General features: G+C 41.4%; 1 long non-coding RNA gene across 1 annotated transcript; it reads right to left on the reverse strand.

Moving 5' to 3' along the window:
- Positions 1–17,077: 17,077 nt before the first annotated feature.
- LOC311528688 lies at positions 17,078–37,643 on the reverse strand. Its single transcript, XR_014713667.1, has 3 exons — positions 37,396–37,643; positions 18,415–18,491; positions 17,078–17,794 (listed from the first exon to the last, which is right to left on the reverse strand). It is a non-coding gene; the product is annotated as an uncharacterized lncRNA (long non-coding RNA).
- Positions 37,644–72,089: the final 34,446 nt, after the last annotated feature.

Consider the following 72,089-nt stretch of genomic DNA (forward strand, 5'->3'; position numbering starts at 1 on the left):
ATTTAAATAGCTGAAACTGTTTAGTTTATCCAAAAAAATTGAGGGGTTCCTGGATTACAGGGTATATATACCTTCATAGGGAGAAAATACATGCCTCTAAAGGGTTCTTTTATCTAGCAACAAAAGGCATAACAAGAACTAACGGCTACAAGCTGAAACTAGAGATATTCACATTAGAAATAAGGCACAACTTTTTAACACCGATGGTGTTCAGCAATGAGGACAAACTACTAATGAGTAAAATGGATTCTCCATCATTTGATGTCTTCAAATCAAGACTGGATGCCTTTCAGGAAGTTACGCTTTGATCAAATACAAGTTATTGAGCTCAACAGAGGTTGACTGGGTAAAATTCTGCAGCCTGTGTTATACAGGAGGCAGGCTAGATGAGCTAATGGTCCCTTCTGGACTTAAATTCTATACTCCTGTGTGCTTACGTTCTCCTGGATCAGGGCCTAAAAACGTGAAATAATTTTGTATATGACGTTATATATTTTTATTAAAAATCTTATGAGACAGAAAGTAACACTACTCAAAACTTTGAGTACTAGATACATTGGGACTCTGCTAAATTTTCTGATGCAGTAAGTGGGCTCAACTCTCCATTTGCACTAGCTGAGAATTTGGCCCAAGGTTTCTATATAGTCAGATCCCTCTGGTCTGAGCTGATCATAATGTATGTGATGCTGCTGCCTGCTGACAACACCAGTCCATTGCATGCTGTGTGGTCTCAGCATGAATAGGAAAAACGTGTGACCATGATTAACAACTTTGGGAAATTTCGAATGAAGAAAGAAAGGGAAAATAAATGTTCATCTTTGCTGAAATGCCAGCTAATCATATTTGTGCATTTATCTGGGCAGGGTGCTCTTTTTTCATTTTCATATTATTTCTGTTTTCTAAAGGACCATTGTAAAAAAAAAAATTGTTTCTTGTAGTAGATAAAAAGTTATTGGTTAAATGGTTAACAGACAAAGCCAACTATTGTTTCTAATACCATTTCTACAACTATCACAGATAAATGAATAATTCTCATTTACTATAGAAGTTTAATAACACTAGCGTGCCTGAATGTCATTCTGCTAACTTTGTATGGGGTCTAATTCTACAAAAATGAATACATGAGAAATTTTAATCCAAATGGGATTACCCACAGGAGTAAAGACATGCATAAGTGTTTGCAGGAGTGAACCCACAGTGACTAAACTACTGGTATTTCCATTTTTTCTTGTGGAGGGTGGTTTGTAATTATAAAAATTACAAAAGAATTTTTAAACAAAGGTAGGTGTAAGCAGAAAGTATATAAAATATAGCATTAATCTATTTTTTCCTGGACAAATATAGAAAAACTATCTTTCAGAATAATGTAACGTGAAGTAATGACCATGAATTACCATTTAATGTATCCGCAAAAAGAAAAGGAGTACATGTGGCACCTTAGAGACTAACTAATTTATTTGAACATAAGCTTTCGTGAGCTACAGCTCACTTGTAGCTCACGAAAGCTTATGCTCAAATAAATTGGTTAGTCTCTAAGGTGCCACAAGTACTCCTTTTCTTTTTGCGATTACAGACTAACACAGCTGTTACTCTGAAACCTGTTATTTAATGTATCTATGACATAACTAACTTAAAGAAATCTATTGCAGAAACCATGTTCAGTCTTTAAAGTACAGCATTCAAAAACCAAGGAATGCTAAAGCCAGTGGTGAGCTGAAAGGAAAAAGAAGTGCATCTGTGCTTTTTTTTTTTTTTTTTTCTTCCATGGGAACTGTGGGGCTGCTTATGATAATGAAGGCCTCATAGGTTTTTTATTCTTCAAAAACACGGTGGGTTTTTTCTGTTTTTTTTTTTTTTTTTTAAACTTAGTAGTTTTAGGAATGTCGAGTCTTGTAGTTACTTGGTTTGACAGGGAACTTGTACTAGTCTCAGAGATGTGTAGTGTTAGGGGGCTTATTCCTTCACCCACTTACTTCCCTGGTCCTTCTTGCATGAACAGAGAGCAACAATACCTGAAGTCCAAAGGTGCAAACAATTTGATGTTTATTGGGGTGAACTTCCAGCAAGCATGATTCCAGTTTCCTTCCTTAGTGTCCCCCTTCCCAGCTCTGACACCACAGAGCCTTACACCTGTGTCCCTGTTCCCATTCCTGCCCTTAGCCAAACATGATTCCAATTTCCTTACCCCCATTCCCTGTTCCCATTTCCCCCACCCACACACCCACCCCCTCACTTCCTGATTGACAGCAGACTATATAGTAGAACTTGAGTTCTGCTTAGCTATACCTTAACCAATCATTTTCCTGAAATTTAACTAACGAATCCTAACATATTGTAACATGATTATGTAACCAATTATATCCCACCACCTTAATTAGTTTACACCCAGCAAAATTAATGATACAACAGACAGGAACAATCACAGAACCAGACAGAGATTATACAGACAAACAATAGCAAAGTGGGAACTATAATGACAAAATAATACAGAAGTGAGGATTTCACATCCCAGCTATTGATAAGTGAGCTCCTGCCAGGCAGGATGCTATCAAACTAAGTTTCCTTTTACATTTTACAGGCACTTCCCTTTCTCTGGAGGTGATAGGCACTATCAGGACAGGAGTGTATTCCTAACAGCCCAATAGCACCTTATTTCAATGTGACTAGGTTGGAATGTGAGGATGTGACCGGTCACTTCCTAGCTTATGGCTGCCTCTGCTGCTCAGCCAAAGGCCTGAGCCTAAGAACAGGGCCTCGGACTGTGACAGTAAGAGAAGGCCCTTACACCGGCAGACAGTGATTTTGATTCTTTCTTTTATACCTCTATAACTAGCCAAGTGATAAGAATACACCTAAATTCTTCGAGTACAGGTCTTTACTGACAGGCCTGAATATCTATATACTAACATGTAGCATAAACTGTTCTGCACCTTAACTGAAGACATCCTTTCTCCTCATTGTTTTAGGTGCTGGAATCAAACAGGTATTAATAAAAAACAGAGTTTTAAACATCCTGATGACATTTTTAGCCCTGTGGTCAGGGCTTTTAGGAACTACCTCAATACAAATAATTAATAAATAATAATAATTTGTAACAGAGGGCAAGTGAACACAGCGTTGTGAACACTAGTTGGGAAAAAATGTGACCTTAAAGAAAAAAAAGCAGACAAGAAATAAGACAAATAACTAGGATCATTAACTAGTGTCTTTGCCATCCGAATTGGAGAAACACAGAGAAAATTCTGGGATACCCTTGCAAAGAGTGCAGCATCCTTCACTAGCTGGCACAGCTTCACCTACTCCCTGCCTGTCTCCACTCACTTCAAATTCAGTTGCTTATGAAGAAAATACAGGGGGTTCCTTTTCTGGGCAGCCTTGATGTTCCGAAGGGACATGTCTGGGAAGCCTCCATACGCCTTCCTCCTCCCTGCTCTATGGCCTCATTAGATGAGGCACCAATGTACCACTAAAGTGTAGTATTATTTTTTGTTGAAATTGCCATATTTTGTCAACCTTGTAGACTAGTTTTTGCACCCTATGCATTTTTCTAGAGATCTCTTGATTCTTTATTGCATTTTGAGTTTTCAGCTACATTAGTCAAAGTCACATGGTGTTTTGTTTTGCTTCCAGAATGACTGGTCTAAAGTAAACAGCAGGAATAGAAAAGTTTCAGAGAAGGAAACAGATGTGGTTAGAGATCTGGAAATACTTCCGTATGTGAAGACAGAGATTGAAAAAAGCAAGGACTAGAGAAGATGACTCAAGGTACATTATGTATGACAGAGGCATTCAAAATAATACATATAAAATAATAAATGGCATAGACAAAATCAGCTGCGGGCTCCAGAATGCCAGGAGAAGGTGTTGGCCAATAAAATTAAAAAGCAATCAGTTTAATAGAGATGAACAGAAAGGTGTTTTAAACAGACTGGCACAAGAGAGTCATGAGGCAAATAGCTTCGTAGGATTAAAAACACATTAGTCTTTAGTGTGAATATTAAGAATAGGAAGCAGCTGATATTTTTCAAATTCTGAAATTTTGTCAATTTTTTTTAAAGGGGACACATTGAAAAAAGGTATGATTTTCCCTCTTTTTTAACATCTATATTAACAGTGTAATTCCAAATTACACTAGATTGTTAGCTCCTCCAAACTGATTATTTCTCTCTCTCTCTCTCTCTCTTTTGCACGGCAGAGTGCCAAATAAGTCCTGTAGGTTCTAAGGTAACAGAGATATTTAAATAAATTAATACATAATCAACAAAATAGGATGTAACTTTAGAAGTGATATTAGCCCTCAGTCAATCACTCACTGTCTGCAGTAGGCCTATTACTGGATAACTGTGACAGAGTACTTGACTAGAGAGAATATTCCCAAGTATGGTGATTTTTGTGTTCTTGCCATGGTCTCCTCCTATTTAAAAATACTACTGTGCAGGCACCTCCCCTCACCACCGCCTCTTCCCAGTGTATTATTGTTCCTCTGATGACCGACCAGAAAATGGGTTGCTCCTGTGAAAGGGCAGGAAATAGGGAGTAGGACAAAGGAGATCACTGATGGAGATTACTGTTGGGGGAGGAATAGCTCAGTGGTTTCAGCACTGGCCGGCTAAACCCAGGGTTGCGAGTTCAATGCTTGAAGGGGCCATTTAGGGATCTGGGGCAAAAATTGGGGATTGGTCGGGTTGAACTAAATGACCTCCTGAGGTCCCTTCCAACCCTGATAGTCTATGATTCTATCATCTATAGAATAAGTCATTAAGTATCATTGGACCCAACTCTGGCTTAATGCTAAGTTAAAATTCCAGTACTTGACTTAGTGCCCTGTCTGGGAGCTGATGATGATTGTAGTGGCAGGTGCTAAATCACCTGTTTATTTTCCACCAAGACTGTCCAGAAGTCTTTCAGAGCAATGTAGGTTTCAGAGCATCATAACTTAGCTAGCTGTGATGGTTCACCACTAATCAGCACAGCATCTCCTCCTGGAGCCATAGTAATGGAGTGTTCTTCCTTGCCATTACCTAAAGCAGGACAGGCCCAAACAATGGAATTCCATTTTGCACATGTCAGAATGGCTGTATGAACAGTGAATAGCACTCCTAAATCTTCATATCTGAATATGGTCCTAGGGCTTCACATTGAAAAGCGGCCATGACTGAAGAGTCTGTGAACGATTTTATGGACAATTGGCATTGCAGCCAAAGTAGTCAGCCATGACAAAGCTGGCAATAGATAAGTCAGACTGTGCATCTCCCTGCTTGGGCAAAAAACAAACTTTTTTCCCATTATGTATTAGTGAGTTGGGAGATGACAATGTGGCATTTAAACAGGTTAAAAATAAAGTATATTTCACACAAACATCAAAACAAATGAAATTGTTTTGTTAAAAAAATTCCTCCTTTTTTCTATTAAAATTTTCTGTTTTTAAAAAAAAAAAAAACTTTTTTTTTTGCATTGGAAAAATGAAATCTTTCAACCCATTTTGGAGGAAAAGGCATTTACCATTAAAAAGAGAAAATTGGACAGACCTCTCTGAACAAACTCCAGGAGACACTAGCCACAGTATAATAAGGGCACTCAAAAGTTACCAGTAAATCACAAAAAGAAAAGGAGTACTTGTGGCACCTTTGAGACTAACCAATTTATTTGAGCATAAGCTTTCGTGAGCTACAGCTCACTTCATCGGATGCATAATTACTGACATTCTTGTCTGTGCTCTCACAAGAAGTCTGTGGTTGATGCAGGAACTGAGCAGAGGCCTCCTGATTCCTAGTCCAGTACCTAAGCCACCTGGCCAGTAACTCAGGCCTGGTCTACACTATGAGTTTGTTGGATTTAGCAGCGTTAAATCCTAATTAACCCTGCACCCGTCCACACAACAAAGTCATTTTTTCGACATAAAGGACTCTTAAAACCAATTTCTGTACTCCTCCCCAACGAGGTGATTTGTGCTGAAATCGACATCGCGGTTTTGAATTAGGGTTAGTGTGGACGCAATTCGAAGGTATTGGCCTCCGGGAGCTATCGCACAGTGCACCATTGTGACTGCTCTGGACAGCACTGTGAACTCGGATGTACTGGCCACGTGTACAGGAAAAGCCCTGGGAACTTTTGAATCTCATTTCCTATTTGGCCAGGCGAGCTCATCAGCACAGGTGACCATCCAGTCCCAGAATCGAAAAAGAGCCCCAACATGGACCGAATGGGAGGTACTGGATCTGATTGCTGTATGGGGAGAGGAATCCGTGCTATCAGAACTACATTCCAAAAGACAAAATGCCAAAACATTTCAAAAAATCTCAGAGGCCATGAGGGACAGAGGCTACATCAGGGACGCAACACAGTGCTTCATGAAACTTAAGGAGCTCAGACAAGCGTACCAGAAAACCAAAGAATCAAACGGACGCTCCGGAACAGAGCACCAGACATGCTGCTTCTACGCTGAGCTGCATGCAATTCTAGGGGGGGCCGCCACCACCACCCCACCCCTGTCCGTGGACTCCGAAGATGGGGTACTCTCCACCATGGCTGAGGATTTTGCAGATCGGGAAGAATAAGAGGAGGAGGACAAGCTTGCGGAGAGCACACAGCACACCATTCTCCCCAACAGCCAGGATCTTTTTATCACCCTGACTGAAATACTCTCCCAACCCAACGAAGCCAGAGAAGGGACCTCTGGTGAGTGTACCTTTTTAAATATAATACATGTTATAAAAGCAAGCGTTTTTTAATGATTAAGTAGCCCTGAGGACTCGGGTTGCATTCATGGCCAGTACTGCTACTGGAAAAGTCTGTTAACGTGTCTGGGGATGGAGCGGAAATCCTCCAGGCACATCTCCATGAAGATCTCCTGGAGGTACTCTAAAAGCCTTTGCAGAAGGTTTCTGGGGAGAGCAGCCTTATTCTATCCTCCATGGTAAGACACCTTACCACGCCATGCTAGTAGCAAGTAATCTGGTATCATTGCATGACAAAGCCTGGCAGCATATGGTCCTGGTGTTTGCTGGCATTCAAGCAACATCCATTCTTTATCTCTCTGTGTTATCCTCAGGAGAGTGATATCGTTCATGGTAACCTGGTTGAAATAGGGGAATTTGATTAAGGGGACATTCAGAGGTGACCGTTCCTACTGGGCTGTTTGCCTGTGGCTGAAAAGAAATCCTTCCCGCAGTTAGCCACGTGGTGGGAGGGGGGGCCATTGGCGCTGAGCTGTTTGCATTTGCCTAGCAGGGATCTTCCCTGATACCAGCCAGGCAGTGCGGGAGGGGAAAAGCGATCATCCCAGAGAACTGGATGTGGGGAGGGGGTTAGCTTGGTTTCTGCTGCTGCACGTTAACAGGAAAACTGCAGCAGTAAATGGCCAACTCAATGGGCTTTGCTTGGTGTGGGAAAGAAGGGGGCTGCTGTTATGAAGGTTGCAGAAACCGAAAGACTATGGCTTACCATGGGCGCCTGCAAGCCAAATTCTGTTGCCTGTCCCTGCGTGTGTGATCTCTAACACCAAAGCTGCAGGCACTCAATATAAGATGCAAAATGCGACCTTGTACCAAAATCACATGTTCTATGTAATGTGAATAGTGTTGTTCACCATGAAAGAGTATAGCCATTGTTCTGAAAAATGTATCTTTTTAAATACTTCACTCCCTTTTTTCCCCTCCAGCAGCTGCAAATGTTTAAGCCTCCCTCCTCCATCCCAGAGGCTATCTCAGATAAGACGGCGAAAAAAACGCATGTGTGATGAAATGTTCTCTGAGCTCATGCAGTCGTCTGGAACTGACAGAGCTGTGTGGAGGGACACAATAGCAGAGTACAGGATGGTGGCCGATGAATGTGAGGAGAGGTGGTGGCAGGAAGATCAGAGGAGGCATGAGGAAACGCTGGGGATACTGCAGGATCAAACGGACATGCTCCGGCGTCTGGTGGAGGTTCATGAACAGCAGCAGGATCACAGACTGCTGCTTCAGCCCCTGCTTAACTGCCCTCCCTCCTCCCCAAGTTCCATAGCCTCCTCACCCAGACACCCAAGAATGCCCGGGCACCCAATCACTCCACCCCAGTGGACAGCCCGAGCAACAGAAGGCTGGCATTCAACAAGTTTTAAAGTGGTCTTTTTCTTTCCCTCCTCCCCTCCTCCCACACCCCACCCAGGCTACCTGTAGCTCACGAAAGCTCATGCTCAAATAAATTGGTTAGTCTCTAAGGTGCCACAAGTACTCCTTTTCTTTTTGCGAATACAGACTAACACGGCTGTTACTCTGAAACCAGGCTACCTTGTGAGTTAACTCCCTATTTTTATAATCAATTAATGTTTTTTAAATGATAGTGACTTTATTTCCTTTGCAAGCATTTCAACATCCCCAACAGTTACTTTCTGGTCTGGGAAGTAAATCCCTTCCTTCAGCCATTTAAACAGACCAGAGTTCCTGAAGACACGAGCGTCATGAACCTTTCCCGCAGTTCAACCGCTAGCCATCATCATCTCCTGGCTGCTTGGCAGAAGATGGTGCAGTATGACTGCTGGCCATCGCCATCTGCTGGCTGCAGATTAAAAGACAGTGCACTGCCAGTGGGACTGAATCACCATGAGACGAAACTTAAAAGGGAAATGACCTGGCTGAGTCACTCCCATGTTTGCCCAAGCGCCCCTGACCTCATCAAGGTCAGTTAAAAGGGCACCCTAAACTACCTCAATGATGGCTACCAGTCATACTGCACTTTCTGCTGCCAAAAGGCAATAAACTGCTGCTGTGTAGCAATGAAGTACCGCGTCTGCCAGCACCCAGGAGACATACGGTGACGGTTAGCTGAGCGGGCTCCATGCTTGCCGTGGTATGGCATCTGCACAGGTAACTCAAGAAAAAAGGCGCAAAATGATTGTCTGCCCTTGCTTTCACGGAGTGGGGGGGGTAGGGGGCTGACGATATGTACCCAGAACCACCCACGACAATGTTTTAGCCCCATCAGGCACTGGGATTTCTACCGAGATTCAAATGGGCGGCGGAGACTGCGGGAACTGTGGGATAGCCACCCACAGTGCAACGTCATGGAAGTCAACGGTTGCCTCGGTACTGTGGACACACTCCGCCAACTACATGCACTTAGAGCATTTGTGTGGGGGGACACACAATCGACTGTATAAAAACGCTTTCTACAAAACTGACTTCTATAAATTCTACCTAATTTTGTAGTGTAGACAAGGCCTAAGAGCATCTGACTATCATATTAACCCACTGGTAACACACTTAGAAGCTCATTTCTACGGCGATGTTTGTTCTTTTCAATGCCCTGTGCTGCAAGGTGCTGAACAGTTCCTGAGTGGTTCTAAGCACATTCTACTCCCCTTGGCTTTACTTGGATCTCTTAGTTACCACTTCAGCACTAGGCAGTACCAGCTTTATAATGAATATATAATAATTAATAATGACGGTTGGGACTTTTATAGTATTTTTCAACTTTAATACCTCAAATCATTTTACAAACTGTAATTGAATAACTCTCCAGTACACATTCAAGGCAGTACTATATTCCCCATTTTAATTAAATGAATTGAAGGAGCGGTGGCTGAGTTTTCATTGGCATTGCAACCGCACACCCAGAACAATGCTCTGGCCCACTCTGGCAGTGGCAGTACTGATTTCGTACATGACCATTGCTTAAAAGTTGTCAGGCCATGCCTCCCCCGACCCTTTCACAGTGCCATGACCTATGGACCTATGAGCGAGCACAAAAAATTGGGGAAGAAAGCATTGCTCCCATCAGCCCCATCCGCAACTGGTGCCACTGAACTGAGGTACAGACATGGCTGATGCGTGAACCACGGCCTGGGGGAGGCTAATCCCTAGCTCTGCCCCCTTTTGCTCGAGGACGCACCCCTTCCGCACCCCCATGCCCAAATCCAGAGCCCCCCACCATGGCCTCCAGCCCCTGCCCCAGGCTAGTGCCCCAAGCTCCATAGTGCTGGGAAGGCAAGCAGCCACAGCCTCCCCAGCCCTGGAGCACCAGGTGGGCAGGTGACCCAACCTCAGTCTCCCCAGCACCAGAGGGCTGGGAGGGTGGGCGATGCGGCCCCAGAGCCCCCCAACCCCGGAGTGTCGGGCAGGTAGTATGGCCTCAGCACTGGCCCCAGCCCAAGCCCTAGCTGGGGTCACGGTGATGGCACAGGGAAAGACAAACTGGCAGGAGGCAGCCCGGGGGTGAGCAGGGTCAGACCTGGCTGTTTGGGGAGGCACAGACTCCCCCAGACTATGATACCAGCCGCCCATGGGTACAGAGAAGCTACAAGAGCTACTCGAGGTCACATAGCAATGGTGTGGCAGAGTTAGAAACAAAACCCAAGAGTTGCTGGTTCCCATTCCTGTGCTGAATTTATAGAGATTTGAATGCACTAAACAACGTGATGGATTGGTGCCTTATACTTAATCAAACATGTTTTTAAAATAAGCAAAATATATTAAACTTTTAGACACAAAGCCTAAAAGTTCAGTGAGTTTGTTTAGGGTTGGGTGGGTTTGGGGTTTCGGAGGGTTTGCTAACATTTTAAGGATAGTTGCCTAAAAGAGAAGCTTGATTAAGAAAATATAACTTAGTTTTCCACCAAGAACTATTTAATTGCCTTAGGGAATTATCCCAATTTATAGACCTAAATAGCTTTTCCGGATTTCATCCTTTATCTGCTGTATGTTAACAGCTCTGCTTGCCTGTCAGAAATAAAAACAACCATTTATATTAGCTCTTTCCATTAAAGTCTCTCAGAGCACCATTTATGCATCCATATTCCAGTGATGCAAGATAATGTTACACGTTTTCCTTTCTAGTCTCCTTGGTTTGTAAAATAAGCTCTGAAGTATAAAATATTTTTGCATATGTTCTTTCTCCCATGACTCATTCAAGAAGAGAGTTGGTAATAAGTAAAGGCTCAGTCCTACAACAGCATTTGGACAGATGCAGAGGTCTGCCTGAATGGATGTATTTGCCGGACTGAGGACTCAGAAGAAACAACATACTGAATTTTCACCATATTTTGAATTCCTTCATTGAAGTCACTGGTAATAAATGTTTGAAGGACTGGATCCTAGGATCCTGGATTGGGGTCCATTGGTACCCCTGCATCCTTCTCACTGAGTGAAGTTAATGGGACTCCATTGTGGCTTGCGGTTAAAGCTAAGATTTTGTCATGGTTATTTTTAGTAAAAGTCACGGACAGTTCATGGGCAATAAACAAACATTCACAGAATCCTGTGACCTGTCAATGACTTTTACTATAAATAACTGTGACAAAATCAGGAGTGGGGGTCCAGCACCCACCATTGCTGCTGCTCGTGGTGTCTGGGAGCTTCAGGAGCCCCTACCGCGGCTCGGAGCTCTGGGACTGGCAGCTGGGAGCTACAGAGGGCCCCTACTGGCAGACAGCTCCAGCCCTGTGGCCCAGGGGCTGAAGCAGAAAATGTCAGAGATCTCTGGAAGTCGTGGAATCCGTGACTTCCGTGATGTAATCATATCCTTACTCATAGTAAGTACTAATGAATCTCTATGCAAAATTGGGCCTTTGGACTGTAAACTGTGTAGATAAAGGACTATCCTTATTTTTGTTTATTATACACTGCCAAATGCAACTTCACCAGTAAACAAATTATACTTTGTCCTGTTTTATTTTCCAAAGTATTATTCTTGTCCTGTATGTTGACAGGTAATGGAGTTCATGCCTATTTTGTTTAATAACTTCAATAGATGTATTACAGGATTATACAAAAACATATTTTCTTATGTCCCAGTGGTGAAATTCAACCCCAAGGAGAAGGCTAGCCTAAGGCCTATACATCATTTATATCTCACTTAAAACCCTCAAAAAGTGGGACTGCAGTGGAGCATAGGGATTGTGCTGGTTGCTTTTGCATGGATTAATTTCATCCCAATAACATTAATTTTATCAAATTGCAATGCCTAAACAGTAGAATGAGGCCTACATTGGGATCACAAACAATTATTTTTGTGAGGTCAGAATTATTAAGCCCCATTCCTAAAAACACTATGCAATACACATGCTTTAATTTATGCTTGTCTTGTCCTATTGAACTCTATGGGGGTATTACTGTTTAACATTAAGCACATGCCTAAGAAATAAATAGAAGACAACCATTGTAAGTCTATTAAATGATTTATCTAGATCACTGATCCTTCCAACACTTATTTATCTGTGTAACTTCACTCATATGAATTGTGTAACTGGGTTAAAGACTGTGCTACATTGGGAATATAGGTGTTATATTTACAACAAACTTCTTCCCAGTTGTTATCAAGGTTCTACGGTCTGCTGCATATGGTGCAGGTCCCAGAACTTACATGAATATCAATGGATGTTCCACATACACAAGTGTAGAATATGTAATATAGATGTTCAGTGTCCATAAGAGAAGAGAAAAGGAGTACTTGTGGCCCTTAGAGACTAACCAATTAGAATATTTTGCCCTTAATGCATTTTCTGAGATGAACTTAAGAAGTCAGTGGTCTCTATCTTTTGTTTAATGAGATGGGTTGTATGTGTTTGGGGACTGAGACTGTAATCCTTCCATTTAATTTATCCACCTACCTCTACATTTTGGCTTGTCTTTCTGTTATTTCAAGATTTTTGTCTGGGCAAGGACAGAAGGATCAGGCTGCTTCTTAGGGCCTGATTCTGAATCCCATCACAGGTAATTGTAAAAGTTCAATTCATTTCTGTGGGAGCAGATTCCTGCCCATTGTTAAATCACTCATCCAGTCTGCATATATTGTGCCAGTAGCACGTCACCATTTTCATGGAATGGTGCTTTTGGCTGCATTTAATTGTGATGAAGTGAAAAATCTAAATCCAGAAGATCAGAAAATAAATGTAATATTCCAGTGTCATGGACAGGATTCGGCATACAATATGTCAAGCCAAAAATAATTTTCTGTATGTTTTTTGTTTGGTTGGTTGTTCTTTGTTCAGTTGTTGTTGTTGTGGGGTTTTTTTGGGGGGGGGGTATTTGTTTTTTGGTGAGGTATTTGTTATTATTTCAGTTTTTAATTTTAGGCACAATACATTTGATAAGTTGGAAAGTTCTTGCCAATCCTCATGCCAGCATCACTTTTTTCCCTCTCTTCTGTGAGTCATGCTTACTGTTGGTATTCTGGAGTATAAACATATATTTTTAGAATTTTATTTTTGAAAAAAAATCACAGTAATCAACTTTTCCACATCTCAGACATTTGATCACACTGTTACCATTTCACAATAGTTATTTTTCCCATTTAATTTTTATATCAATAGTGAAATGAAGATAAAACAATGAATTCAGCCACCTGAATGCAATCCCTACCAAATGTTTGGGGATCAATTTTGGGAGGAATAGTCAAGCAATGAGAGACATTAGCTTTTAATTTTGACCCAAACATTTTGTTAAGATGTACAGAACCTGTTTGTACAAAGAGAAGTAAAATGGAATAGATTATTTTATACATACTGGGGAATATCAGATAGGAATACACTGGTTATTTTACTGTGTCCAGTTCTGATGTTCACAATTCAAGAAGGAGGTTAATAAATCAGAGAGGGTTCAGAGAAGAGCCACTAGAATTATTAATGGATTAGTAAATTCTGGCCTGCTTTAGTTAAACATAAACAGAAGGAGTTAATAAGGGATTTGTATATGCTTGTGTATGAGGCAAGAAATGGAAACTGGAAGTAAAGTGAAAGACTAAGCTCATGTACCCAGTTTCTGGGCTGTTCAGTGAAGCTGGTTCATAATTAATTCGTGAGCACTCAATTTTATTCATAGTATTAGATTTTATTGCAGTGGTTGCAGACATTTGCTCACACTGTTACCATTTCACAATAGTTAATAATGGACTCTTCAATTTAGCAGAGAAAGGTATAACATGATCCAGTGGCTGGAAGTTGAAGCTGCACAAATTCCCACACTTTACTCATCCCAGCAGTTGCAGCAGAACAGCTTACATTCATGTATTCTGTTCATTTCAATCACATAGTTCCATTTCAAAAGCCTTGGTTTCCATTCTGTGATTGTAAAACTTATGCATGAAACAAACCTTGAATGCACTGCATGTCTGATTTCAGCAAGCAGGTTCAGTGGACAATATAAATTATTTCAAATGTATAGCATATATTTGAAGAAATATGAATATAAAGTGTCCAAGAAGTGATGATTAAACAGAGAACTTACTAGAATGACAGAAGCTAAAAATAGGAAGTTATAGCAAGTGGTTAAGTCAGGATTCCTGGGATCTAGTCTCAGTTCCGCTGCTTACCCACACGATGCTATTTGGCAAGTTCTTTAAGATAGATTTTTCAAACACAGGTATCTAAATACAGACTTTTAAATCCATAAAAAAGTGGCCTGATTTTCATCTGTGCTTCACACTCACAGCTCTGTTTACAATCATTGACATTAACAATTTTATGATATGGTTTATCCATCTGTAACATGGGTTAACTTCCCTACTTCACACGGATGTGATGTGACTTAGTTAATTAATGCTCGTGAAGCACACTGAGATCAAATAATATGTACTACATATGTAGAAAATATGATGAGGACAATAATATTAAGAGCTTTGACCTTAACCAGCTCTCATTTTATTTTCTGCAACCACTGCAATAAAATCTAATACTATGAATAAAATTGAGTGCTCACGAATTAATTATGAACCAGCTTCACTGAACAGCCCAGAAACTGGGTACATGAGCTTAGTCTTTCACTTTACTTCCAGTTTCCATTTCTTGCCTCATACACAAGCATATAAAAATCCCTTATTAACTCCTTCTGTTTATGTTTAACTAAAGCAGGCCAGAATTTACTATGATGCTATTCTCAGTAAATATCAGGCTATCAGTGAGTATTCTCCCGAGTGCCCTAAGCACTTGGAATATAACAGTTACTGCCTTGTGAACGTGAAGAAAGTGAACAACTGAACAACTGGCTCTCAGTGAAATGAAAAGCCTATGAGATTCCACATTGTAATGTCACATTGCTCTGCACTTCCATTATGAAGTTACATAGCACTGCTAGTTTTCCTCTAACTTTATAAGAACAAAATAAGTGATGGCTTTTAAAAGAAAATTACTCTTTTGTATGCCAGTGGTGCGTTTTGAACCCTAACATTATTCTGAGACTTGTTACATTTCAATATTAAGATTGGAATAAAGATTTAACAATGAATTCATGAAGGGTAAGATTTTCAAATGTGCAGTGTTGCCCTGATCCCATTGCAGTGAATGGTAAAACTTCCACTGACTTAAATGGGAGCAGAGATAGGCCAATGGTGAGGATATGTGTACACTGCAGGAACCACAGCACCCCAGTGCAGAGGCTTCCTACATTGATGAAAGGGTTTTCCTGTCTGTACAGGTAATCCACTTTCCTGAGAGGCAGTAGCTAGGTCGATGAAAGAATTCTTCCATCCACCTAGCCACATCTACACTGGGGGTTAGTGTGGCTTAACTGGCACTCGGGATTGTGAATGTACATCCCTGAGTGTGACTTAGCTAGATCAATCTACATTTTAACTGTAGACCAGGGCTGAGTGTTTTGGAAAATCTGCCAGATAAATGTATTGATGAATAAATGTGAATATAGTAAAGGTAGTTTAAAGGTGATTTAGTGTACTTCCAAGATGCAAGACACTCACTATCCTTTTTCTGGTTCAATCTGGGTGATTACAAGTAGCAGCTGGATATGGGTTGAGGATAAAATCTGGAAAAATATCTCAGGGGCAGATCTGCAAAAGGACTTGTGCACCTGGACCCCAGATTTAGGTGCTTAAATTTCAGTTTTTGCCACCTCTGTGATCCACAAAACCTCTGCTTGGCTGCCTCCTAACCCTACAGGTGCATTAACTCACTCAGTGCCTACAATTTTCACTGTAAAAGTTCCAGGGGCACCTAAGTTTCTGCCTCTGACCATGCACACTGTAGCCTCAGACAGGTGTCTGGATGCATATCTCATGCCTAAGACCCAGCTCAAAATTAGAGGAAAACAGACATTCCCCTGCCTGTCTTCTCCACTGGGCCCAATTTGGTACATGCACAATGGCTGGAGCTGGGGAGGAAGGTGCAGGAAGAAGTCTTCCTTATGACCTTTAGCCCAGTCATTATCCAGGCACTCACCCAGTATTAGGAGAAAGGATTTGAACAGAGTTTCCCCACCTTTCAGTCAAGTGTCTTAATGACTGGACTATGGGGTATTCTGATGTAGGTCTTTCTCAATCTCTCTTGTTGAAGCGTTTCCAATTTAATTAAATCTATGCAATATGTTATAAGACACTGGGATATATGATCCTGTGTTTGATAATGGAACTAATCAAGGTTGCACTGTATATTACTTAGTCTAAAGATCATGTAACTCCTTTGCTGGATTGTCTGTCAAGTTGTCTTTCCTGTCAAAAAGTCATTAAATTCCAGAAGAAACCCATAGGGACTTCAAAGAAGTGAATGGTTTGTCTTAAAATTACACACACACACACACTAGTTACAATTTTGGAGTGTTTGGATTGTGTCCACACAGTAGCTTTTCAGGCACCATATTAGTGATTTTGCATTCACACCTAGCACTCTGCCTGTGATTTTATGACTGCATTGAATTATTCTGAGCGCATTCCACAGTTTCTCAGCAGCACCTGCCTGCATCAACCACTATGGGTATTTTCTCAGAAACCACCTATCACTTTCGGCCAGTATTATGAGACTTTTACACACAACCCATGAGACAACCAAAGTGTTCATTTAGAGAGCACAAACTAGACTTTTAGGTGGATCAGCTTATACCCAGCAGAAATCCTCAATGGTTCTGTCCCACGTTATTGAAAGAAATATGATTCATTACGCCTTTTATATATGGTAGTAAAGCTAATAAATAAAAATAAAATCAAGAAAACATATCACTAAGACTAAACTACTGTAAATCCTATTAAACCAACTAAGGATTACACAAGACTATTACCAAACTGGTCAAAATCAGATCAAATAGACAAGTTAGCAACAATATTGAAATTAAATATTCAATTTAGTCAATTCATCAAATGACTAGAGCAGATCCTTATAAATCCTAAACCAGGAAATTAATGCAGGTAGGTGTCCATTTCATTATAACCCCAATTAAGGAATTAACACACAGCATTGATATCAACACTTAGCCAGGTGAATATTTTAGTACAGAAATCAAATGATAGTTTCCATCATAGCCTAGAAAGCCATTTGAAATTTTCTCCTTAAATGTCAGTGTTATGTGGTGGTTAGTCAATTTCCTTCCCCTCCCTCTAACACAGATTACAAACTCAACAAGACACTCTGATACCAGGAAGTTTAGCAGCTTTCTCACTGAACAATACATATAGCTGACAGCTCAGGGTTTTTTTTGGACACTTGCCCAGGATAACCATTTGAAGACAGAGTTTAGGGCTGTTTACTTGGGGATTATTCTTTGGTGTCTCCCAGTGTGGTCTTTACTGGTGCTCATACACACATATTCACACCCTAAAATAATAAAAAATCTAGGATGCCTCTCAGTTAATAAACACAGAAAAAGGAAAAAAAAATAAGGTACTTAAGATAAAAAGGGGTCAAACTCTTCAGGCTCTTATGTAATGGAAGCAGGAGCTGAAATTAAGGACCAGCACAGAAGTTCATGCCAGTGGGGTGTTCTTGGGTACAAGGAGATTAGTCTAGGCTGGTGTAGCCAGTAGCTGATGTTGTGACTTCCTTCCCCAGTCGTGATCAATCATGGTTTCCGGAACAGTCTTACTGAGATGACTTGCTGACCTGAAAGGCAAAGCCATTACTTTCATCTTTATGGCTGATGATTCTGAATAACTCTATCTTGCAGCACCTCCTATGGGAAAAATAGGGATGCAGTACACCCTGGTACAGACAATGTGGTTTAACCAGGTTGAGCTAGGAAAGCATTGTCCTAAACATCATTTTGAAAATGCCACTTAAGCCAGAAGTTTCTTTAAAATATGCACTGTTGCAACAAACCCTAAAAATATCAAGAATAGAAAAACAAGAGGCCAATTTGAGGTAGGTACCGACTGCCTTCCTCTCTGGGGTAAATAGATATGGGGTAACATATGGCCTCAATATAAGGAAAAAGGCTTCAGGAGGTCTATAAAAATAATTAATGGCCAAACAGAAACAACCACTCACCCACATATCCTTTCAGTATTGCTTCAAAGATAAGAATTAGGAAACTAACCATTGCATCTTAACTGGGTAAAAGGTCACTGTTTAGTGACTTTCCGAAGAAAAATAGAGAGTTGCTTTGAAACTTAATATGTATTTTCCTTTGAAATACAAATAATTAAAGTTCACACCATGTCTGTGTTCTCCCATACGTTATTTCTCTCTCACCCACAATGTTTCAACTCAAGAATCAAACCCACCTTTTTGTATTTTGTGAACCTCCCTATCACTGCAGGTTGCTGCTTCTTTCCAATGATAGATTTTGATGCTTGGCAACCTGGAAGCAGAAGAAAGCAAAATGGTAACAGAACAAGTGCGTTCTGAGATGGTGTCTGAAAAGGAATCAGAAACATATGCACAGGTTTGTGTCCATCTACATTGCAAATTAAACCAAGAAGAAAGCAAAATCAAGGCCAAGGCAAGCTCTTCCCACTGGTGGGACAATATTGAAGCTCCCTGGATCAAGAGAACCTAACCAAGGCACCTGCAGTTGACTGAGGCCACTTTGACTTTCTATGTGTAGCGATGGAACATGCCTTGTGGAGAAAAATACATATATTTGAGAACTGTATCCCTATGGACAAATGAGTTGCCATTACACTCTGGACACTGTCACAATCACCAGACTGTGGCATAGTTTTTGTTTGTTTGTTTTTTAAGTGTGACAGACCGCAATGAGAACCGTTCATGCCAATAAAGCAAGTGATACTGTCCCACATATTCAAGGTTACCAGTAACTGTATTAGATGTACTGGAGGACACTGAAACCAGACAGTTCTACAACTATGAGACTTCATGAGCAGAAGAGTGTAGTTGGTTATCGGGGATCACACAGGCCATCTCCTGAAGGTAAACATTGGCTGGGGCTGGCAAGTTGCACGGTGCCAAAATGTTAAAGAATTCCAGTTTGTATAAGAAGGAACTGGCAGGGATGCAATTCCCACCACACAGCAGAGATATCAACAATAACTCTGTTCCAAGACTAACTTTTGTTACTCTCACTGAACAAGTTATACCCAGACTGTGAAAATGTCAACAGATGGGAATTTAACTACCACCTCGGTTGTGCCAAGATGCAAATTGACTGTGCTTTTGTGAGACTGAAAGGAAGATGGAAATGCCCACTGAAGTGAAATTACATGGACTTGAGTATATTGCAATAGACATTGATCCTTGATGTATGCTCCACAACACCTACGAACAGAAGGAAGAATGCTACATGGGCTGCTGAGGCTGCATATTGATCACTTACAAGCCCTGTGTGAGCCCTGTGACTATTATTGGTGGTTGTGTTGCACAGGCGAGCATAAGGGTTGAGCTGTATTGACATTTCACTCCTACAATTACTTGGGAATGGGAGAAAGAAGAGGAGAGAACTGCCCGTGTTCCTATGCTTATGTACCCTTGCTTAATTTGCCTCATTAATCTGAGTAATGTAATATCAGGCAATCATTGCTATATGTAATAAAATGAAGTATTTACTTAGCATTGATTCTTCCCTAGCTTTATATTCAGATACATTTTACCATAGAAATGCATTTTTATAAGAAGGGTAATAAGGAATAATATTTTTGTAACTGTGCAAACTGTGTAAATTAGTCCAGAAAAGATACATTAAATTGCAATTATACTGCTTGGTTGCAGATAATAGATTGCATGTGGTGATGGTTTTTGTCGCTGTCTTCACAATACTAAACAAGAAGGGGTGTGAATATGGAATGAATAGAAGCCGTCTTTTTGGGAAGGAAAGAAATGACAGCTATTGCTATTATACATAGTTTGCTGATAATGGAAGATGGAGTGCATCAGAGTTCTCATTTATGGTCTTGGGACAACTGATGTCCCCATCGTCATTTACCCCATATTTGTCTATGCCTAAAACTGTTGACTGGAACTTCCCTCTTGAGCTTTTCTTTCCATCTTCCTCCTCTGCTTTTCTCCTTTTGTTGATGACGTCCTATTGCTCCAAAAAACCACCAGCATGTGATCATCTTTTCTATCCATCAACATCTGCACGAGTCAAGATTGATGTTCTCCTTATTTTCATTTCTTTTATTTAAATATCAGCCTAAACTTTGCCATGGCCTCTGAATCCATTTCCGTGAGCAACCAGGTACTGGAGCAGGTGCTTCCTGGGATATGCTGGGCATAGCACAATCCTCAGTCTACTCCACAGGATGCCTTTAGAGGGAAGAATCAAATACATATTGGGAATAATCACTATAAGTGCAATTCACCCCATGCAGAGGTCCAGGAGAGGGCCTATTCTCTGCTTAATTCCTTCTTAAACTCTAATTTGAAGGCTTATTTGGGACTTTAGTGGTGTGTAACCTTGTGCTGACCCTCTCCTATGGATGAATTTCACCCTAAAGGACAATTATCTCAACAATAGAAAGATATTAAAGGCATCTCCCCCGGACCATTTTTCCCTGGCCAAATCCACAACTTTTGCTCCTTTTTTGTTTGTTTTTTAATTAGAGTGGGAGGGGAGCTTTAAATAAACTGTTCTAAGGTCTCCTTATCAAGCTATTTATTCTCCTGCTTAGAAAGAGTCAGGCCACTCAAAAACTATTAGTTTAACCCAGATATCAGAACATTGGTAAAGAAAGTTATAGTTTCCCACTGTTGTATGCTATCCATCGTTTCAAATTCAGTAACACAGAATTAGAACAAGAGAAGGGATGAAAAATCCGTTGCTTGTTTTATAGGCTAGCAATGCTGGTGCCCATGGCTACCCACTGTCCTCTGTCACATTACTAAGTGTTCCTTCAGACACTTGGGAGCCTATTGGGGGATTGAACGTGAAGGTTGTGGGCTATACAGAGTTATGACTGATCAGCTCTGCTGCTTTTTGACAGGTCTGATATCATATGCACCATAAGCAGAGAAATGTGCACTTTCTGTCACTCTGATGCATGATCTATAATGGTATTTTTTCACACAGATTCTCTATTATCTCAGGCACAAGTCAAAGAAAATTTTAATTGTGATAATCTCTTACATTGGTTAGATGACTAAGGTCCTTAAAAGGGACTGTCTAGCTAATAAATGGCTACAGTGCTAACACCGATCCCCAATATCTGAAAAGTGACTGTACAGGAGGAATTGGCTGCAACTGGATACAATTTATTGTATTGTATTGTATTGTATTGAAACTGAATTACCTAAATAAATGCCTCAAGTTAATGATTGCTGAACTGTAATCTTTGAAAGAAGAAAAGGAGGACTTGTGGCACCTTAGAGACTAACCAATTTATTAGAGCATAAGCTTTCGTGAGAAGTGAGCTGTAGCTCACGAAAGCTTATGCTCTAATAAATTGGTTAGTCTCTAAGGTGCCACAAGTCCTCCTTTTCTTTTTGCGAATACAGACTAACACGGCTGCTACTCTGAAACCTGTAATCTTTGAGGATTTTTCATTTAAAAAGTTCACTTGTGGTAGCATTTATGTGGAAATGTGGCCAATGAGCTGGCAGATTTGCAGGACATGTTACTTAGCCACTATTGCTTACCTCAAATCTTCAAAAAATCACGAGTCAGACCCCTGAAAATCATGTGTTTTTTGTTAATTTGTTTGTTTTAATAATACATTTTGTGTTCTTTTAATTTGCCTTCTGGTTTCTGAACCCTTAGGGTTCACAGAGATCATGTTTTTACATTTTTCTCTGCAACAATCAGAGCTGTACACTTTTTTTTAAAAAAAATGAAAGCTGAAATTCTTATGTAGTCAACTGACTCCAATAGCTGGAATTTTAAGAAAAACACTAAATATCATGAGATCTATGATAAAATCATGAGAGTTGACCACACTGCTTTACTTCCACCATTCCCAGGTAATGCTTAACAAATTCTGCTTATGCTATTACAAGCATGAAGAAATGCAGACACTCACGATTCAGGTTTGTATTGCAGCAAGCCTTGGTGGGTAGGGCTGTGGTGATTGTTATTGGAGTGCTCTGGAAGAGCGTATATGTAAATATGGCACTCAAGATGGCATTCAAGAATACGGCACATTGTTTCTTAATTTCATAGGACCAATACAGCTGTTGTTGTTGTTGTGCACTGCAAATAGCTTCTACAGGCAGCTCTTAACAGTGGTATTAATGTATTTAAATCTTAACATTATTAATTATTGCCCTGATATTGGTTCAGTATAGGCCATGACTGGAAAGAACACATTTCTCAAGAGGCACATTACAGGATGGAAGTGGAGGAAAGAATTTTCCCACCCTCAAGGGTGGTGCCATGAGCATGCTAAGAAACCTGCATATATCAGGACCCAGACCACTAGACAGACACTATGTTTTTAGGTAATCCTGTCCATAAACAGATAGAAGCCCAGTAAAGAGTTGCTCATTGACAGGACCTTAAATTAAGATAGCATGGGGAACTGTAACTGTACATGTTCAGTAGATAAACTGAGGGCTTTGATCTTTATGATTGCCAATCGCATACTTCTCATAAGCAATAAATGCACACATATGTGATTTTAGAATTAATTTTTAAGCATCCTTTAAAAATGTGATGACTTTAATAAAAGATTTTTGGAGTCCTAGACTTGGAAATTAAACAGACTCTTTTAGAGTGAAATTTACAAATCTGTGTGCTGAATGTGCTGAATATGAAAAGAAATATTGTCAACACTCACATAAATTAGTGGGATTGTGTCTATGATCCTAAGGTATCTTCCTTGAGATGTTATATATATCTACCGTTTACTACTCTTCGGTTTGTAACTAAGCTTTGAAATGGAAAAGTAGTAATACACAGTCTGGTTTTTCTAAGTCAGTCATGTGAAACACTGGCATAAGCAATATGTTCTTTTAAAATACGAGTCTGCTACCAATTCTGCTGGTTAAAGAGACATTAGAATTCCCCCCTCTTAGCATGCAGAGGTTAACAGCTCTTAAAATTATTTTTTATCGTAGGCTGGAAAGAGGTTACTCTAAAGATTATATCAGTTTGCTAGTGAGAATATTTGAAATTTGTGATGCAAATTCAAGTGGTGTCTAGGGGAGTATAAAATCGGATTCTCTTTCTACTTCTTCAAGCTGTTGTTTTAAGTAACCTGCCTATAAAGCAGGAAAGAGCACCACAGTCGTTATTATACAGTCAGGCAGATCTGTTTTCCATCTTTGCCAGGTCTGACCTAATCTATACTCTCCTGACAGCTCTGTAAATGAGAAAGAAACAAAAGCTGCTGGAAGGGTGATACAGAGAAATCATTAACTGAGATGGAGCACCTGGACATTTAGTGTATACATGATCATTACAGAATCACTTTTTTCCCCTTGCAAGATAATTATATTTTCTTATTGAAAACACGTAATTATCTAATTAGTTAGATTTGTAGGTACGTGTAGGAAACACAGGGCCAGATTAATTCTGGGTGTAAATCCAGTGATGAAAGTTGCTTTACACAAGGGATCACTCAGTCCCAAGCTTAATTATCATTCTCGTTTTTGTTATTTTGTCCGTACAGAGATAATGACTTGGAAATTAAATCCAAATCTATATAGCAAGCAATTAATTTGTCAGATTTTTTTCCTATTTCTTTTTGAGAATAACATGACTTTATTACATTTTTTTTTCATTTTTCTTAATAATTCAACATCTAGCATTTATGGACCTATTTGTGTCTACAGCCTTTCAAAATTGTTTGTTGTGAGAACATTTTAGAGAATTTGATGTTTGGAATTCATGTTTTGGTCAGTGTGACTGGTCACCTAAATTATGTGGTATGGATTCTTTCCCCTTAATTGATGACTTTGTATATGTTTACCGTACTTAGCACAAGTGGGCTCCAGTCCTGATTCTAGCCTGTGTGCACACATTTGGTACTCCGCAGGCAAATCATGCCATGGTCCTCACAATCACCATAAACCCAGCTACCACTCTTTCTAATGATCAAATCCCTGCCTACCACCTGTGTATGTCTGCTGACTGTACATCCATCTCTTGGAGGGACCTCCTTGGTGCATGAGGAATAATCAGCCTCTTCTACCCACAGTAGACATATTCTTAGCCAAAGTGCTGCTTGTGTGGCCTATATGATGGAGGACCGGAATGGGGCTTAAGAGATCTGTGTTTTATTTCTGATTCTGCCACTTCTGGGTGACCTTGGGCAAGTCACTTATTTGCTCTGTGTTTCAGTTTTCCCACTCTTGCCTTGTTTGTAAAGCACTTTGAGATCTGATGAAAAGTTTTATATAAGAACTAGGTATTACTATTATTAAGGCTATGTTTTAGTCATGGGTGTTTTTAGTATAAGTCATGGACAGGTAACAGGCAGTAAACAAAAATTCACAGCCTGTGATCTGTCCATGACTTGTACTAAACCCCTAACTAAAGCTTGGGACGGGGGTCGGGGGTGCTCTGGGGCTGCAGTCTGGGGGCGCCCCAGGGGTGACCCGGGACCCTGCTGGTGATGGGGAGGGCAGGACCCCTGCTGGTGCCGGGGAGGGGGCCTGGGTGGCAGCGCATGGCCTGGGACCCCTGCTGGTGCTGCAGGGTGTAGGTGGGAGGGTTTGCAGGGCTGGCAGGCTCCCTACCTGGTTCTGCGGGTCCCTGCAGCTCTTAGGAGGAGGGAAGGCTGGGGGGGTCCTCTGTGCTTCCCCCACTACAAGCTCTGGTTCTGCGGCTCCCATTGGCCGGGAACTGCAGCCAATGGGAGCTGTGGGGGTGGTGCCTGTGGCAGGGTGCAGCACACACAGCCCCCTTGCCCCTCTGTCTAGGAGCTTCAGGGACATGCCAGCCTCTTCCAGGGAGCCCCGCCCACATCCCAACCCTTTGCCCCAGCCTTGAGACCCCTCCCACACACAAACTGCCCCAGCAGCGGCCAGTGCAGCTGGCCCAGGGACTGCTTGATCTGTTCAGGCAGGCCCGGAGCCAGCCGCAATGGCTGCTGCAGAAGTCACGGATGTCATGGAAACTCACGGAATCTGTGACTTCCATGGCCTCTGTGACAGACATGCAGCCTTTTAATTATTATTAATAATACTCCTTTATATTAGTTAGATGAAAAAAGTGTCCCAGGTGACTTGCAAACCAGGGAATTATCAGTAAATGTTGGGCTTTATTTAACGATACTTTATTACAGTAAAGAGAAAAATAAAGTATTGAGCACACAAGGGACACTAAAACTGGCACTCTGGTAGGCTCCCTTGAAAAGCCCTGGTAGTGCTGTGTGAAGTGGCCAGATTTTCACTTCACACTTTCCTTCTGCATACCCCTATCATTCTGAAAGATCTAAGGTTCATTTCCAAACTTCAGGTGCAGCTGAGATCCTCAAAATCCCTGCTCAGCTACTGCCTAACTTGGGAGGCTCCTAAAATCCCTCAACGCCTACATTTTTGTGGTAAAAGTCCCGCAGGGGCCTAAATTTCTGCCACTGGGCACATGCACAATTCCTCAGTCTAGATGCCTGGATGCCAATTTCACAGATAAATCCCAGCAAGTTCCTCAAATCAGGGGAAGAAAGACATTCTTCTTCCTATCTCACCTGCAGAGCCTGATCCAGTAGTTGTTTCTAGAGTACACAACTCCAAAAAGGACAGATATGTGTGGGGGGAGAAGAGGAAGTCTTCCTTATAACCTTTAGCCCAGTAGTTAAGAAATGCACCCAGGAGGTAGGAGACCCCAATTTAATTCTCCCTTCTGCCTGGTTTCCTCTTAGATGAGTTCCCTAACACCAGGCTAAAAGTTATAAGGTAGGCGACCTTCTCCCCAACTGTTTTCTGTGGAATTAGGAGTATGCCACTTCTGCTCTGACAAGAAGCATCTTAGGCACCTGACTCCAGGAGAAGGTTCCCAGCTGTGGATCCTAATCAAAGATAGGCCCCTCCCACTGACCTGGACCTAAGCGCTAGACAGCCTGAGAAGGATCCTTAGGACACACTCCCCTCCTTGGTGTGCTGTTAGGTAGCTTAGGCAGCTCCCTGACTAGCATGTTTGCTTATGTGGATCCCATTCTTAGGCACCTATCTCTCCCCATGCCTTGTATAAAGAACTTAAGCACCTAAAAGTTTGTAGATTCCTCTAAAAGGTTAGATGCCTAAAAGTTAGGTGCTGCAATGCTCAGCATTGCAATATCTGTCTGAGTGCCTTTGTGGAATTACGCCTAACTGATCAATTTAGAGCAGGGGTTCCCAAACTTGGTTTATGGCTTGTTCAGGGTAAGCCCCTGGTGGCACACAAGATGCTTTGCTTACATGAGCATCTGCATGTATGGCAGCTCGCAGCTCCCAGTGGCTGCGGTTCACTGTTCCCGGCCAATGGGAGCTGTGGGAAGCAGTGGCCTGGCCCGCAATGCTTCCTGCAGCTCCCATTGGCCAGGAACATCAAACCACAGCCACTGGGAGTTGCGAGTGGCTGTACCTGTGGACACTCAGGTAACCAAAGTGTCTCATGGCCCGCCAGGGGCTTACCCTGAACAAGCTATGAACAAAGTTTGGGAAACCCTGATTTAGAGGGAGGCAACTCAAGGGGACAGATTCTGTCATTTGCTTCATTTCTTTTATGCTGCTATGAAAGGACAGCCTCCTGGAAACCCCCCTCTCCCCCTTTCAAGCACAGCATAGAATGACATAGGTAGACCTATATCATCCTCTTGCATGGTCCCCACTAAGAAAATATGCCAGGGATAGGTCAGTGGCAGCAGGGGGAATTAGGGCAGCCAAATGATGGCGTTCTTGGTCACCATCCACCTAAGGTCAGATGCCTACACTGCACCTCCTGAGAAAATGTAATTTTCACTGTGGGCTGGTCTACATTACCATGGCAAGTCGACCCAAGTTACGCTACTTCAGTTAAGCGAATAACGTAACTAAAGTCGATGTAGCTTAGATCAACTTACTGCGGTGTCTACACTGTGCTATGTCGATGGGAGACGCTCTCCTGCTGACTTCCCTTACTCTTCTCGGGGAGGTGGAGTACTAGAATCGACCAGAGAGTGCTCTTCACCAGACCTGCTAAATCGACACCGCTGCATCGATTGTAGCAGTACCGATCTACTGGTAAGTGTAGCCATGGCCTATGAGAATTAATGTCTTCCCTGTGAGTCTCAGAGCTGGCAGAGCTACTACCGCCAGGACCTTAATACCCCTTGTGATTGTGACATTGGGTCAGATTCCATGCTGCCAGAGTCAATTGTACCACTATGACACTTGGCCATTCAGAACATGAAGCCCAGTCAGGCAAATAAGATTTTAAGAGAATCTGTTGGAAAGCTGGATATGTAGTATTGGATTCTGGCTGATGCTAAACACAAGGGTCTTCAAAAAAAATTGAAACTTTTATTTGCTCATATACAATGTAAATTAACATATATGGGACTTTTTTCATGAGAAGATAAGTAAGATTTAACACATATTGTGCACTATTTATTTAAGAATTAGCAAAAATGGGAAGATGAAGTACAAGCACAGCTTAATCCAGCCTGAAAAAGATATATCAGAATGCATCAAAGATGAGCTTCTGCACATGGGAGATTGCTAAGACTCCATAGATGAGTCTCATTGGGGAACTACTGAAGAGAAGTTTACCAACCCACGCCCTATCGGAGATCAAAACATCTCATGACCTTTTATAAGCAAATAGTTGCCTGCACCCTTAGGAGAAGGTTACTCCTGTTAATTACCCTCCTGCATTGCAGCTCAGAAAACTTATTTTTTTCACAATTGAGATTACTGAAGACACATGCTTTCATGATGGCTGAAGGTAGCTATCACTAATATTTTTTTTTCAATACATTTCTGAAGGAGGGGATTGTTCACTTTCACAGTGTGTATTAGTGTTTGGTATCTGATACACTCTTCTGTTATTCTGGGCTGGAACTAAAAATGCCACCCACATAACACCTCATTTATGACAGACACTTTACACCAAGGCCCAGTGCCTGCAAGCTAGTTGCCAAGGGGCTAGTAACCAGAAAAACTTTAAGCAAGCACAAGAATGTATTGAAGAGTGGCGAAGTAATCAGAGAGACAAAGTAGGTGAGGTAATATCTTTTCTTGGTGCAACTTCTGTTGGTGACAGAGACAAGTTTTTGAGTCACACAGAGCTCTTCTTCAGGTCTGGGAAACTAACTCAAAGTGTCAGTGCTAAACACAATGGGGAACAGACTGTTTAAGCATAAATAGTTCAAACATTTCAAGGAACCATGCAAGGTGAGCTGGCCCATTGAAATGTGTTAACTACTTGTGCTAAGCAATTTGTTCCACCTTGTACTTAGCAGTGATACTCTGCTATTGTCTGGCTATGCCAAAAGAATGACAGGAGACATTAGATATGGGTTTAATCAGGCCACAACTTTATTATTAGATCTCCAGGACTAACCTGGCGGTTAAAATGTGCAGTGCAGGTGACAACCCCCACGATTCACCGGGGACGGGGGAGGTGAATGCTTTTTTCAGCCCCCCCCCTTCCATTCATGTCCCTCCAGCAGATCTACTGCTGGGAACCTCCAATTCCAGCCAATTCCGGGGGGGGGGGTAGGGTGGAGGCTTCCACCAGCTCCCCTCCCTTTTCATCCAGGTCCCTCGAGCAATTCCCTTTCCAGGACCTTATCGACCACCCCCCCTCGTGGGAGGGGTTAAGGTGGACTATAATGATGGGGGGTTGGCTCCCTGCTGTACCAATCAGAGGAGTCCCCAACTGCCCCCAGCTCACTCAATTACCAAACATATCTCCTTAATTTCTTTTCCAAGCCATTTATCTATTCTTTTGTGCCTTAATTTATGGAATACCTGCACTGAACATCCAACACAAGGAGGCCCCAGCCATTAGCTTGGCTGCCTCCAACGCACACCCAGCCGGGTTCCCAGACATGTCCCAATGCCCTCTTTTATATCAGCCAAAAATATGGCAGCACCTGAATCTGATGGGTGCACCCTATCCTCCCAAAATAACTCTAGTGCCCCATAGACTATGCCAGGATGTGAAATTACTGCCCGCCCCCAAGGGCAAAAAGGATTTGGGCACTTCCCTGTTCACATACTTTCTGGTTTTGTCCACCCTGGCAGGGTTCATGGCTCCCCCGCCAGAACCTGCGCTGAAGCATACCTGACCAGATAATGTTAACTCCCGGAAAAATTGCCAGGATCTGCTTCAGGTCCCTCCTAGTTCGAAACATTAACTCCACCCCTTTAAGTGTTACCAGATCATTTTCTCCCAGGTGTATCACCAATATATCCGGTGGCCGCTGAGGTGCCCGCACAGCATACAACAGTGGTATCAGTTGATCCCATAACATGCCTCTCCGTGCATGTCAAATGAGTAATGCTTCACCACCAAATCCCAGCTGGGAGCCCTCGGGCAACCTGGGTGCATGCCTATGCACCCAAAACACAATACTGTGCCCACAGATCCACACCCTTGTGTGTATAGCTGGCTGTCCCATATCTGGAATGAGAACACAACTGATTAATGTTGATTTTCCATCTGCAGTCTTACATACATTTGGTATGCATTAGACTGCCAGCGCCCGATTACCTGAATAGCGTCCGCTTCCATAACTATCTGCATTGCTGCCATAGCTGCCCCTATTCTGAATGAGTTGGAAGCAAAATCATGGGCTGACAGCCTCAACCTCGTTAGCCCCCATCTCAACATGGTAATCAATGGATATGCCATGAGGGGACTCCCGTTTCCACGTACAGAAAGGGGGCCTTCTGCCTTCCATCATATTGCCATGTTGATCCTTAACTCCCGAACCGGGCAGACTCCAGGCTCGCCACCCTCCCATAGGGTAATGAATGCACCCTGGTCAACTCGATCAGTCTTTGACCTTCGCAAGTGTCATATCACTGCATGCTTGTACCAGCTTATGTCACAAAATTCCAAAACCCTTCCTGTAGAATCCCTGATGGACCCAGACACTAGCTCACTGATCCTGAAAGCACCAAAAAATGCTGTCAAGAACTCTGCCCTGAATAGAGACACCTTCTGTGTGCTATGACATATGACACCGAGGATGTTAAGGATGAGGACCCCCTCCACTCCAGTTATCTTTCATATTTGCAGTTCCCATTTTTGTTTAAGATGAGAAATAAAGTGCCATGGCAAAGTCTGTTCTCATCCATTTTCAAGCCCACTCTGGCAGACCTAAGAGTTTCAGTAACTCAGGTTCAATTAAGGTTTGGATAAACACAGAGGGCACCTGATTCTTCTCTCCTTTTTTGACTTTAATGGAATGAATTCTGATTTATAACATTGAAAGTGGGAGGAGAATCAGGCCCGGAATGTGTAGAGTGCTCTTCCAAACTAAATTGAACCACTAAACCTTTTGATCCTGACTTGTGAATAATGGTCATGTCCTCCCACTATTAGCATCAAATCCATCAGGAACTCAACCCAGTGGTGTTGGATTCTGAGCAGTTAGCAGCTTTATGACATCTTTACTTTATCTTTGTTTTGGTTCCCTAAGGTATACAACATATTAGTGGCATTTGTTAATACAGGCAAACTACAATTTATGCATTTATTTATGCTAGACAAAGTAACCAGTTTAATAAAACAAGTCTACTGTTTGATACTTTCCACTTCCCATTAGTATAAACAATGCTAGCAGAATCTTTTTTTATATATATATATTTGTCTTTTAGGGATTTAAAAGACAGCTTTAAGTTTTTGTATCTGTGAAGATTAAAGCTAAACAAATGCCTGCTTTTAGTACAGAAGGAAATATTCAGAATTGGGCTCCTTTATCTTGTTTTATTCATGAGTTTATTTTCTATAAAGTAAATATAGTCAAGGCTTTCGTTGAAAATTCTGACTCAGCAGTTTGCACTGAGACTGCTGAGTGATACTTTATAGTACATTGTTTGACAAGTTATTTATGGTGCATAATTTGCTTTCTTTTCTTACATTTAATGTATTAAGCAAGCAGTGAACTCAAATCAATATAAAGTGCAGAATATCAGCAAGTCTGTTTTTTGTTTGTTTTAAATAAACATGTTTATATGGATTCTGAAATCAATTCTCCTGATAAGGATTCTTAAAACATACACACACACATGAGAGTCAATATGTCATACCCGAAATATTGGGGAAAATGACTTAGTGAAGCACAATGAACAGTCAAACCAACCCTCTAGCTCAATGTGGAAATGAATTAACTCCTGACTACAATAAATAACCACAAGGCAGTTTATAAGTGAGCACATACTATACACAGTCCATTAATATTTCTTGTTGTTTGTATTACAGTAGCACTTAATAGCCCTAGTCACAGAACACTGGACTGGTAGTGACCTTCTGGGTCATTGGGTCCAGTCCTTAGTCTAAATTATGAACATTAGCAACCCTGCAGTATCAGTGGCAGGAATGGGAATAAAGCCCCAGTCCCTGAGTCCTATCCCAGTGCACTGTCTACTAGACCATACTGCCCATCCAGACCCAGTTCTCATTATCCTAGGCACTGTACAAAACAAAACGACAGCGACAGTCCCAGCCCCAACAACCTAAGTATAAAATAAGAAAGAGTAGTAGCTTTGAGGGGTTTCAATCCTACAATGATCTACTGGTTTTAGAGGGTTTTTAGATTATATTAATAACTATTCCAACTATTCCATCTCTATATTCCTCCAAAGCACCTATTACGGTGCTTCATTTTACTAAAGTTTCATCAACAACAATGGAAAGACAGAATATATTCAGCCTTTCAGTTAGCACTGCATATGCATTTTGCTAGATAAATGTGGTTCATTAGGTATCAGTTAAGGGTTTAAAAATGTATATAGTCTCCTTCAGTTTTGACTTTCTTGAACATTTTAACCTTTCTTTGGGCACTTTCAAATGTTCTGGGCATTTTCACAGACATACGGCTATGTTGCTATTTACACTTCCCTTTTTTAAAAAACAAAACAAAACCAGAATTGGTCTTACTTTATCTCTAATGAGAACATTCAAAGATGAAAGAACCTGAGATACTTAGGGCATAAGTGTTTAGTGGCTTTTTATTCTGTTTTAGTCCTTGTCATAAACATTAAAGACTATGTTGTTTGAAGTACCATTTGCAGCTACATGGGTGTTATGATAAATGTTTGTGTGATCAGTGACTTGGAGAGCAGACAGATTTATAACTGCAACCAATTTTCTTTAATGTGGTTTTCACTAGCACAAAAATACACAATATGCTACATTTATTTACATTGAGCAGGAAATTGTCTTCCTCATTAACCAAAACTAATTTTGGGCTTTCCTATTTCATATTGGAAGACACAATACAAGGGTGAGACTGGGCTTGAAGACTTGGTCTAAATTAAATACAAATGTGTATGTGTGATAAATGTCAATAGGACAAGAAATGTATCATCAATTTGTATTATAAAGAGGAAACAGAAATGTGGAAAATGTATTTTTTAGTCAATTGACTAAAAAGTTTCATCATCCTTGCTTCATGTAACGCACTATAATGGGAAAAGACATAATGAACAAATCATATTTCCTTCTGATTATCTATTAAATGAGTCCACAGTTATGATGGTTCCCTATCAGGTTGTTCTTATGGTTTACCTTAGGCGACACAAACATTGCAGTGAATTTTATCATGTAAACAGTCTAAAATTAATTTGAGAAAAGGCAGTACCCTTATAAAGCCCACAAAATTGTTTTCTAAAAACTGCAGCTACTCTTCATCCAAAGTGGGTGTTATTCGATTCATATTCCAGCTACTCAGATGTCTCCACTTAGGACCAACTCTGTTTAACCACTTTAATATATCCTCTTAATTTTAGTTCAACCTTCAGTTAACAATAAACCTCTACTAAGCAATTGTTTTTATTTGACCTAATTGATGGTTGCTTAAGACAGGTTTTACTGGTAGTTATTCCAACTCAAGTACCCAATTTCCCTGGACTTGGGAAATACTGCTGCCCTGCATTGTTGCAACCATGATAGTTTGTCTCTTGCAGTGAGACAGGAAACATTCTGCCAGAGAAAGCACACAGAATGTGCACACAGATACAAACATGGACTCAGGTTCATCTTATATTTGCACTGATGTAAAAGTAGAGTGACCCATTTAGGACAATGGTGTTACTCCAGTTTAATAGGACTATAAATGAGAGCAGAATCTAAACTACAGAGACAATTTTCCCTCTCATTTACAGCAATATATACTTAGTGGACCAGACCTTCAGCTGGTGTAACTCATTATAGAATTATACCAGCTGATGATCTTGTCCACTGTAAATATATCTACTTCAGTGGAGTTATTTTGGATGTATACTGGTGTAAATGAGAACAAAATCTGCCCTGTTATTTGTAAAAACAAAACAAAAACAAATAAAAAAGCCTTGATCCTTTTAGCTGCCTCTTCCTCAAACTGCACTGAAATAAATAACACATATTTCCCTAATTCCAGTAAGCAAGACAAATTAAAAAAAAATAGAAGCAAGAACTGTAATTTCTGTTGTGGAAAGTTTAATATTACAATAATTTTGTTTCAGTGGTGCACTGAAATCTCCATTGACAGCAAAACCAAATAGCCCCTAACTATTAGTATTATTTATTATTCCTTTAAGACATGATAGGCTTATATGGCAATTTATAGGCAAATCAAATTTCAAATCCCTGCTCTGAGGACTTTACAATCTGAGCTAAACCAGTCAGGAGTGAACCTCAATAAGTTCAGGTTTCAGAGTAGCAGCCATGTTAGTCTGTATCCTCAAAAAGACACTTTGCTTCTTTACAAAAGAAAAAGGACACTAAACTATCTAGACTACTACATGCCACAAGGGGCCACAACAGTGGTTCCTTTAACCAATCCAGCAATATTGTTAATCTATCCTGCTATACTCTTAGCCCAGCAGAAGAAATTGTCCTATCTCGGGGCCTCTCCTTCTGCCCCTCCACCCCCACGAACATGATATAGTTCTGTGGTGACCTAGAATCCTATTTTCGATGTCTCTGACTCAAGGAATATTTCAAACACACCTCTGAACAACATACTAACCCACAGAGACCTTCCTACCAACACTACAAAAAGAAGGATTCTGGGTGGACTCCTCCTGAAGGTTGAAACAGACTGGACTTCTACACAGAGTGCTTCCACCAACGTGAACGGGCTGAAATTATGGAAAAGCAGCATCACTTGCCCCATAACCTCAGCTGTGCAGAACACAATGCCATCCACAGCCTCAGAAACAACTCTGACATCATAATAAAAAAGGCTGACAAAGGAGGTGCTGTCGTCATCATGAATAGGTTGGAATATGAACAAGAGGCTGCTGGCAGCTCTCCAACACCACTTTCGACAAGCCATTACCCTCTGATCCCACTGAGGGTTACCAAAAGTAACTACACCATCTGCTCAAGAAAAAGCACAAGAACAAATACACACAGACACACCCCTAAAACTCCAACCAGGGCTATTCTATCTGCTACCCAAGATCCATAAACCTGAAAATCCTTGACGCCCCATCATCTCAGGCATTGGCACCCAGGCAGCAGGATTGTCTGGCTATGTAGCCTCCCTCCTCAGGCCCTATGCTACCAGCACTCCCAGCTATCTTCAAGACACCACTGACTTCCTGAGGAAACTACAATCCATCAGTGATCTTCCTGAAAACACCATCCTAGCCACTATGGATATAGAAGCCCTCTACACCAACATTCCACTCAAAGATGGACTACAAGCCATTAGGAACAGTATCCCCGATAATGTCACAGCAAACCTGGTGGCTGAACTTTGTGACTTTGTCCTCACCCATAACTATTTCATATTGGGGGAGGGTGTGTCATAAATATAAATGGAAGGGTAACCACCTTTCTGTCTATAGAACTATAAAATCCCTCCTGGCCAGAGGCAAAACCCTTTCACCTGTAAAGGGTTAAGAAGCTAGGATAACCTCGTTGGCACCTGACCAAAATGACCAATGAGGAGACAAATTACTTTCAGAGCTGGAGGTGTGGGGGGAACAAAGGCTCTGTCTGTCTGTGTGATGCTTTTGCTGGGACCAGATCAGGAATGCTCCTCAGAACTTCTGTTAAATTAGTAAGTAATCTAGCTAGAAATGCGTTAGATTTCCTTTTGTTAAATGGCTGGTAAAATAGGTTGTGCTGAATGGAATGTATATTCCTGTTTCTTTGTCTTTTTGTAACTTAAGATTTTACCTAGAGGGATTCTCTATGTTTTGAATCTGATTACCCTGTAAGGTATTTACCATCCTGATTTTACAGAGGTGATTCTTTTACTTTTTCTTTAATTAAAATTCTTCTTTTAAGAACCTGATTGCTTTTTCATTGTTGTTAAGATCCAAGGGTTTGGGTCTGTGTTCACCTATGCAAATTGGTGAGGATTTTTATCAAGCCTTCCCCAGGAAAGGGGGTGTAGGGCTTGGGGGAATTTGGAGGGGAAAGACGTTTCCAACTGGGCTCTTTCCCTATTCTTTGTGTAACACTTTGGTGGTGGTAGTATAGGGTTCAAGGACAAGGCAAAGTTTGTACCTTGAGGAAGTTTTTAACCTAAGATGGTAAGAATAAGCTTAGGGGTCTTTCATGCAGGTCCCCACATCTGTACCCTAGAGTTCAGAGTGGGGAAGGAACCTTGACAGGGGACAATGTATACCTTCAAGTTAGCGGCACTGCTATGGGTACCCGCATGGCCCCACAGTATGCCAACATTTTTATGGCTGACTTAGAACAACGCTTCCTCAGCTCTCGTCCCCTAATGCCCCTACTCCACTTCCGCTACATTGATGACCTCTTCGCCATCTGGACCCATGGAAAAGAAGCCCTGGAGGAATTCCACCGTGATTTCAACAATTTCCATCTCACCATCAACCTCAGCCTGGACCAGTCCACACAAGAGATCCACTTCCTGGACACTATGGTGCTAATAAGCGATGGTCACAAACACCACCCTATACGGGAAACCTACTGACCGCTATACTTACCTACATGCCTCCAGCTTTCATGCAGACCACACCACATGATCCATTGTCTACAGTCAAGCTCTACGATACAACCGCATTTGCTCCAACCCCTCAGACAGAGACAAACACCTACACGATCTCTATCAAGCATTCTTACAACTACAGTACCCACCTGCTGAAGTGAAGAAACAGATTGACAGAGCCAGAAGAGTACCCAGAAGTTACCTACTACATGACAGGCCCAAAAAAGAAAATAACAGAACACCACTAGCCATCACCTGCACCCAACTAAAACCTCTCCAACGCATCATCAAGGATCTACAACCTATCACTCTCAGAGATCTTGGGAGACAGGCCAGTCCTTGCTTACAGATAGCCCCCCAACCTGAAACAAATACTCACCAGCAACGACACACCACACAACAGACCCACTAACCCAGGAACCTATCCTTGCAACAAAGCCCGTTGCCAACTGTGTCCACATATCTTTTCAGGGGACACCATCATAGGGCCTAATCAGACGTCAAGAATTATAACATTCAAAAACCAGTTGGAGAACACTTCAATCTCTCCGGTCACTTGATTACAGACCTAAAAGTGGCAATTCTTCAACAAAAAACTTCAAAAGCAGACTCCAATGAGAGGCTGCTGAATTGGAATTAATTTGCAAACTGGATACAGTTAACTTATGCTTGAATAAAGACTGGGAGGGGATGTGTCATTACACAAAGTAAAACTATTTCCCCATGTTTATTTCCCCCACTACTGTTCCTCAGACGTTCTTGTCAACTGCTAGAAGTGGCCCACCTTGATTATCACTATAAAAGGGTTTTTTTTTCTCTCCTGCTGGTAATAGCTCACCTTACCTGATCACTCTCCTTACAGTGTGTATGGTAACACCCATTGTTTCATGTTTTTTGTGTATATAAAATCTTCCCACTGTATTTTCCACTGCATGCATCTGATGAAGTGAGCTGTAGCTCATGAAAGCTTATGCTCAAATAAATTGGTTAGTCTCTAAGGTGCCACAAGTACTCCTTTTCTTTTTTCAATAAGTTCAGAAATTGAGTTTGGTTTGAAAAAATTAAAGTATACAGAAATCTGGAAGCTACATTCATGAGAACAATCTAGCTGTTTGTTTCCCCCGCCACACCCCACCCCCAGTCCAACAATGAAAACTTCTGAATTTACTGACTGGCTAAGCTAGCAGTCAAATTAAATTTAAAATTGCTTTGCATAGGTGGGTCAATGCAAAGTAGTCATAGCATATCAGTGAATTAAGTCCTTAATGCTTACCCAGAACTTACCCATGCTTACCCAAACTGAAACATCCTTGGACAGATGCTCTGCTGGTGTAAACTGTCATTACTCCATAGACCTAGGATGATTTACACAAGCTGAGGACCTATGCCTGAGTCAGAAAAATTCAACAGGAAGGCTGTGATTCTCTTCTGACAGTAGTGTAAACGAGGAGTAATTACAATAAAGTTGGAATGGAACTGCACCAGTGAAACAAGAATCAAGCTCGAGTTTCTGAAAAATAGACTCTCATGAGTTATGAGGGTTCTCACGGCATTTCCTCCATGGAAGCATAACTCCAAAATGGGATCACAGGATTTTTGATTCCATACTGGATCCAACACTGCAGCACTGGTTCAGAAAATTGAAGCTTTTATCTAAATTGGCAGTGCTCAAAACATTTTGAATATAAAGTTCTTATGTTTTCCCACTTATATCAAAGTATTAAAATCAAATATAAAACCCTTGTTCCTCGTCAAAAGACAAAGCAGAACGAAAAGGAAAAAGATTATCTGTAGTATTTTTTTCAGATGTTGTGTATTCCTGCTGATTTCTCTCAAATGCCTCTGAAACTCCCTCCTTCTTGGCCTTCTTTCCATTAAAAGTGTTTGCACTGCTTATTGCTTTGGTATGAATCAGATCAAAGCTATAACTTAAAGAAGGCTAAATTTACTCTTTGACCTTTAACTCCAATTATTCCTCTTCCTTCACTGTGATGTACAACTTTTTTTTCTTTCTTGCCAAGCAGCATGCAGTTTTCATAGATAAAAGTGCTAATCTCCTACTGATAAATCAAAAAACAAAATATCACAACTTTCAATTCATGTAATTTTTTTTCCACCCAGGCCAAATGGTGAAAGGTAAAAATATGGGTATATATCAAGAGCAATCTAAATTATAGTATTAATGTTATCGCTTAGTGTTTATTTTACTGAACATCCAAAAATATTCTAGGTGCTCCTTTGACACATAAAATAGCCATGTTCCCTGCCCCAAAGGTCAAAGGACCTGATCTTGTAAACAATTCCTCATAAGAAGAGATCTTTGGAGAATAAGGGTCAAAGTGACCAGACAAAAGCCAAAACAAAGAAACTACAAAATCATGAGTAAGCTTAATGATAGCGTACATCATAGTTAATCGTAACATGACCTATTTATTCTGAACCTTTATTGCTGTGGAAGGGTTTGGGCACAAGAGAAGAGAAACACATGGTTTTGGAAGGAAGGAATTTAAGAGAAAAGGAGAAGATGGAGGGAAGAAGGATCAGGTGAGGGGTGGGATTGACAATTATGAAGGAGGAGAAATAGCGATGAGGATCAGGATGTTGATGACTGGGAGATTGGCTTAGGGAAGCAATTGGTGGCATTAGAATTTATAAACACAGTCAGAGTCAATTAAGTGTTGGAATTGTTGGGCTTCCTTGGGAAACTAGAGTTAGAATGGATGGAGAATGTGACATCAGAAGGGTCTGATTGTCTATATGGTCTGAAGGCTTCTTGCTGTTGTTTCCATCAAGCCTGGAGCGTAGGCAAGCACTAGAGGCTACATAGTGGAGGAAACTGCTGGCATCTGGTGCTCCTTGGTGCCAAAGGAGTAGAAGACTGGCAAGCTTGACTGGCTCCAGATTCTTCCTATATTGCTGAAGAGAACCCAGGGATCTGTGAATAAATGGCTAGTGTACAGCAGCCACAGATATTGTCTGCATATACTGAGGCTCTGGCTCTGCCCCAGTTGGGGTTCCAGTCCTGTGTGTTTTCTAGAGAGATGGACTGTTAGGGCCTAGTGCCCTGCTTGCCACCCCCCACTCCCACCCTGATTCCAACATTTGCATGATTGAGGATGGAAAGAAGATGTTTAATCCCCAATTCTAAAGAGCAAGTAAATATTAATGGGCATTTACACTAGTTTTACAGCAATGTAATTCCATTTACTTCAGTGAAGTTATACAATTTACACCAGTGGATAGTCTGGTTTACTCTGCTTTTTGTATTAACATTGCTATACTGATTAGTGGTGTGATTATTATTGTTTTACGAAAATAGATACACTAGCCCAACTCCTAGTATGTACACAACTATTTACAAATTGGAAGAAAGGAATAGCTTGAAAGGGACATGACATGGCATGACATATTATAGGCTGGATGACAATATTGTTTTGGTCTCAGGAGAAATTGGGCTTGATCTAATTAACAGCAAATAACTAGAATCTCACCAAAAAGCCCATACAATTCACAGAAACTATGTAATTTGTTATTTACCTATCATAAAAGGATCCAAAAAAAGTAGTAGACATGGCTGATAAAAAAAAATCCTCCTGGTATTTTCAGTTCAAAATTAAACTCTATCCTGAAATATATATATTTATGAAAAAGGCTGTGTCAGTTTATTGCAGCATAATGATGGGACTCCAAGGAAGTAAAGGCACATGGCAGATGGGGCAGTTGACTTCAGCATTTAGGATGTGGTACCCTAGCCAACCAGATCAGCATTCATCATGTTTGCTTTTAGAGAATCTGGAATGGGTTGTAATAAGTTAGGGGGAGATACAAAAATGTTATAGGCCTATCTGATTAGAAGGCTCCAAACATAACTATTGCTTTGGGGATTTACTTACAGAATTACATTTCCCCTCCCCCATTTTGGACAATATATGGTGTTCTATGATTGAAGAATAACCAGGCTTAGGAATTGAGTCACAATGGATTTGTTTTCTGTTTCATTTAATAAAAAACCCTCCCTGCAGGTTTTAGCTCTGTAGTTTTTAAACTGTGTTTTTCACTCTTCTACCTCCCACCCCCTGCTAAGCCCCCAAAATTGATTTTTCTAGCCCTAAAGGGCGGGGGGGGGGAATCACAAGATCAGCAAAGGGTTATTTAACTTTCTTTATACATAAATATCCCATGTTTGAAACAAGACAGAAGTGCAGCTGCTTTCTTTCCTTCCCCAGGCCATGGTGACACATGCATATTAGGCAACTAACATGAACGGTCACCCTTTTTCACCCATGGAAATGCGTGATTTTCATTCTTGTCCTTTAACCCGTGTTAACTTGTTCCATTTCCCCAAAGCTACAGTGTGAAAGAAAAATGAACTGTTGGACAAGTCCAGGGGATTGCTATATGCAGTGTAAGCTAGTGCCTCACCTCTGTCTGAAAGATCCTGTTATCATTCCTGAAGGTATGTCACCTTCCTTTCTGATCAGAAAGGATTCAGGATTTTTGTTTGTTTTTCTATTCATGGCAAATTAAAGGTACTGAGCCAGGAATCTTACATGGGCCTTGGGATCATCCCAGAACACTAGAGGTGCTGAAGTAGTATCCTCATGAGGTACAAGGCCTTGACCTGAGTCCGAAGACTATGTTTCCTGACCCACTAGCAGATGAGAGGTGGAGTGGGTGAGTCAAGGAGGGAGCTGAGAGTGGGATACATTGTTCCCCCTGGTCCCAGTGGAGATCAGAGCATTAGGGATTCTCCCTTTAAGGGGGAACTTCCTCTCCCGAGAGCTACATCAGAACCCTTTATAGCATGACTTTACATAAGTCACACTGTTATGGACCAGGATGTCGACAATCTTGCCTAGTAGTCAGAGCAGGAATCAGGTCACATGGGCAGAGCAGGCATCCAGGTTGGGGAACAAAGCCAAGGGCCAGCACCAGAGTCAACTGCCAAAGTTAATATCAGTGAGGGTTATAGTGAGTATCCTATGTAAAGTCAGGATTTTTAGAGCCTCTTCTTTAAGCTTCTCCAGACTGAGCTTGAATGAGACTTCTGCAGTGCTCTACAGCACAGCTGTACAATCCCCCAGTGATGCTTGCTGTAGGAAGGACAAACCTAACCCACTTCAAGATAAAATAACCAAAACACTTTCATTAGAATTTAATGCAGTCATGTCAACTGTGTTAATTGCATTATTAGTCAACATTCCTGCTGATGCACAATGGCTGATTACTCTATTGTTCTGAGGACCCTGGAGATTAGAAGAGAAAATAGAACACACATTGTTGGTTTTTGAGGGGCTTTTCCGTTAGCAAATTCCATGCAAAATAGTATTTGAAGAATACATCACAACACTGAAAATTGCAGTTAAATATATTTTGGCTGAGGAGCTTGTGAAAGCTCCCTATAAAAGAATAGTGGATACACTAAATGAAGAAAAGGGTCCAAAAAGTGGGAGGTAGGTGCCAGGAATACCTATAGAATCAGGTGTAAAGTGGCAGGAAGCTGAGAAATCTGATTAAAGGCAAAACTGGAGAGGGTGGGATGATAAAAGCACATAAACTATAGGTTGAAATGTCTTCTCTCATTCAGCTTGGGTTTGATTTTCTATTTCATACTTGGATTCAAATGCAGTTAAGCTTCGTTGCTTAGAAGAAAAGTAATATTTTAAAAACTGCCAAACTTAATGGCAGCTAAGGAAACTGAATGTGCAAACATATATCCCCATGTGATATTATAACTGCAAGTTTTGTCCTCTCCATTTTTCTTACAAGGTGAGTGACAAAACCTGGTATCACTTTTTCCCCTCCTCACCTTTCTCCCCTTCAGTTTCCCCCTTGCATTCCTCACTTTTACTTACTCCTACAATCACTTCCTCTTCTCCATCTAAACCTTAAATGCCATCCACAAACAAACACACACACTACACAACTTAAGTCTGTGATTTGGTGACAAAGAAAACTGTATCAGTCAGTTTCTTCACAGAGCTGATAGTTCCACCTATTAATAAGGTTGGTGCAAGCTACCATTATAAATTCCTGTTTTCAGTTACTTATAACTTTGCCATTAGGGCTGAAATCTTCCATATCAGGGATCTGCCTTGGGCTGTGTTTTATTTTATTAGTTTCAACTACAAATGATCAGGCATTTCAGAAATGAGATTAAGGAAAGATAACTTGTTTTGCCCATGTTAAAGTTCTGGTGACCTTTTCTTTGAGAAGTTCTAGTGCTTTGGATCAAGGACTTTACATTTGGCAGGGGGGAGGAAGGGTGGCCTTAGTGTCAAGGATTTGCCTTTTCACTTGTTCCTGTGAAAATCTGTTCAAATATGGCCAAGTAATAAACTTCGGGGGGGGGGGGGGAGGGGAGAGAATCTGTTTGCATATGATCAGGAGAGGTTTATTAGAGTTATGAATTCACCAGAAATTCCATCTGCACTAAGCATGCTCCATCCCAGGACTACAAGTAGTCCTTCTGGTACCAAGAGGTCAAGGTGGCACTGGGCACAGGAACAAAGAGCAGGGAAACAGTCTCTTCTGTGTTCTCAATGCTTCCCTGAGGTTGGTGCCCAGACTTCCTGGAAAGTATAGGTGTGAGTAATGTTGGGGGAGGAGAGGGAATATGAGCAGAGGATTATGTGAGGGACAGGAGTTAGGGTGACATCCAAAGTGGAAGAAGGGGCAGCAGAGTGGGAGAGGATGGATAGCAGCAGAGGGAGTGATTGGCAAGGGAAGGGCAGGGGGCAGAGGATGAGAGGGTGCACAGAAGGGTAAGGGAACAAGACCCATGAGAGAGTGAGTTTGGATAGGAGTAAAAGGAGAAGAGGGCAGGAGCTGGATGATGAGAGAAGAATAGGGGCAGTAGAAAGGGGACGGACCGGGGATATGGCAGGTGGATAGGAACAGAGGGAGAGGGAGAGGAAGACAGGAGCAAGGGTATGGTGGGAGGACAATAACAACAGGGAAGGATTGAATCAAAAGCCAAAAGGAACCTAACTTGTGAGTGCCTGACTTTGTAACCTTAATGTAATACAGAACTATCTAAGCATGTGTTTGCAATTATCCTCAATTTAAAAGCATGGGCCTCGACTGTTTTGAGCTAGAGAACCAGGTATTTTAGTCTGAAGGCAAGAGAAAACTTATTAACTTCTGTGTTTTTCCACACCTGATACTTTATATTGAATAGACACTCTAAAACAAAAAAGGGATATGCCTATCAATTGTATTATTGCACATTAAAAAAAATCTTTAAATATCCTCAAACCCAATCACACAAGAAATATCTGGTTGCTGATCCAACTGGTCATGCAAAAGCATTGTTAGTGCCTATTTAGAACCGCTGGAAATTTGATTGATATTTCAGTTCCACGTTCATTCATATTTTTTTCTGTACCTATATCTACACAGAAGTTATCCAGAACTGTGGGCCTTCTCGAAAGCTCACTGAAGTTAATGGGAGAGATTCTGTTGACTTCAATGGGCTTTGGTTCAGGTCCTAAGTGCTAAGTAGAGTTTTCAGTGCCCTGTTTTGTTACTAAACTTTAATTCATTTACTCTGGATAGAACAAACAATAAGACATGTAATTAATGTCATCTACAGTATGCAGTCTGTTTGAGTTGTAGACCTTCCAGAAACCATATTAAACAATCTATGTTTCAAATAAAAACTCATGATTGGAATCAATATATTAATAGCCAATAAATTGTTTATTCTCCCTTAATCATAAAATTGAACAGATTATTTTGTTTAACTGTTTGAATCAAATACAATTAAGGCATTGATTTTTTTTTCCTATAAAGAAGTTGATATTAAAAAAAATAAAACTAAAGACTGACAAACTTGTGGCAACCACAAAAGTTTTCTGAAAAGTTCACACTTTTTCCAGTATTCTGCTTTAAGTTTCTCCAGAAACTTGTGGATTTCACTTGTCTCTTGTGGATTCTAATTCTATACTGAAGTAAAAATGAAACACTACCAGAAAATAAATCCTAGACTCCTAATTCCTTTCTATCCCAACAAGCCAAACCTCTCTAGCAATACTACGTATTTCCCACTTGCACACTTCTCTTTTCCTCCCACATCACCAGAAATTCTTCAGTTTGCTCACTAATCACATATGTATTGCCAAATGTTCATCTGAAACAATATCCCTTTATTAAAAATAAAAATGAGTATGCAGAGGATGTTGGCCTAACTCTGCTTCCACTGCAGTCAATGATAAAACTCCCCTTAACTCTAATAGAAACAAAATTTTACCCATGCTGAAGGGATTTTAAAATCCCATCCCCTTCATTAGTTATTAGTCTGTTTTGCCAACACAACTATTTCCCTGCAATACTGGACCAACAACAATTTGTACTGTTGTAGCATCCTTCACAACAATGTCTCAGGGCTCTGTACAACTATAATAAAATTATCAGCATACAAGAACAAGAATAAGCTGTAGTAAACGTGTATATGTGGCTTTAGCCTTGTCCTGCATGACACAATAGACAATACTTCTAACATAGTTGATTCCAGGGGCATCCCAGAAATGTTTCACATGTTACATGCAACTGAACCCCCTTGAGTCCACCACAATCCACCCCCAGGCTTCCCACTGCCCTTTCCCAGCCAGCTCCCCCTATGTGGGCACTCACCTCAGTTCCCCATACTTGTTCAGCGACAGCCTCAAGACCTGCTACAAGCGGTAGTAGAGGGACATGGGATGCTGGAAGTAGAGGGAAGCTTGGCAGGCCCTCACAGGGTGGTCAGGGTGGGGTGGGGGAGCTCTGGTGCTGGATGGAGCAGAAGCTCGGCTATACCAGAACAGTGCTGTAACCTCTTGCACTGGGTCTCAACACCTGGAGTGGGGAGCCCCATGGGACAGGAGCTGCCATTGCTGAACATGTGCAGGGCAGGCTCACTCTCCAGCAGACATCCCCAGGGCCTCTTCTCCACACTGAGCCAGGATTAGAGTTGTGGTGCCAAGGCAGAGGGTGCAGCAGGACTGATAACTGGTATAGCCTGGTAACAGACTCTGATCCACATATCTTCTTGTCTTCTCTGTTGGGGTCTCCTATTTGGGTGTCCTGTACTGTATACACTTTCTTATGATTCTCTATCCACGAGCTGCCCTTCAACTGGCTATGATATCAAACCCCTAGATGAACAAACAATTCTATTTTCCACTTGCCTGGGAGCATACACTTCACTTGGTGATCAACTTTACCACCACTGTTTTCAGTGCAATTTTCAATGTATGCCTCTTATCTCTCTGCATGGTATGTTGTAGATCCTAACCCCCCCCACTTAAAACAAAATAGCAATACTGTCTGTAGCTGATTTAATGAAAAGGCTGCATACACTGAAGAGTGAAATCAGACAACTTTAAACTATGACAAAGAAAAGCTCAAGCACCTGATTGTCATTGTCATCTAAACCCTATTTGTGAGAAATGTTGCATGATTTTAAGTACTAAAAAAATAAGTATCAGGCAAGTTTGAATCTATTTTATAATTGATCAACTGTTTTGAATTGTATTTGTTTTGTAAATAAATCAACTATCATTTTGCCTTCATCCCATTCATTTTAAGAACTTTTGCTCAGTCATGACAAGCCTCCCAGTGTACCCAAATCAGTACTCATAGAGCATTATCTTTGTTTCTAGCATGCTTAAGGCCCTGAGACATGAATTAAATGATACAAAATATATTCCAGTTAGTTGACACTATTCTCAATAAATAATGGAACAGCTCATATTAGAGTGTCACCCACCACAATCTGTTGTAGCAGGTGGTAACCAGCTGCAAGATAAAACTACAGAGAGAAAAGTGTTAGTCAGTCAAATAATAGTTTTGTTTGAGTTGCAGGAGCAGCTCTTCTGGTAGTCTGTTTTTGATATTTTACTTGGCCAAATAAGTGTTATTGACTTTAATATCTGAAGGAGGTGTTTTGTTGTGTTGTAGAGATGTTTAAGAAGAGACCTAACACAAAAGCTTGGAGTAAATTGGCACTCTGTGGACAATTATTTTTTCTAATCAAGGACCTGGATAACTAAGTCCAATACTGCATTATTTTCATTAGCATTGTTTTCTAATTGAGATTATTAGAACTGGTTGACACTTTGGGGTTTTTTTTGTTGTGTTTTGTTTTGTTTTTTTCAGTGAAAAGAGGCCGTTACTTTTTTTTCTGTTTTTTCAGTGAAACATTTTAAAATGTTTCAGTTTTGAAACTAACAAAACAATCTGTGAAATCTCTTCTTTTTAAATGATTTTTTTTTTCATTTTTTAAACTTTCCCCCAGAAGAGAGTTCTCATTTTCTGATCAGCTCTAAAGATGTTACACTTCATGTTTGTCTTTTGAACATTGATATATAGGTGCTTTACATGATCTGGGATTAAGCTGTTAAATAAAACTCTTCACCTTTCTTGTTCTAGTTCTGGAGAACATACGGTATGGTCTAGTTTGTCCAAATGTATTAGTGTTTCTTTTATGAAGCAGCTCATGTTTATATAGGCACATGCCTGACTGAGCATGTCATTTGTCCTAAAAGCTTTTAATTGGCTCCTGCCAAATAACATTGATTTCAAAATTGCTTTTCTCATCTTGAGAATCCTGACTGGATCTAACAAGTCTGACTAGCCAATTTACTGTAAGGTTTCAATCCAACATCCATTGAAGTCAATGGAAACAGTGAAACAGACTTCCGCGGCAGAGGGATCGAATCCTAGTTCAGCTCTTAAGATATGATGCCCCAATTCAGCAACATATATCACTGAAGCTTATGAATAGGAAATACCAAATTCACAGTCAATTTTGGTCAATTTCACAGTCACAGGATTTTAAAAATCGTAAATTTCACGGTTTCAGGTATTTAAATCTGAAATTTCACAGCATTGTAACAATGGGGATCCTGACTCAAAAGGGGGTTGAGGGGCGATTGTAGGGGGGTCACGGTATTGCCACGCTTACTGCTGTGCTGCTGCCTTCACAGATAGGCGGCCAGAGGGCTGCTGCTGGCCAGGAACCCAGCTCTGAAGGCAAGGCCACCACCAGCAGGAGCACAGACGTAGGGGTAGCAACACCATATCATGCCGTACCATCCTCACTTCTGTGCTGCTGCTGGCAGAGCCACTGCCTTCAGAGCTGGGCTCTCGGCCAGCGGCTGTGTCACTTCCAGGAACCTTCCCTGGCTGCAGGAGGTGGGTCTGACCTGGCCCCAGGAGCGGTGTGTGCAGGGGGGGAAAGAAGTTCTGTCCCTCTCCAGCCCAGCCAAGACTAGCAGCTGGAGTCTGACTCAAAGTAGGAGTCCCCCAGCTAGGGTGCCCACAACCCCACCCCTCCCCGGCTCTAGGCCCAGCGCTCAGGAGTTAAAGGGGCCCTGGGCAGTCACCCACTCACCCACCCATAATGCCTGCCCTAACCCCTCAAAAAGTGACAAAACCCCCCTACCATGCCACCTTCATTTCTTCGTCGCTGCTGGCGGCAAAGCTGCTTTCAGAGCTGGATTCCTGGCCAGCAGCCCCTGCCCTCTGGCTGTCCAGCTCTGTAAAGACTGGTCTCCCCTACAATAGCCAGATGTCATGGGGGAGAACAAATTTCATGGTTCATGATGTGATTTTTCACTGTTCTGAAATTTGTAGGGCCCTACTTATGAATAGTCCTATTGCCCTAGACTATTTACATGCTTACAGCTGGGTTGTGCTAACATGTCCAGTGCCTAGCTCAGTTGGGGTCCTGGTCCAAGATTGGAGCTCCTAGGTGTTGCAATAATATAAATAAATAACAGCAATCCCTCATGAGGGAGAGGACATATGGCCAAACATGAGCAGCACCACTACCCCCATGCACCAGGTTGTGATGCTACTCACTTAGTTTTGGTCCTGGCCCCTCCCCCACTGCGGGACCAAACCTGAGTGGGCAGTGGAGCCATCAGCACTTGTCCTCCTTGCAGCTGCTGTGGGGCTGGCTACAGCACAGATACCATGTGAAGTACATGGGCATGATAACAAGCTTGAAATTAATAAGTCAATAGGTCTCATTGAAGGTAGCACCACCAATGTCCCATTACTGCCTCACCCCCTAGTTCCAAAAATTTGCACTGAATAGGATCCACAAAGCCTGAGTTAGGCACTTAGGCTCCCTATACAATCAATGGGGAGAGCCAGGTACTTAAGACTGGGACCCACAAAAGCCAGCATGCTAGGTGGGGAGCCACTTAAACAAACAAATGGGAGATGCCAATGAAAGGGATGTGTCCTAAACCCCATCTCTTTCAGGGACTTCGGTGGGTAAGTCCAGGCTGCAGGGAGGCACCTCTCTCTGCTTGCAGTCCACAGCTTGGAACTCCTCTCCTAGAGTCAAGTGGTTGGACGCCTATATCATCTTCTGTGAGAATGAGTTAGGCACCTGCTTCATTCCACAAAAAGTGGAGAAAGACGGGTGGTGCCCATCTTACAACTTTTAGCCCAGTGGTTAGATCACAATCCTGAGAGGTATAACACACCCTGGTGAAATGCTCTCCACCTTTCAGGCAGAGAGAGAACTTGGGCCTGGGTCTTCCATATCCCAGGTGAGTGCTCTAACTACTGGGCTAAAAATTATGAAGTGGAATCACCTTATTCATCTCCTCGTGGATTTCTAATGGGGTCTAATCTGGTAGGCATGCTCTAAGCACGCCTAATCACTCAGGCCACATATCCTGCTCTGCCTATCTTGCCTATTTTCTCCTGGTTTGTGAATCCTACTGGTGCTTAGGTTGGAGACAAGCATCTAGAGGGAAGCAGTAGTGTGCATGTTCAGAGGCAGAAACTTAGGCACCTAGGGAAATTTTGCAAAGAAAATTTATGCTCGGGTGAATTTAGGTGCATACAGGGTTAGGTGGCAGCCACACAAGAGTTTTGTGGATTGTAGTGCCTAAATCAGTCATTCCAGACAGAGTGCAACACCACTCTTCTCAAGGGAGCCCCCCCATTCTGGAAAAATCATGCTTATCAGGAGAGCATCCCTCACTCCCCCAGCCCTCTTGTGTTTTTCTGGGTCCAGCTCTCCAGCCCTGGAGAGGTCCACAAGCCAGCTCCTCTGCTGCTATCCTTCCTTCAGGCATCTCTGTCCCTTCCAGCTTAGGGCCAGCAGGCAACTCCCACCCTGTTGTTGTTGCTGCTGCTGCCACCACCACCAGCAGCTTGAGCCACCTGCCCTAGATCTCTGGCTTGAGGAGCCAGATACCAAACCCCTCTTGCTGGTCCCCTGCCTTCAGCCTTCTCATAGGTCCCTTCTAGTTCTGGCAGATCTCAAAGGTCCCTGATCCCTACTACCTCTATCTTCCTGGGTCTTCCTCCATTACAGGGTCTGCCTGGTCCTTTATAGTCCCCAGGTGCTGACCCACACCCCTCTTAACTGGCAAAATTGGAAGTGTCTGTTCTGGCACAGGCAAGCTGGACTTACTTCATTTAGAGGGGCCAGCCACACTGGGACAGGTAACCACTTTTATAAGTGTTTTCTCCCTGAGCACATTGTTTAGTTTATTTTTGTTTATACATTTGTGACCTTTTGCTACCAAAATTATTTGGGGAAGAGCATATATGTCTCAGTGGGGGTGTCACATGGTGACTCACTACTCGCAGCACTTCCCACTGGCCATCCTGGGAATTAGCTCTGCCAAACTTGCATTCTTCCTTCAGTGGGGTCTCCCCCATCCTGTCCCATGACGTGGCTCTGCTAACTCTCTGCAGTCTCCTCTTCATGGCATAGCCCTCCAGCCAGGTCAATAAGATCCTCCCCATGTAGGGAATTCAAAGTCCCTCCAGACCCACAGTCTGGCTGGTGTCTCCAAAGCCCTTACCACTTCCCACTGGTGGGGAAGGGAACCCAGACCCACCCTCTACACTGGGTTCCAGCCCAGAGACCCTATAAAAAGCAGCCATGTTTTCTGCTGAGTCTCATCCCTTTCTGCTGTTTCCCTAAGCTTCTTCCTACTCATGTGGCTTCCCTGCTCTCTGGGCTTGCCAGCCTCCAAACTCCCTCCACTTAGGGAGTAACTGCAGTCTACTTTCCTGCAAACCTCTTGCTGCTCACTACTCCCAGGCTTTCTACTAGCTCCACCTGTTCCTGCATAGCTGAACCTACTTCTAATGAGTGGCATGCTCCCTGGCTCTGCCTCCATGTGCACTCAGTAGAGTTAATTGGCCTGCCTGGCTACCTTAACCACTTTCAACCTTGTCTGGAATGGATGCCCCATCACAGGGAGTTTAGGGTGTATAATTAATGCTGGACTGGACCCTTAATTAGTTCCTTTTTATTTACATTAAGTTGCACCCCAAATCTGTGCCCCCCTCATTTTAACAAATGCAAAGATTTTGGATGCAGCAGCCATACAATTAAATTGTTATTCATTCCTAGGTTATTTGACACTGGCACTTACATGCAATATATCACTGACCGAAAGGTAAGCAATAACGATGTGAAAACAGGACACCATGTCCTTTTTTTCATGAGGATGAGAGAAAATGAGAGAGATGCAATTCATTACATAGGTCAGGGTATACGTTTCACATCAGCTACAAAGCAGGATGGTCTACTGCAAGAATAATGAACATCTAGCATGGAAATGGGTGCTTTGATAACAATGATACAATAACATGATGTTAGGTCATTCCTCTGCACCCATTCTACAATAGCACTTACATATCTTCATTACTGAAAGCATCTGAGAACTAATTTCTTGGTGTAAAATATCTCTTTTGCTAGAAATTTATATTGAGGAATTTCTAAGGGAATGTATTCAGTAAATCATGCTATACGGTTTTGTTAGGGAAATAATCATTGTCATCTGAATTCTATTTGTAGTCTACAGATGGATATCAATAAAGTAATGATGCATTAAAGAATATTGGTTTCAGGCACTGTGGACACAGCCCACTGTTAACAGCAGATTGTTTACTTCTAATTTCTATTTGACAAAACAATGCAGGAATCTGCAGAGTAGGCATTGCTGGCTGATATTATTGGATAAAAATGGTTGAGAAAACAGGTATGTTAAAAATAAAGAAGAGAAAGGTTCCCATAGATATTGTTATAACTATTAATTATTACTATTAATTGCAACTATTTAAAATGAAAATCACCAGATCCTTGAAGAGGACTGTGAATACAAACCCATGTAACATTAATACATTATTCTACATCAGTGATGCAAAAGATCACAGTTCACAAAATATATCCACAGACTGTCCTCCCATCACCTTTCTCCCAGGGTATATCTATACTGCAATTGGGAGTGTAATTTTCATCTTAGTTACATAAAAATGGCCATGTTGGGTAAGACCAATGTTCCACCTGTCTTCTGACAGTGGCCAATGCTAGGTGCTTCAGAGGGAATGAACAGAACAGGCACTCATCGAGTGATGTATCCCCTGTTATCCAGTCACAGCTTCTGCCAATCAGAGGCTAGGGAAACCCAGAGCATGGGGTTGCATCCTATACCATCTAGGTGAATAGCCATTGAAGGACCTATCCTCCATGAACTTATCTAGTTCTTTTTTGAACCCTGTTGTAGTTTTGGCCTTCACACCATCCCCTGGCAACGAGTTACACAGGTTGATTGTGTGTTGGGTGAAAACTTCCATACCCTTAATCATTTTTGTTGCCCTTCTCTGTACCATTTTCCATTTCTAATACATATTTTTTGAGATGCGGTGACCAGAATTGCATACAGTATTCAAGATGTGGACGTATACTGACATAATGATACTTTTTGTCTTCTGATCTATCCCTTTCTTAATGTTTGCTAACATTCTGTTCGCTTTTTTGACTGTCACTGCACATTGAGTGGATGTTTTCAGAGAGCCATCCACTTTCACTAAAAGAAAAGGAGTACTTGTGGCACCTTAGAGACTAACCAATTTATTAGAGCATATTAGAGCATAAGCTTTCGTGAGCTACAGCTCACTTCCTCAGATGCATATCGTGGAAACTGCAGCAGGCTTTATATATACACAGAGAATATGAAACAATACCTATTCCCACCCCACTGTCCTGCTGGTAATAGCTTATCTAAAGTGATCATCAGGTGGGCCATTTCCAGCACAAATCCAGGTTTTCTCACCCTCCACCCCCCCACACAAATTCACTCTCCTGCTGGTGATAGCCCATCCAAAGTGACAACTCTTTACACAATGTGCATGACAATCAAGTTGGGCTATTTCCTGCACAAATCCAGGTTTTCTCACACCCCCCCCCCACCCCCATACACACACAAACTCACTCTCCTGCTGGTAATAGCTCATCCAAACTGACCACTCTTCAAGTTAAAATCCAAGTTAAACCAGAACATCTGGGGGGGGGGGGGGAGGAAAAAACAAGAGGAAACAGGCTACCTTGCATAATGACTTAGCCACTCCAAGTCTCTATTTAAGCCTAAATTAATAGTATCCAATTTGCAAATGAATTCCAATTCAGCAGTTTCTCGCTGGAGTCTGGATTTGAAGTTTTTTTGTTTTAAGATAGCGACCTTCATGTCTGTGATCGCGTGACCAGAGAGATTGAAGTGTTCTCCGACTGGTTTATGAATGTTATAATTCTTGACATCTGATTTGTGTCCATTTATTCTTTTACGTAGAGACTGTCCAGTTTGACCAATGTACATGGCAGAGGGGCATTGCTGGCACATGATGGCATATATCACATTGGTGGATGTGCAGGTGAACGAGCCTCTGATAGTGTGGCTGATGTTATTAGGCCCTGTGATGGTGTCCCCTGAATAGATATATGGGCACAATTGGCAACGGGCTTTGTTGCAAGGATAAGTTCCCGGGTTAGTGGTTCTGTTGTGTGGTATGTGGTTGTTGGTGAGTATTTGCTTCAGGTTGCGGGGCTGTCTGTAGGCAAGGACTGGCCTGTCTCCCAAGATTTGTGAGAGTGTTGGGTCATCCTTTAGGATAGGTTGTAGATCCTTAATAATGCGTTGGAGGGGTTTTAGTTGGGGGCTGAAGGTGACGGCTAGTGGCGTTCTGTTATTTTCTTTGTTAGGCCTGTCCTGTAGTAGGTAACTTCTGGGAACTCTTCTGGCTCTATCAATCTGTTTCTTTACTTCTGCAGGTGGGTATTGTAGTTGTAAGAAAGCTTGACAGAGATCTTGTAGGTGTTTGTCTCTGTCTGAGGGGTTGGAGCAAATGCGGTTGTATCGCAGAGCTTGGCTGTAGACGATGGATCGTGTGGTGTGGTCAGGGTGAAAGCTGGAGGCATGCAGGTAGGAATAGCGGTGAGTAGGTTTCTGGTATAGGGTGGTGTTTATGTGACCATTGTTTATTAGCACTGTAGTGTCCAGGAAGTGGATCTCTTGTGTGGACTGGACCAGGCTGAGGTTGGTGGTGGGATGGAAATTGTTGAAATCATGGTGGAATTCCTCAAGGGCTTCTTTTCCATGGGTCCAGATGATGAAGATGTCATCAATATAGCGCAAGTAGAGTAGGGGCTTTAGGGGATGAGAGCTGAGGAAGCGTTGTTCTAAATCAGCCATAAAAATGTTGGCATACTGTGGGGCCATGCGGGTACCCATAGCAGTGCCGCTGATCTGAAGGTATACATTGTCCCCAAATGTGAAGTAGTTATGGGTAAGGACAAAGTCACAAAGTTCAGCCACCAGGTTAGCCGTGACATTATCGGGGATAGTGTTCTTGACGGCTCTACGTGGACAGTCTCTACGTAAAAGAATAAATGGACACAAATCAGATGTCAAGAATTATAACATTCATAAACCAGTCGGAGAACACTTCAATCTCTCTGGTCACGCGATCACAGACATGAAGGTCGCTATCTTAAAACAAAAAAACTTCAAATCCAGACTCCAGCGAGAAACTGCTGAATTGGAATTCATTTGCAAATTGGATACTATTAATTTAGGCTTAAATAGAGACTTGGAGTGGCTAAGTCATTATGCAAGGTAGCCTGTTTCCTCTTGTTTTTTCCTCCCCCCCTCCCCCCCCCCAGATGTTCTGGTTTAACTTGGATTTTAACTTGAAGAGTGGTCAGTTTGGATGAGCTATTACCAGCAGGAGAGTGAGTTTGTGTGTGTATGGGGGTGGGGGGGGATGTGAGAAAACCTGGATTTGTGCAGGAAATAGCCCAACTTGATTGTCATGCACATTGTGTAAAGAGTTGTCACTTTGGATGGGCTATCACCAGCAGGAGAGTGAATTTGTGTGGGGGGGTGGAGGGTGAGAAAACCTGGATTTGTGCTGGAAATGGCCCACCTGATGATCACTTTAGATAAGCTATTACCAGCAGGACAGTGGGGTGGGAATAGGTATTGTTTCATATTCTCTGTGTATATATAAAGCCTGCTGCAGTTTCCACGATATGCATCTGAGGAAGTGAGCTGTAGCTCACGAAAGCTTATGCTCTAATAAATTGGTTAGTCTCTAAGGTGCCACAAGTACTCCTTTTCTTTTTGCGAATACAGACTAACACGGCTGTTACTCTGAAACCTGTCATTCACTTTCACTGTAACCTGAAAGTGAGAACAGGTGTTCACATCTCACTTTTGTAGCCAGCATTGCAAGGTATTTAATATGCTAAACATTTGTATGCCCCTTCATGCTTCGGCCATCATTCCAGAGGACATGCTTCCATGCTGATGATGCTTGTTTAAAAAAATATTCTCATAAAATTTGTGACTGAACTCTTTGGGGGAGAATAGTATGTCTCCTACTCTGTCTTACCTGCATTCTGCCATATATTTCATGTTATAGCAGCCTCAGATGATGACCCAGCACATGTTTGTTTAAGAACACTTTGTTTGCCAATTTGACAAAACCCAAAGAAGATACCAAAGTGAGATTTCTAAAGATAGGTACAGCACTCGACCCAAGGTTTAAGAATATGAAGTACCTTCCAAATCTGAGAGGGATGAGACATGGAGCATGCTTTCAGAAGTCTTAAAAGAGCAACATTCCAATGTGGAAACTACAGAACCTGAAGACCAAAAAAGAAAATCATCTGACCCAGATGATGAAAGTGAACATGTATCGGTCTGCACTGCTTTGGATCGTTATTGAGTAGAACCCCTCATTAGCATGAATCCATGTCCTTTGGAATGGTGGTTGAAGCATGAAGGGACATATGAATCTTTTACGAATCTGGCACATAAATATCTTGCAATGCCAGCTACAACAGTGCTATGTGAACACCTGTTCTCACTTTCAGGTGACATTGTAAACAAGAAGTGGGCATCATTATCTCCTGCACATGTAAACTTGTTTGTCTGAGTGACTGACTGAACAAGAAGTAGGACTGAGTGGACTTGTAGGCTCTAAAGTTTTACATTGTTTTATTTTTGAATTCAGTTATTTTTTGTACATGATTCTACATTTATAAGTTCAACTTTCATGATAAAGAGAATGTATTATAATACTTGTATGAGGTGAATTGAAAAAATACTATTTCTTTTGTTTTTTATAGCACACATATTTGTAATAAAATAAATATAAAGTGAGCACTGTACACTTTATATTCTGTGTTGTAATTGAAATCAATATATATCCAAAAATATTTAAATAAAGGGTATTCTATTACTGTTCAGCAGTGCAATTAATCACTAGACAGCCCTAATTTGTACACCTACCTAAGCTGGGAAGATGTAGCCTTACTTAAATACACATAAAAGCAAATGTATAGTTATTAACAGAGGGACCTAGACAAATTAGAGGACTGGGCCAAAAGAAAGCTGATGAGGTTCAACAAGGACAAATGCAGAGTCCTGCACTTAGGATGGAAGAATCCCATGCTCTGCTACAGACTAGGGACCGAATGTCTCGGCAACAGTTCTGCAGAAAAGGACCTAGGGGTTACAGTGGACGAGAAGCTGGATATGAGACAACAGTGTGCCCTTGTTGCCAAAAAGTCTAATGGCATTTTTGGTTGTATAAGTAGGAGCACTGCCTGCAGATCGAGGGACATGATCATTCCCCTCTATTTGACATTGGTGAGGCCTCATCTTGGGTACTGTGTCCAGTTTTGGGCCCCACACTACAAGAAGGATGTGGAAAAATTGGAAAGAGTCCAGTGGAGGGCAATAAAAAATGATTAGGGGGCTGGAGCATATGACTTATGAGGAGAGGCTGAGGGAACTGGGATTGTTTAGTCTGCAGAAGAGAAGAATGGGGGGGGGGTTAATAGCTGCTTTCAACTACCTGAAGAGGGGTTCCAAAGAGGATGGCTCTAGACTGTTCTCAGTGGTAGCAGATGACAGAACAAGGAGTAATGGTCTCAAGTTGCAGTGGGGGAGGTTTAGATTGGATATTAGGAAAAACTTTTTCACTAGGAGGGAGGTGAAGCACTGGAATGGGTTACCCAGGAAGGTGGTGAAATCCTCTTCCTTAGAGGTTTTCAAGGTCAGGCTTGATAAAGCCCTGGCTGGGATGATTTAGTTACGGATTGGTCCTGCTTTGAGCAGGGGGTTGGACTAGATGACCTCCTGAGGTCCCTCCAACCCTGATATTCTATGATTCTAGGATTATTTTAACTGCAGTGGAACACCAAGGCTTTCACTGGATCCCACTGCTATAGAGGTACAGGTAGCTTTGAGTATCCCTGTATCAAGTGGTTGAGAACTGAATCAGTTGCCTGAACTGGATTATAACTCTGTAGATATTCTGAAAACATATCTGTGATTGAGCTCGCTACACAGAGTACAAAGACATCTCATGAGACATGCAACCCTTATTATACTTAAGCATACTTGCAGCATTAGTCATAGACAATTCTGGGCACGTTCAACAAAAAAGATCACTAATGATACATAGGATATAGGAGCACAGAAATTGCCCTGACTCGGGCAATTGGATCAGACTCAAGGTCCATTTAGTCCAGTATACTGTCCCTGGAGTGGCCAGCACCAGATGCTTCAGCAGAAGGCAAAGAAACCCACAGGAGACACTAACCCACCCCATGCACCCCCATCCACATACTAGGTCTCATCTACATCCAAGGTAGAAGTCAAACTCAAACAACTTAATGGTACCAAATCAGGGGTGGGGAGGGAGGGATAATCTGCAACCAAGAATATTAAATAAACTGGCACATGAAATTGCAAGCCCAATAGCAAAGATTTTTAACGAATCCATAAACTCGGGGGTCGTACCCTATGACTGGAAAATTGCTAATATAGTACCTATTTTTAAGACAGAGGGGGGAAAGTGATCTGGGAAACTACAGGCCCATTAGTTTGAACTCAATAATATGTGAAGTCTTGGAACAAATTTTGAAAGAGAAAATAGTTAAGGACATAGAGGTAAATGGTAATTGAGATAAAATAAAACATGGTTTTACAGAAGGTAAATTGTGCCAAACCAGCTTGATCTCTTTCTTTGAGAAGATAACTGATTATTTCAGACAAAGTAAATGCAGTAGATCTAATTTACCTGGACTTTCAGTAAGGCATTTGATACAATTCCACATGGAAAATTGTTAGTTAAATTGGAGAAGATGAGGATTCATATGAGAAGTGAAAGGTGGATAAGGAACAAGTTAAAGGGATAACTACAATGGGTCATACTGAAAGATGAACTGTCAGGCTTGAGGGAGGTTAATAGTGGAGTTCCTCAGGGATTGGTCTTGGAACTAATCTTATTTAACATTTTCATTCATGATCTTGACAGAAAAGGGGAGTGTGTAATAAAATCTGTGAATGCCACAAAGTTGGGAAGTATTGCCAATACAGAGGAGAACTGAAATTTCATACGAAAAGATCTGGAGGACCTTGAAATAGTAGTAGAAAGTAATAGAGTAATAAAAGTGGGATTACAAGCTCCGTGATTTTTTGTTTTTTGAGTACAGGAGCAGTGGGTGAGGTTCTGTGGTCTGCATTGTGCAGGTCAGATTAGATGATCACAATGGTCCCTTCTGGCCTTAAAGTCTATGAGTCATCCTGATAGCTAATCATTATTGATTGGTTTAAGCTATGATAGTGTTAATGATAATAGACCAGTTCAATAGGAGAAATGCTGGGAAGGGGAGTGGAGGGGGTTCAGTAGCTTTGGATGGAGAGAGGTAACAGAGTGGTGAAGGTTATGTCAAAGTGACAAAGCTATGAGATTTTGAGTCTTACTATAGTGTCGTCTGCTGGAGTTGAGAAGGAATTTTGCTCCTCACTTATTTGCACAGCTAGACAAATGCCCTTTGTGCTATATTAGGAAGGTGAATAGAAACACTTAACTGCCTTTAGACAAATTCTTTTAGGATCAGGAGCATATAGGAAAATAACTATTTCCTGTAATAAAATCTGGTGTCTGTCAGGATGATGAGCAAAGAATTATAATTTCCACGGTGTTGTTGAAGTGGATTCAGTGCAACTATAGTGAGTTTGGTAGAACATCTACGGTACTTTAGTGACATGTTTTGCAGATCTGGGAGGGGCGGGGGGAATCATTGTTATGCCCATCCCCTCTGACTGACTGACATGACCAACAAAGAGGCCTGAGTTTTGGGTATGTCTTTTTTAAAAAATTAGAGAATGAATGTAGTTCACAAAGATTAATTTCTTTTCTGGATAAATGCCAAGATACTGAATAAGTGTCCACTACTGGCTCCCTTATTTCAAGCTATCAATTATGAAACTGATCTGTATCTTTTCCTAATTACCCACAACACCAGTATGTGTGTAAGCAAGAGATCCTTTCCTGAGTGGAGTGCATTGCTAACATTACATGAACAAATGCTGGGCAGGTATTTAGGGTACATTAAGCAAGTGTTTTAGGGGACTGTATTGCTGCCCTTAGGACCACATAAGAAAAAGTGTAAGGCCATTGCACTCCAACAGCAGCTCCAGTAGGGAACAATGTGCGCTCATTATAAAAAAGTGCCATTGTTCAAGTTATAAAGCTTCCTCTCAGCTAGTGCCTGCTCCTGGCAGGCTGTCTGGTTTTTACAAACAAATTAATCAGATCTTGAGTTCTTTAATCCTTCCATCCTCACCCATTCTCCCACTGATCTTGAAACAATGTTGGATTTATTTTTATTTGGTAAAACTTTACAATGGCATGGAGTGTGCACATCTTGAACAGCTCATAAAAAAGCTCCTCTAGCACTGGTCAACACTATCCTACTGTCCTTTCCTTTCATGAAAAAGTACTTCTGAAAATCTACTGCTCACAAAAAATATTGTGCCTGTTGCTAAATATTTGTGTTGACAGTTTTCAGTGGTCAACTTCGGGAAGTGATTTGACCCAGATATGTCCCTTTGTATTGTGTCTTATCAGCTGTTTGGCTAGTTTCAAGTTGAACTTGATGTGAAATCTGTTAGGTGATATCTTTTTTTATTTTATGGATGATTGGCTTGGAGAAGTTTCATAGTGAAAATACCACCTGCTCATGAGGATGTGATGTAAATTCCTTGCAGACGTATAGATCTACTCATGCATCCGATGAAGTATATATTCACCCATGAAAACTTATGCTCCAATATGTCTGTCTGCCACAGGACTCTTTGCTCCTTTTATAGATCTACTCATGTAACTCTAAGCTGTAACTTCTTGTTACTGACACATCACTCACATATTTAATGTCATACTTGTAATTTGTGTTTGATTGGTGTGCTCTTGATGTCGATTACCTGTTTGTTTGTTTTTCATTTAAGACACAGACATGTCAGTGAATAAATGGCTCTTTTCAAATCACTTAAAAAAACTGGTAATGGGCACATATTGTGCCAAGGTCTGAATGCATGCATCATTGTTCTCTACTTATTTATAGTCTTTAGAATGAGTCATTTGCCACATCGTCAAACACTGCCTGTGTATTTCAGCATACGCACAATGCAGTGATTTTTCAATCATTTGACACAACAGCCTTGAGTTAAGGATATTGATTGATCCACGATGTAAAAACATGCTGCACGTGGATTTCTTTTTTCAGTTCTGTTAACTTTTTATGTGAGAAAACATTGTAAATATGAAGGAATGAGCTTTTCAAGGTGGAAGCTTTGGGGCATTTTGGTTGGCCTTTGACTACTCCTGTCAGAGATGGGGCCCATACCAGGAAATGTAGATCTGCATCTGAACCTAAGCTACACCAAAGTTTGCACCCAGTTCAGGACTATCCTTGCTCTTGAGGGTTCTTAACCTCCCAATAATAAGGTTAGGACTTTACTTTGCTTAAATGTCACACCCTCAGATATGTATTTCTTTCGTCTTCTCTTAGCTCACCCTTCTTATTTTCCTCAATTGGCTCATTTACCATGTCACAGCCACTTCCCCTGTCGTTCCATCCTTTTCTCACAGGTCATTAGATTCCAAGGAACAGCACTGTATCTTTATAAAGGTTTTCTTTGAAACTGACATAGAAGAAATGGCTAGAATTGTTAGTGATTGTTATGATGTTCATATCTGTAGACTGATAGCTTTGGGTGTGTGTTTTAATGTGAACAAATGAATAAATCCAATCAAGTGAAAAAATATCTATATTACATCATTGCATCATTGGTGGCATGTTTTGTCAGATATCTGTTGCTCTGGAAGAACTACATCTTCAAAGTGATTGTAGATGTCCAAATCGAGACACTACAAAGGAACCTCATTTTGGGGGCAGGGGGGTGGGGAGAAGGCTCCTTTAAATTTCCTGAAGTGGATACTCCAACATTGAAGCATTTAAAATGACTATTCATTTAAAAAAAAATAGGCCAAAAACGTATATACAAAGAAAGCTTGTTCCAAAACCATTATCCCTACATTCAAACCTATTTTCACATAGCTGCCTTATCATTGCACAAATTTACCATCATTCAGGTGTGTTTGTATTTTTCATTTAAATCTGGAACTAGTGTACTCTGTCATATATTTTATATTTGTTTTACATAATATTGTTTCTCTTTCCTCATACGTCTTTTTCTGTATTGTTCCCATTTTGAAAAAAAAAACTTCAGTACATAAATTTAAATATGTTGAACAGACAACATCCTTTTCCTTCTATTCCTTTGCTTTTGCATCCAATCCATTTCAGTACTTTTTAAAAAACACACACTTCTTTTGCCTTTTGGATTTCTTTCTTTCTATGCTTATTGGATACTATAATTTAATCTTTTAAGCCTGGATCAGGACATTTATCTTAGGAAACAATAAAAGGAAGGTTAAAAAAAACCCTCAGAACTAGAGCAGGTTGGGAATATTTTGACATTTTTTTCAATCAGAAAATTCTTGTTAATGTCATCTGAAACTTTTCACAGGCAAAGATCAGCTTAAAAAAAATCCCATTTCATTTTTTTTTTTAAAGAACAAAGTTTAGGAATTGATTAAATGTCCCGCTTGAACATTTTTGAAAAGAAAAGTTCCGTTTTTTCAGATTGAAATTACATTATTTCAAATTTAAATTAATTTATAGTAAAAATGTAAATAAGTACAAGATCAAAATCAAAACAAAACTTTTTTGAAATTGTCAAAACAAAATGCTTACATTGACCTGATCAATTTTTTTTTATTTTCAAGAATTTGAGATTTTGACTTCTTCCTGATTTGGGTCAGGAAAAAATATTGAAACCTTGAATATTCTTGTGGGACAGGAAAACCACTTCCTGCCTAGCAATATTCAGAACAGCTGTTCGAGAATATAAGCGGCGATATCCTGGTTCTGGTAAAGTCAATGGGAGTTTTGCGTGGGGACAGAATGAAATGCTTCCTGGGTGAAAAAATATAAGCTTTAAAAAAAATCTGGTTGTTTTTGTTTTCCCCAAATCTCTCCCTTGTTCCTTTATGTGTTACCCAAATATCCCTACATTTGAGCAGCACATTACACTGTTCTGTGAATTATTAACTCCATTTTCTTTTCAGAACATTATAACAAATGTTTTAGTTGCTATGTATCGTGTGGTCTTACTACCTTAATTTACAATACTAATGCATCTGAAAGGACAATGGTGCCTAAATGGCACTATTCTTCACTATTTGAGGGCTTGTCTACACCTACAGCACTTATTCCATAACTGTCAGCTAGAGGTTTTTGAACCTTCTGATATTGGCTACTCTCAGAGGCAAGATACCGAATTAAATGACTTTGAATAATGCCAGCATAACAGTTTCTGCGTTCTTATGAGATACTTGTAGGAAATAGATTTAACCACAAAATCAGCAGAGACAAATGGTATTTAAAATTAAAGAGTCCTTTCTAATGAAACATAAAATCTTTTTTATGAAAAAAACTCTTCAGTGTTAGGACACCAATATAATTATTAAGGTGTATCTATGCAAAATTAATTCTAGTTCAGGTCTTTAAATCCACACTCAGAAAAAGAAGAAATTGCAGAAGGGCAAAAGCTGTAAGCAAACTGAAAATATGAAGAGACAAGTGTACAAGTGAGTGCCAAAATGTATTTCAACAGTTCTTAACCTTTTCATCATTGAAGCCCCTCTTGGGATAGAGTGAGAAATGTGTATTCCTCCAGCCCCCGTTTCCCATCATGCCACAACCCACTACAGCTTGGGCTGCTTATTCTTTTTCCACACATCTGCTGCCTCTCTTTCTGAAAAAAGAGGGGCATGTCCCTGTCCCTACTATGTGCATGTAGGGGAAAAATTAGTTCTGATGCCTGTACTGCCCCCTCCTGAATTACTGCAGTTCTTGGGATGGTAGGGGTGATTAATCCTTATATCTTCACCCATAAATTGGTTATAGGGGCCTCTGGCTCTGCATCTCATGCCCCTCTGAAGCTGTAAAGCTTTGCTCTTTGCAGTTGAACTGTATCTTGCTGACTCCCTCAAAAATCCCATTCCCTGTTATCATGTCTGAGGGCACGTCTATACAAGGATAAAAGACCCACAGCTGGCCTGGGTCAGCAGGCTTGAGCTCACGGGGCTTGGGCTGTGTGGCTAAAAATTGCTATATAAACATTTGGGTTTGGGCTGCTTATTGTGTTGCTGGAGCCTGAGCCCTGGAACCCTCCATCATCGCAGGGTGCCAGAGCTCAGATTCGAGACCAAGCACGGATTTTTTGAGCAATTTTTTTTTCAGCCCTGAAGCCCAAGCCCAAATCAGCTGACCCAGGCCAGCCATGTTTTTTTTTAATCCCTATGCAGATATAGCCTGAGATGGAGACAGTAAAGCTTAGATATTTATTTAATTAAATTTTGGACCATTTGGAGGCTCAGATTAAAACATGAGCATAGGGACAAACTGAACATCATTAAGAACAGAAGAGTGGCCATACTGGGTCAGACCAAAGGTCCATCTATCCCAGTATCCTATCTTCTGACAGTGGCCAGTGCCAGGTACCCCAGAGGGAATGAATAGAACAGGGAATCTTCAAGTGATCCATCCCCTGTCGCCCATTCCCAGCTTCTAGCAAACAGGGGCTAGGGACACCATCCCTGCCCATCCTGGCAAATAGCCATTGATGGACCTATCCTCCATGAACTTCTCTAGTTCTTTTTTGAACACTATTGTAATCTTGGGCCTTCAGAATATCCTCTGGCAAGGAGTTCCACAGGTTGACTGTGTGTTGTGTGAAAAAATACTTACTTTTTGTTTGTTTTAAAGCTGCAGCATATTAATTTCATTTGGTGAACTCTAGTTCTTGTGTTGTGAGAAGGAGTAAATAGCACTTCCTTATTTACTTTCTCTACAACAGTCATGATTTTATAGACCTCAATCATATCCCCCCCTTAGTCATCTCTTTTCCAAGCTGAAATGTCCCAGTCCTATTAATCTCTCCTCATTTAGTAGCTGTTCCATACCCCTAATAATTTTGGTTACCCTTTTCTGAACATTTTCCAATTCCAATATATCTTTTTTGAGATGGGGCAATCACATCTACAAGCAGTATTCAAGATATGGGTGTACCATGGATTTATATAGAGGCAATATGATATTTTCTGTCTTATTACCTATCCCTTTCTTAATGATTCCCAACATTCTGTTCGCTTTTTTGACGGCTGTTGCACATTGAGTGGATGTTTTTAGAGAACTATCCACAATGACTCCAAGATCTTTCTTGAGTGGTAACAGCTAATTTAGATCCCATTATGTTATCTGTATAGTTGGGATTATGTTTTCCAATGTGCATTACTTTGCATTTATCTACATTGAATTTCATCTGTCATTTTGTTGCCCAGTCACCCAGTTTTGTGAGATCCTTTTGTAGTTCTTCGCAGTCTGCTTGGGGTTTAACTATCTTTAGTAATTTTGTATTGTCTGCAAATTTTGCCATATCACTCTTTACCCCTTTTTCCAGATAATTTAGGAATATGTTGAATAGGCGTGGTCCCAATACAATGGGGGGGCACCAGTATTTACCTCTCTCTATTCTGAAAACTGACCATTTATTCCTATCCTTTGTTTCCTATCTTCTAACCAGTTACCAATCCATGAGAGGACCTTCCTTCTTATCCCATGACAGCTTTCTTTGCTTAAGAACCTGTGGTGAGGGACCTTGTCAAAGGCTTTCTGAAAATCTAAGTACACTGTAGCCACTGGATCCCCCTTGTCCACATGCTTGTTTACCCCCTCAAAGAATTCTAGTAGAGTGGTGAGGCATGATTTACCTTTACAAAAACCATGTTGACTTTTCCCGAAAAAATTATGTTCATCTGTGTCTGACAATTTTGTTCTTTACTATATTGCAACCAGTTTGCCTGGTACTGAAGTCAGGCTTACTGGCCTGTAATTGCCAGGGTCACCTCTGGAGCCCTTTTTAAAAATTGGTGTCACATTAGCCATACTCCAGTCATTTGGTACAGAAGCTGATTTAAATGATAGGTTACAAACTACAGGTAGTAGTTCTGAAATTTCACATTTGAGTTCCTTCAGAACTTTTGGGTGAATACCATCTGATCCTGGTGACTTATTACTGTTTAGTTTATCAATTTGTTCCAAATCCTCCTCTAATGACCTCAATCTGGGACAGTTCCTCAGATTTGTCATCTAAAAAGAACAACTCAGGTTTGGAAATTTCTCTCACATCCTCAGCTGTGAAGACCGATTCAAAGAATTCATTGTGTTTCTCTGCAATAGCTTTATCGTCCTTGAGTGCTCCTTTTGTATCTCAATCGTCCAGTGGCCCTACTGGTTGTTTAGCAGGCTTCCTGCTTCTGATGTACTTACATTTTTTTTATTTTACTTTTTTAGTCTTTGGCCAACAACTCTTCAAATTCTTTTTTGGCCTTCCTAATTATATTTTTACATTTGCCAGAGTTTATGCTGCTTTCTATTTTCCTCACTAAGTTTCAACTTCCACTTTTTAAAGGATGCCTTTTTGCCTCTCACTGCTTCTTTTACTTTGTTGTTTAGCCACAGTGGCACTTTCTTGATTCGCGTGCTATATTCTTTAATTTGGGGTATACATTTAAGCTGAGCCTCAATTATGGTGTCTTTAAAAAGTTTCCATACAGAGTGGAGGGATTTCACTTTTGGCATGTACCTTTTTCATTTCTGTTTAACTAACTTCCTCATTTTTGTGTAGTCCCCGTTTCTGAAATTAAATGCTACAGTGTGTGGCTGCTGTGGTGTTTTTCCCGCCACAGGGATGTTAAATTTAATTATATTATGGTCACTATTATCAAGTGGTCCAGCTGTATTCACATCTTGCATTTTAACGTCTTATGAACAAAAGTATATTTATAAAAAATAAAATGTAAAAGATCAAGCACACTCTTGGCAATAAGTACGTATGATTTCAGTGCCAGAGCAATACAAAATATCCATTTTCAACCATCTACTTTAAATACATAAATGTTTCTGATTCTCCCACCACCACATTATCTTCACAAACCAGTTAGCCTGACAATGATAATTTTTTTAAGAAGAATGAGTCACAAATTTGTATTTAAATCATTATGAAAATATCCTTGCCATGCTAGGTCTAGAACACCCCTCCCCCCCCCCACACACACACAAACAAAAATGCCATCACAACAGTGAAGAAAGATTTGGAAATGAGCTGAATAGGATGCAAGTACTGAACAAACTCAATCAAAGGAGCAGAACCTGTGTAGTAAAAGTATAGCTCTGGAGGCTAGAAGCAAATTGAAGGTAGCAAATGAAGTACAAATTAGAAGGGTAAATAAAATGTAATAAAGAACTGAGGACACAGTCTGGTACTGTAGATGCTATATAGATGAGATAGGAGAAATGGGAAGTTACATTTTTCCAAGGATACAAGACAAGGTCTTTCAGAATTTTCCATCCTTGTACACTTTCATCTTAAATACTGACACAAATCATACAAATGGATCTGGAAGCAGTAAGGATAGAAATATGAGTGTGAGAGTTCTCTATATTCACTGGTAAAAATAAAAATTATAGCAGTTTGGGGGCAAACAGAGTGGGATTGTATGGCAGGGTTGCCTGGGCTGGTTTTGGCAACCCTTGGTGTTCCTTCCAATTTATGTCCATGGCCTGGTCTATACTACAAATGTAGGTCAATAGAAGCTGACTTAAGTCGACCTAATAATGTATGCATCTACATTGTCAGGTCTCTTATACCGACTTAAGTCACCTGTAATATTAACTTCTGTATTCCACCTCTATGAGGGGCATAGCACTTGATTCAATCTTGATGGGTCAACAGAGAGGTAGTGTAGATGCAGCATTGCATAACTTGACTTAATTGGCCTCCAGGAGGTGTCCCGTAATGCTCTGCTGTGACTGCTCTGGAGATCATTTCCAACTCTGCTGCACAGCAGCCAGGTACACAGGAAACACCCCCTCCCCTTGTAAAGCCCTGGGAACTTTGAATTCCCATTTCCTGTTTGATCAGTGTGGAGAGCTCACCAGCCCAGCTGATCATGGTGACTCAACTCCCCAAACATGCCCCAGCCTAGAGTACACAGGAAATGGTGGATTTTATTGCTGTGTGGGGAGAAAAGTCTTTGCAGGCACAGCTCCAATCCAGCAGAAGAAATACTGACATCTATGCAAAGATCAAATAGGGCTTGGGGGACAAAGGCTACAGCAGGGACACACAGCAGTGCCAGGTAAAAATAAAAGAACTTCAGCAAGCATACCAGAAGACAAGGGAGGTGGACAGTCATTGTGGTTCTGCCCCACAGGCATGTCGCTTTTACAATAAGTTGCATGTGATTCTCAGAGGCGACCCCATCACTTCCCACAAAAGCAGCGTGGACACCTCCCAGGAGTCTGAGTCCCAGGCCACCCCAGGCAACAAGAAGAATGGCATTCTGGATGACAAAGAGGAGGAGGAGAATGGGGGACAGGTGAGTGGTAGATTCATTCTCCCCAACAGCGACAGCCAGGAGCTGTTTTTAACTCCAGAGTTCAGCAAGTCACAGGCAGGGCTGGAGTAAGGCAGGGGCTTCAGGGGCTGAAGCCTGGGGCTCCGGCTCAAGGGGGTCCCCACAAAAATAAATCTCAGGCAGCAATCTCCAGAGTGCTCAGGTTGCCTGCCCTGGACCCACGCAGCTCCCAGAAGCGGTGTGCTTCTGGCACATCTCTGCAGCCCCTGGCAGGGGGGAGAGTGTCTCCGTGCCCTGCCACCACGCCTAGGACTGTCCCCACAGCTCCCATTGGCCAGGAACTGGCCCTGCTGTGCCTCCATCAAGGAGCTGCCTGTGGTAAGCGCCTCCTGGCTGGAACATTCAGTGCATCCTCCACTCCAGGAGAAAGACTTTCGCAGATTAGGAGGTGGAAAAGAGGACGTGAGATAACATGTTCTGTGAGATAATGAATGTCTCTTATAGCTGAGACAGACCTCAGAGCCTGGAGGATTTCACTCTCTGAGAAACTGGACATGGAGAACAGGACAGCATCCCAGGAGCAGGAGCATGCCACACATCAGGAGATGCTGCAGATTATGAAGGACCAATCAGACATGTTGAGGCATCTAGTTGAGCTTCAAGAAAAGCAGCTTGAAGCTAGACACCCTCCCTAAACTGCCTGCAAACAATGCCCTCTTCACAATCCCCATCTCCCAAATGTTCTAGGAGGCAGGGAGGGGGGATTTCAGTATCCCTTCCACTCAGTTCGGGGGAGAGGGTACAAAGAACAGAAGGTGCCCACTCCAAGACCATTGATGATCAAGAGTACCAAGCTGACATATTTTCTCCCCTCCCAATTTTATCAGCCCATTTACCCAAGGTTAAATTATTTTTCTGTTGTTTCAATTTCTTTGTGTGCATACACTAAAAGTAAACATTTTGAGAAAGAAATGCTCTTTATTTATTCCAATCATGAGGGGTTGGGGGAACCCATGTAATGGAGGGGGTGGTTTGGGAAGGCAAAATGCAGATAAGCGACACACATTACCGTGGCTCATTACTGAAAAGGGTTTTCAAAGCCTCATGGAGATGCAAAGCCCCTTGCTGGGATCTTCTTATTGGCCTGGGATCTGGCGGCTAAAAACTAGCTGCCAACCTATCTGCCTCCACACCCCACCCCCGTGGAAACTTTTCTCCCTTTGCCTCACATATATTACAGAGCACACAGCATGCAGCAAGAACAATGGGAATATTGCTTTCACTGAGGTCTAATCTATTAAGCAAACCACACCAGTGACCCTTTAAATGTCCAAAGGCACATTCTGCACTTGCTTAGCCTATTGCTGAACCACTCATTACTGCTGTCCAGGCAGCCGGTGTATGGAATCAGGAGTCATGGAAGCAAGGGGTAGGCTGAGTATCCCAGGATCCCAATTGGCATTTGAACATCATCAATGGTTATTTTGCAATCTGGAAAGAAAGTCCCTGCTTGCTGTTTTCTGAACAGATCTGTGCTCATAAAGGTGAGCGCATCATGCACCTATCCTGACCATCCCACACTGATGTTCGTGAAATGCACTGTGATCCACCAGAACTTGAAACACCATTCAAAAGTATCCCTTTCAGTTTATGTACTCTTTGGCAAGGTGGTGTGGTACCAAGATAGGTATGTGCGTGACATTTATCACTCCTCCACAGTTAGGGAACCATATCACAGCAAAGCCATCCACTATGTCCTCCACATTGCCCAGAGTCATTACCCTCCTTAGCAGAAGTGGATTAATGTCCCTGCACACTTGGATCACAACAGTTCCCATGGTGGATTTAGCCATTCCGAACTGATTCCCCACTGACTGGTAACAGTCTGGGGCTGCAAGCTTCCACAGAGAAATAGCCACTTGCTTCTCCACTGTGAGAGCAGCTCTAATTTTACCGTTGCTGCACTTCAGGGCTGGGGAAAGCTCTGTACAAAGTTCCTGGAAAGTGGCCTTCCATATTCGAAAGTTTTGCAGCCACTGATCGTCATCCCATAGCTGCAAAATGATGCGGTCTCACCAGTCAGTGCTTATTTCTTGAGACCAGAAATGGTGCGCTACTGTGTTCAGTGGATGCATGACTGCTAGCTGTAACTGCAAATTGTTTTGCTCTATGGCTTGCAGCACGGCTGCTTGGGTGACATCATAATTTTCCATGCTGCAGCTCCTCTCTTGGCTTTGGAAATATTGCAGAATAAGGTGCATACTATTTGTAATGCTCACAACAACAGTGCACAACTAAGCAGTGTCCATGCTTCTCAGGCTATGGCACATGGGCTGCTAAGCCAGGCTTTTGAAAAAAGGCGTGAAAAAATATGAGTTGTTTACAGGGGATATCAGCGGAGGAAGGGAAGAGAAAGGGAGGAAAGTGCATCTAAGGAGGCTGAAGCCATGTTCCCATTTCCCCCCACAACAATATTTTAGTCCCTTGAGGTGTTGCAAGACCTTCCAAAAGCTGTGGGATAGCTATCCACAGTGAACTGCTCTGTGCATCGATGCAAGTGCAGCTAGTGAGGATGCACTCCACCAAGACAATGAGTGTGAGATGGATACTCACAATCGACTTAATATTCAGTCATACTTTATATTAAAATTCAATTAAAAAATTAAAAGCATTAATACATGTGTGATGGGTTGGATCACAGAAACCCCCTTGGGGCTGCCAAGTGCTGTGCCCAGATTACGTCTGCCCCTGCTTTCCTGCCCTGGCAGCTTGGGACTTCAGTGCCCTGCTTGGTTTGAGCCAGACCCGCTGGCCTGCTGAAAACGCAGACCCAGGTCTGAACCACATCCCCTAATAGCTATAGGCTTAATTGAAAGCAGCTTAAGAAGCGTTCCTGTCTTTAACACTCAGATTCACAACTCCCAATTGGGTCCAAACCCCAAATAAATCCATTTTACCCTGTAAAAAGCTTATAGAGCGTAAACTCATAAATTGTTCGACCTCTATAACACGGATAGAGAATTATGCACAGCTGTTTGCTCCCCCCCCCAGGTATTAATACATACTCTGGATTAATTAATAGGTAAAAAGCAATTTTATTAAATACAGAAAGCAGGATTTAAGAGGTTCCAAGTAGTAAAAGACAGAATAAAGTGAATTACCAAGTAAAATAAAATAAAACCTGCAAGTCTATGCCTAATACAGTAAGAAAACTGAATACAGAAAAAAACCTCACCCTCAGAGGAGTTCCAGTAAGCTTCCTTTTACAGACTAGTCTCGTTCTAGTCTGGGTCCAGCAATCACTCACACCCCCTGTAGTTACTGTCCTTTGTTCCAGTTTATTTCAGATATCCTTGGGGTGGAGAAGCTATCTCTTGAGCCAGATGAAGACAAACTGGAGGGGTTTCCCAGGGTTTTAAATAGACTTTCTCTTGTGGGTGGATAGCCTCCCTCCCCCTGTGTAGAATTCCAACTACAAGATGGAGTGTTGGAGTCACATGGGAAAGTCACATGTCCATGTATGCCTCAAAACTTACAGGTAGCAGCCATGGTTCACATGCTACCTTGAATGTCCTCATGTAGACTTCTTATGTGGATTGGAGCCTCCCAAGATCCATTGTCTGTTAAGTGCTTCTTGATTGGGCACTTAACTTGCAAATTCCTTTCTAAAGACGCTGACCAAATGCTTTACTAAGGCTACTTAAAAATCAAGCAAGTACACAGCCAATATTCATAACTTTAAATACAAAAATGATACATGCATACAAATAGGAAGAATATATTCAGTAGTTTATAACCTTTACATAGACATGTCACATGGCATATGTAGCATAAAACATATTCCAGTTATGTTATATATACATTCATAAGCATATTTCCATAAAGCCTCATGGGGTGCACTGTCACAACATGATTAGTAGGTGTTTCCATATATGGTTAATCAATTGTTACAGATTTTTACAGAATCCCATAAGTCAATAAATTGCTTAGAGCCATACTTTATAACATCCATAACACCTTCTACTGTTGTGCTTATAACACATACTGCTCATGTCTTAACATACTTGTAACATTTATAATCATATATTAGCCTTTTATAAAATATTTACAAATAGAAACTTACAGTAGGACCTAATATCCTGTTATTGAAAGCTTAGATAGATTTTATGTTTTATTATAAACATAGAAAATATTAATATTAAACTTGTTACAAATTTGGCTTTTTTTAAACCACAAAATTTGGAGGAAAACTTTGGGGGGAAATTGTCAGAAATAAAGCTTGGACTAAATTTTCAGTGAAATATTTGTAAAAAAACAATTTTCTCAAATGAATACTCACATAGTAAAAACCTGCATTTTTGTGTATTGTATACTTGCCGTAGTCACCTGTATTTGGGGAGAGAGATGGTCGAAGCAGAAATGAAAAAGTAGCAGAGTGACCCCGTCCTGGTATTTCAAGAACTGCTAGATTTAGATGCACAGTGAGAGCTGAAAGAACTACAAACATGAATTTTAGAGCAGGAAAAGCAAGGGCACTGGGTATATTTACCAAAGGAGAATCATACCATATTTGTTTGGCTTGTAGCAGAGTGTAAGAAGGCTGTTGGCAGTGAGAAATCTTGCAGAGGTAAATCTTGAGCTTAATAAGATTCATAAACAAGAGCAGGTTTCAAGAGAATGAAGAAGTCACTGCTAATCTGGGACTATAAAGTATACCCCGGTCAGAGAAAAGGAAACAGCTGGTTTAAAAACAACAGGGCTTGAAATAGCTTCTCTTAGCAAGTCAACATTAAAGTGACATATGAGCTGAAGAGATGTTTTTGAAAGGA

Source organism: Lepidochelys olivacea, assembly GCF_965140295.1.
Source record: "Lepidochelys olivacea isolate rLepOli2 genome assembly, chromosome: 1".
Taxonomy (NCBI): domain Eukaryota; kingdom Metazoa; phylum Chordata; order Testudines; family Cheloniidae; genus Lepidochelys; species Lepidochelys olivacea.